This window comes from Siniperca chuatsi, linkage group LG4 (genome assembly GCF_020085105.1).
Source record: "Siniperca chuatsi isolate FFG_IHB_CAS linkage group LG4, ASM2008510v1, whole genome shotgun sequence".
Classification (NCBI taxonomy): Eukaryota; Metazoa; Chordata; class Actinopteri; order Centrarchiformes; family Sinipercidae; genus Siniperca; species Siniperca chuatsi.
In genome coordinates, this window is record NC_058045.1 from 5,533,860 (window position 1) to 5,605,036 (window position 71,177).

A 71,177-nucleotide genomic window follows, 5' to 3' on the forward strand; every position below is an offset into this window, starting at 1 on the left:
AGGGAATTATAAACTAAAATATTGCACAGGAGTATTAAGTATTGCAGTGATGTTAATGATCAATGTCCAGTTTAGTGACTTAGGGTCATACAGACTGACACACTACAGAGGGAGGAGTTAAAGAGTTTGATGGCCACAGGCAGGAATGACTTCCTGTGGCGCTCTGTGGTGCTTTTTGGGGGGATGAGTCTTTCGCTGAAGGTGCTCCTTTGTTTGACCAGCACGTCATGGAGTGGGTGGGAGACACTGTCCAAGATGGCATGTAGTTTGGCCAGCATCCTCCTCTCTGTCACCACCGCCAGAGAGTCCAACTCCACCCCCACAATGTCACTGGCCTTACGAATCAGTTTGTTGAGCCTGTTAATGTCCGCTACCCTCAGCCTGCTGCCCCAGCACGCAACTACATACAGGATAGCACTGGCCACCACAGACTCATAAAACATCCTCAGCATTGTCCGGCAGATGTTGAAGGACCTCAGCCTCCTCAGAAAATAGAGCCAGCTCTGGCCCTTCCTCTAAACAACTTGAGTGTTCTTGGCCCAGTCCAGTTTATTTTCCATGTGCACTCCCAGATACTTGTAGTCCTCTACAATGTCCACACTGACCCGGGATGGAAACCGGGGTCACTGGTGCCTTGGCCCTTCGTAGGTCTACAACCAGCTCCTTAGACTTTGTCGCACTGAGCTGCAGTTGGTTCTGCTCACACCATGAGATAAAGTTCCCCACCACAGCCCTGTACTCAGACTCATCCCCACCGCTGATACATCCCACCACAGCAGAGCCATCAGAAAACTTCTGAAGGTGGCAGGACTCTGTGTGGTAGCTGAAGTCTGTGGTGTAGATGGTGAAGAGGAAGGGAGAGAGGACAGTCCCCTGAGGGGCCCCAGTGTTGCTGACCACGCTGTGCGACACACAGTGCTGCAGATGCACATGCTGTGGTCTGCCAGTCACGTAGTCAACAATCCAGGACACGAGGGGGGCTTCCACCTGCATCGCTGCCAGCTTCTCACCCAGAAAAAAAAACGATGATCCTCACCGTGCTTGCCGGCTTGTCCAGTTGGGGTGTGATGATGTGCAGACTGCCATTAATCTGAGTGAAGATGTTGTTGTTTCATAGAGGATTGGCTTAATGTAGTTTGGTCAGTTTTACTTGTTAGGAAGACTGACAATACAATACAATACAAAAATATCTGAATACTTTCATGCTCACTAGAGGATAAACCTTTGAACATAACAACATGCCCTTTCCTCTGGTGCCACCTTCAAGCCAAACCTTTCTGTCCCACTAAGGACATGAGAATAGTACAGTTGTCTCTCTGTTTTTCATCCATCCAACATTTTCTTTTTCTAATGCGCACTGATTCATCCTCACTGGGCTGCTAGTAAAGCTATGGACTTCATGTTTGATGTTTCTTTACCTGCTTAGCTGGGGAAGAAAAGATTTCTGGACCAGCTCTGTGTGGACAGGGTGAGTTATTAGACAATAAATACATGGCTGATTATAATATACAATAATAATATTAAATATACAGTGGAGGCATTTTCCAAAAAGTGTCTTCTCTGTCTGACTCACAATATTCATGTGAATTAATGACAGCATTATTTCAGCTCAGAACTGCGTTTTAAAAAGCTTTTATGTTTTATGCCAAGCACTCTGAATTGCCTAGTTGTTGAAATGTGTCATACAAATAAACTTGCCTTGCAGCTGTCAGATGAATGTAGTGCAGTAAAAAGTGCAATATTTCCCTCTGAATTTTAGTGGAGTAGTAGTATAAAGTATCATAAAATGGAAATACTCAAGTAAAGTACAAGTACCTCAAAAGTGTACTTAAGTACAGTACTTGAGTAAATGTACATCGTTACTTTCCAACACTGCTATTTTGTTGCTTTCTTACCATGGCCGAAATCTAAAAAGCTTTGCTAGCTCCCACTTTCCAAATGGAATACAAATTTAAAAAGGTACCCTGTGGAGTTTCTGACTGCTAGTAGCGCTATGAAGCGCAATGTCTTTCTGAGTGGGTCCCAGTTACGAGGACGCACTTGCATGAGAGCATGCGGGCGACACATTCCTGCCACCGGTTTCACACTGTTCCACTGATCAACAGTTGGTGGTGGTAATGCGCAAAGTAGCATAGCAATGCACCAACAAAGCAGTGAAGGTGAATACTGCTAGCTAGAAAACATGTATGTAAACACTGCCTGATTTGAAATATCTTACAAATCTGCTTTACAAATGTTTTATGAGGATGGAAATGCATTCAACACAACTGTACAATGGGTCCAGGATCACCATAGTTCATATTTCTTTACACAGAGAGAGGAGAATTCATATTTTAGTTTGATTTTAAAGTGGTCAAGGCAGTGGTATGTAGGTAAACATATTTGTAATTTCATATTTACATGTTGTGTGTGTTTTAAGGAAAATACAGACAGGCAATCCACAATAAGTTCTGCAGTCTCACAGCATGCTGGTTAAACACGAGGGAGGCTCTTAAACGCAGACTTTCTCCGTTTTTCTATGTAATTTACCAAATGACATCACCAACATCTGTTTTTCCACTCTGGACTGAATTTCTCATCCGTGCACTCCAACTACGTTCTCAGTCACTTTGCTTTGGAAGTAGCGAAGAAGTAGCACAGAGATCACTCCTCATTTATACAGTGAGTTCCTTTCTGTTCATTACTATTTGGTACTAGATTAAGTGTTAATAAAACCTTTTAAATTACTTGACAACAGCATGCTTGGTGCTGCACAAAATATAATTCTAATTTGCACTTTGGAAATTTCATTTAGCTGCAGCACATCTGTATATATTGCAATGCAAATCCATCAGTTTTTCTCAAGTGTTCCAACGAGCTGGGGAACTACTGGAGATGCATAATTTGTAATAAGTGGTAATTCTTCTTTGCTACAGACTGAATTCTGACATGACCGCCTTTGATTTTATTTGATTGACTTTGAATTAACCCTGTTCCTGATGCCGTCTGAAAATAGGCAAATTTCAAACATTGTAGAGTTCTAAAGGACTAAAATGTAACTCAGAGATTGCCTACTCTGGTGATATAATTTACTGCAACAACAAAAAAAATGATAACTCCAATAATTATTACGATGTTCTACATTATGAAGAACAGGATGTTTCTCCTGTTCTTCATCCTCTGCCTGATGGCTCCTACTGGCTACAGTCAGCTCCAAGGTCCTCCTGGTCCCAAAGGTGACAGAGGATTTCCTGGGCCTATTGGGCCACCTGGGCCAGAAGGTAGGTAATATTGACTACCACAATCACGTTCCTAGGAACACTCTGTCTGACCAGACTCCAGTCATCTTTTGTCTGAATTCTGCCCCCCCGTTGGATAGGCAGATGAGTTTGTTTTAGCGACAATCTCTCTCCAATCTCCAGAGATCCTCTGAGGTCACTCAGGTTCATTTGGCTCACTGTGTTAGCTGTGATGGCTCACAAGGCCACCCTGAGGTCAGACCGTCAACTTTGCAAACAAGATATCTCAAAATATACAGGAAGGACTGACATGACATTTGCTGAGAAAAATCATGCAAAAATGATGATGATGGGCCCAATGTATTTTGGTCAGTTTGTTTACTTGTCATCTACTATCACACTCAGGCAACAAAAATAAGGAAGACTGACAATCAAATCTCATTTGATTTAGGTAACCCTCAGACTTCTGAGAATAGCAAAAGATGTCTTTCAGTTTTTTATCCGTGCAACATATTGTTTTTCAAATAGACAACAAACATTACAGCCTCACAGGGATACTAGTGAGGCTATGGATTTTTAATATTGTTTTATTTCTCTTTCCCTGCTCTTGATGATTCGTAGGAATTTCTGGACATCGTGGATTTCCTGGACCTCCTGGATTTCCTGGACCTCCTGGACCTGTTGTAATCTGTGGACGAGGTTATATATTTTCTAGATTTTAAAGAGCAAATATATTTTATAGAATTACTTTCACCAGCTGAGTAACTGCTGTTTCTCATTCACTAAAATGCAGGATGTAGCAGTAGTACACATTTCAGAGCTGTTATTGTCGTTAAGGGTAGATAGATACACAAGGGGTGGACACAAAAAGATAAACCTTTGTACAGTGCATCCCAGTTCAGTTACAATAACAATACAATCTTTTATTTTTTTTAACCTAGTTTAATTTTTGTTGAGGCTGTGTCCATGAGATATTATTTCAACTCTTTTAAACTTTGATCCCATAGTTTGTAAATCTTTTTAAGATCAGTTTACGGATCAAGAGAAGTACAACACAACCTGTGAAAACAGTTTTGTGTGTTTGGAAGGGGCTTTCAAAGATAGAAAGATAAAATAACTAGTAATGTAATCAGGCACCATTGGTCTAATGAAATATGCTATTGAGTTGTATTAAGGGAAGTGTTGGATTCAGTATTATTGGAGTTTGACCTGTACTAGGGAATACAATTCAGGATGTCACGGCCTCGGCTGCATTTCGTTTAGTTACTGCCAGTTTGGTAACTAAACTTAATCTGTTTGATCCAGATGTCTTTGGCTCCATTAACCAGGACCTTGAGACCTTAAAGAACAGCCTTGCTAAATTAGAGCTGGGTAAGTATCCAATTCAAGCATTACAAGGAAGTGTTACAGGAAGGGAGTGCATGTGAATGGAGATTGTAATATTATAGCTGAGACATGACTTTGTTAGATTCCTTGTAAGTGCTGTCCATACTAATTTTGTGCTTTTACTACTGCATCAGTATATTTGATGTAAATGCATCCTCTCTTTTATTTGGGTAGGGTGTTTTCTGAGAAAGGAGTGATGAGAAATATGTTTAGTGAAATGCTGCAATACTTTGCATCATTAATCTTAATGTATTTACATAGCCTACATAAATACTGTATTATTATTTTCCGAGGGGGCAATCCTGGAATGTGTACAAAATATTCCAAAAAGTTTTTATCTTGAACAAAAAGAGACAAATGACTGTATTTCACTTGTGTATGAAGCTAAAAGAACGTCTGATTATTTTAGTGTCAGAGGAAGATCAAACATGTAAAGCAAAGGGTTTCTTGTCAAAGACTTCTGAACAGAGCTTGAGAGCCAGAGGGCCAAGATGACAATACAATGTTGAGGTTGTAGAATGAATGTTTTCACTTTGTTCATTCCTGATTTGTTGCATGTTGTTCTTTTTTTCAGCTACAAACTATGACTTTGTCCGGAGGGTTGGTCAGAAATACTTTGTGTCCTACAAGGAGAGAGACTCTTTCTCCAGGGCCGTCGAGTTCTGCTCCCAACGAGGCTTAGAGCTGGCTTTGCCCCAGAACGAGGAGGAGAACAGCGTACTGACTCAAGCGTTTGGGGACGTTTACAAAACGGCCTGGATCAACGTCAACAATCAAAAAGCAGAGGGGAATTTTGAGACAGATCTGGAAAACCGACCTCTGACTTTTACCAAATGGGGAGGAGGGCAGCCAGACAAATCCATCCAGGATACAGGCTGCACCATGCTGTCAGAAAACGGTGTTTGGAGAGTGACACACGAATGCTCCTTAAATGCTTACATCGTTTGTCAGATATAGAAAGTTCTTATATTCCAGATTAGGAATCAGAAATACTTTATTGATCCCCGAAGGGAAACTCTTTGTTACAGCAGCTCACCTTAACGTCAGTGCACTTGCTCTTAGAAATATTTACTTTCACATGTTACCGTTTCCCTAAACCATTATGTTAGATCTTAGTCCCAGAAACCTACAAGTGCATCATCAGCATGACATTGTTACTGTTGCAAAGACATATTCCTATATGAAAAAGAATTAAAGTACACAATTAAAGGAAGGATATTATACATACAGTGGTGTGAAAAAGTGTTTGACCCCTTCCTGATTTCTTATTTGTTTGCATGTTTGTCACACTTAAATGTTTCAGATCATCAAACAAATTTAAATATTAGTCAAAGATAACACAAGTAAATACAAAATGTAGTTTTTAAATGAAGGTTGTTATTATTAAGGGAAAACAAAATCCAAACCTACATGGCCCTGTGTGAAATAGTAATTGCCCCCTAAACCTAATAACTGGTTGTTCCACCCTTAGCAGCAACAACTGCAATCAAGCATTTGTGATAACTTGCAATGAGTCTTTTACAGCGTTGTGGACGAATTTTGGCCCACTCATCTGCAGAATTGTTGTAATTCAGCCACATTGGAGTTTTCGAGCATGAACTGCCTTTTTAAGGGTCATGCCATAGCATCCCAATAGGATTTAGGTCAGGACATTGACTAGGCCACTCCAAAGTCTTCATTTTGTTCTTCTTCAGCCATTCAGAGACCCCACAACAACATCCAAAGAACTGCAGGCCTCACTTGCCTCAGTTAAGGTCAGTGTTCATGACTCCACCATAAGAAAGAGACTGCGCAAAAATGGCCTGCATGGCAGAGTTCCAAGACGAAAACCACTGCTGAGCAAAAAGAACATCAAGGCTCGTCTCATTTTTGCCAGAAAACATCTTGATGATTCCCGAGACTTTTGAGAAAATACTCTGTGGACTGACGAGACAAAAGTTGAACTTTTTGGAAGGTGTGTGTCCCGTTACATCTGGCGTAAAAGTAACACCGCATTTCAGAAAAAGAACATCGTACCAACAGTAAAATATGGTGGTGGTAGTGTGATGGTCTGGGGCTGTTTTTTTGTTTGTCAACATTTAACTGTGACAAACATGCAAAAAAATAAGAAACCAGGAAGGGGGCAAACACTTTTTCACACCACTGTATATAAGAACAAACAATGCTTTCTGAGAGTGTATGCCACAAGAAAGTGTACAGCAGTTAGCTAGCCTAGCTGCCTAGCTATTTTATCAGTTGAAAAAGTCAGTTAGAAAGTTTAAAGGATTGGTAAAATGAGTATGTGGATGTTATCAAAAGCAGCAGAAAATTGACAACACTGACAATAACTGACTTCTGACACTGTGTGTGTGTTTTTGTCACAACATCAGAGATTCACACTGACCATGCTTTACATATTTACCACAGATACTGAGGGTACTTTCAAACTATCCAGCAGAGTGCAGTGTTTTTTTCCACATTTGCCACTTGAACATGATACAGCCGTAACCAGTACTTGTACAAAGTTGGTTGTTTTCAGTACAAATATTTTAAACCAAACATACCTTTTTATCATTTACTTCCTTTGCAATTACTGAGTAATGAACAGCTTTGAATACATTTCCTACACTTTGACTTAATTAATGTAAATTATGATAAAACAATATTTTTGGAAAGGCAGATGAGTTGCTTATAATGATGATGTGCAGACTGCCATTAAACTGAGTGAGGATTTTGTTGTTTCATAGAGGATTGGCCTGATGTAATTTGGTCAGTCTTACTTTCTTTTTCTAATGCGCACTGATTCATCCTCACTGGGCTGCTAGTAAAGCTATGGACTTCATGTTTGATGTTTCTTTACCTGCTTAACTGGGGAAGAAAAGATTTCTGGACCAGCTCTGTGTGGACAGGGTGAGTTATTAGACAATATATACACTCTTTACAGAATCGTTTTCATCCGTTTAGTAGTTGCTGGTTCTCATTTTGTCATGGTGGGCCACAGAGCCCCCCCGTCCTTTGTATGTTTCAGTGTACCTGTTTCTCCTCGTGTGTTCTGGCTGTCCCCTGTCTGTTATTGTCTGTGTGGATGTGTGTCTGTGTTCAGGCTGGCTCCCCGATCTTCCGGCTGCAGTTGATTACCGGCACACCTGTTCTGCATCATCATCAATTGCAGCAGTTTATCTACTGGGCTCATCCATGCTTCGCCAGATCGTCCTCCGTACGAGTATTCGTAACGGCTCCCGCAGCGCTTTATGTAAAAGTTTCAGTTTTGTTTCTTGCCGCAGTAGTAATCCGTTTGTCTTGCTTATAGACTCTCGCTCTGCCGGTGACCATTGCCTCAGTCTGCTCTTCCGATCATCTATCGTCTCTGCCTCCGGACACTGCCGGTCAAACACACCACACGCCCGGCTCCAATGATCTTCCGCCTGGTCGGTTCTGCCTCCCCACTACGCTCGCCAGCACGGAGACAGCTCGCCTCGTCTCCGTCCAGAGTGCCGTCAGTCACTTCTCCGACTCTGCCCAGTCGGATCCGCGGGGAGGCCACGGGTGATGCCGGATTCAGCATTTATCATTGTCTATAATTATTTGCACAATAAAGACCGTTACGTTCATCCAACTTTCTCCTGTGAGTTCCTGCATTTGGGTCCTAGAAAATTGCCAACCTACGACACATTTATTACAATACAGCATGTAGCAGTAGTACAACTTGTTTTTATTTTCCTGTGCAAGGAATTTGAGTTTTTAGACAAGAGTAGACATGCAGGAACACTTGTCCACAGCATCCCAACTCTCAATACTACTTTTGTGAAGCTTATGTTTTAACTTTTGCTGAGAATATTTTGGAGGTGCTGATTGAACTCTGTTAAATTTGAGCTCAAGATGATATCATGCATCCTTTCCACAGAAGACTACACAGATCTTGGCAGAGGAAATGTATAATGTGTTGCGTAATGTTCCTGGTCCCCTTGAGCAACCCTGCGCCTTTGTCCAGCTGAGATGCTCAGTGATAGTGAACAACATACTGAAAACTCCAGTGTGACTTAACTCTATGAATTTTAAAGGGCTAGGGGAAAAAACATACTCTGCACACTCGGGATAAATAAAGATTTAAAAAAGGTCAGAAAATATTTGCCTAACCTTCAACATATTCTGTCCACGGATACATTAACTATGCTTTCTTTATAATAGGTCATGTGACAATATCACAAACCCATCATGCCAACTTGAAATTGTCAGGGATCTGTAAAGAAGGTGTAAAATCAATTTTAAATGTTATTTTGTATAAAGGAATATTTTTTTAACGTGTGGTAATACATTTTATAAGATATTTGTTATCACTACACTCATTGTTGGTTAAAAAAGAGGGAGGGTTTAGACTCAGATTATCATCTTTTCTAAAGCTATATCCCAAATGAGAATTTGCAGCTGTTGTTTACTCTGGACCGAATCCCTCATACGAGTTCCACCTAATTATCTCAGTCATTTCTTTGGAAGTAGCGCAGAAGCAGCACACCCAGCAGATCACTCCTCGTTTACAGTGAGTTATTTTGTGCTTATCATTATTTTGTACAAGATTTTGTGTTTATTAAGACCTTTTAAATAACTTTACAACAGCACAATGTGTGTTTAGTGCTGTGAAATACATTAAATATAAGAAGTATAACTTGTATGTATTCATTTTGGTGGTAGCGCAGTTGTTTGAAATATGTGCAGAATCCACATTCCATAAATATGTGAGCTAGGAACTACTGGAGACATGTAGTTTGTAATAAGTGGTCATTTGTACTTACTATAGTCTCTCTTGTGAAGGAACACCTTTGATTTCATTTAATACACTTTATTAAATTATTGAATTAAATGTTGTAAATGATGATCCAAATATTTCGGATGTTGCTCTATATAGGAAACTTCTTAACTGTATTTAATATAGATTTCAGTTCTGCACTGAGAAGATGAGGCTGTTTCTCTTATTCTGCGTCCTCTGCCTGATGGCTCCTATTGGCTACAGTCAGCTTCCAGGTCCTCCTGGTCCCAAAGGTGACAGAGGATTTCCTGGGCCACCTGGGTTACCTGGGCTAGATGGTGTAACTGGTAGGCCAGGGTTACCTGGTGCACCTGGACCTCCAGGTGGGTATTATCAACTTCACAATATTGTTCCAAAGAATTTTATTTCTGACAAAACTTGGGCCATATTTTGTCTGAATTCTGGCACCTCAGAGGCAAATAACTTTGTTTTGTAGCCACAATCTTACAATCTGCCTCCAACCTTTGCTATAGTCTTGTTTAATGTTTGTTTCCCTGCTCTTCAGGGAGAGCGGGATTGCCTGGAAATCCTGGACCACTTGGACCACCTGGACCACCTGGACCTTTTTCAATGTGTGAACAAGGTAATGTACTTTATGGATTTTATATTTTATATAGAAGCTCAGTGTGAGCAAAGTTTAGTTTCTTGATTATCCTACACAAGGACATTTCAGCAGACATGGAGACACTGCTTGTTAGACAAAGGGCAGACACAAAAAGATCAACACCCACACATTACATCCTATTCCAATACAGCAACAGTACATGTCCCTCTTTGAATCTTATGTTTCATTTTTGTTGAGTCTCTACCAGAGAGGTGTTGATTCAACTCTGTTAAATCTTGACCCCATACAGTAGTTTATAAATCTTTCAATACAATGCATTTTAAAACAACACCTGAGCTGCAACCAATGTTAATTTCATTATCAATTAATCTGTTGATAGATTTGACTAATCAATTAACTACTAAGTTTATCAAATATAAAAAAAACAATGAAAAATGTCAATTTCCCTGAGCTCACGGTGACATCTTCAAATTATTAGTGTAGTTAGGCCTACAGTCCAAGCCCAAAGATTTTTAATGTACATTGATATTCATTAAAGCCCCCCTCCACTAAAAAATGTGTTTTGCTTACTTCCCTTGGATGTTTGAAATTCACTGTGCAGAGCGATTTTATGTGCATAGTTTGACACTAGAAGGCTGTTTTCACATTCATCTGCTGAAAAAAGAAAGATTGTCAGTGCTTACCTTAAATCTGAGTTTAAGATGTGTGTATATATTATGATTTTGTGACATCATAACTACTTTGGAAGCCAATCGTGGTCCAGTATGCAACTTACACCAGTGTGATGTGGAAAATTGAAACCTCCTGTGTAGGGTTGCACAATTAATCGCAACATGGCTAAGTGCAATATCCAAATCGCAGATGCTGCAATTTGTTGATAAAGGTCAAATGAATGACAAAACAGCATTATAACGAAGTAGGGCTTAAACGATTCCTCAAGTAACTCGATTACTAAAAATCATTGATGGAAATTATTTGCAGCGCACTGTGTTTCGCACGGATGATAATTACTGTCGCACAACGTGCTTAAGCTGTGTGTGAGATCAGAGACGGTTCAGAGTAGTGATGGGATTTATGGGTCTTTCAGGGGATCCGGATCTTCGCGATCCGTTCCTTTCAAAGAGCCGTTCAAAAGAACGGCTCTTTTGGCTCTTTTTAAATATTTAGTCAGTTTTAAGAAGCCAGCTTGGGGGCATCTCAGTTTATCCTGGAAATAATCACTGGGAGGAATGATGAGGTGAGATTTGTAGTCAAATAATTAAAACTCGGATATCACACACCAATATCTGAGTTTGAATTATTCTGAAATATTGATTATTACCTCATTTGTCATGTGTGGACTATATTCCATAGGGTTGCACAAATCCCTCTGCTTAGACAGTGACATCACTATTTTGGATTTACCTTTAGTACAAAGTGTGTGTGTGTGTGTGTGTGTGTGTGTGTAAAGCTACGTTGACTTATGTTATTCATACAATACCTACTCACAAATAAACATCAAAAACAAAGCTGGCTGCAATGAATTTCTGTGCAAAACAGCTTTTACTACAAACACTTCCACACAAGAACATTGTTATCACACAAGAACATTTTGATAGAAAACAAAAAATATTTAAAGTAGATAAAATTAGAATAAATAAAATGGAAATGTCTACATACTACATACTATTACTACTGTAAACTTTGTTTTGTAAACTTTTTAAAAGAACAAGTTTTAAATGAACACAAAATGCAATGTATATAAATACAAAGCAGTTCCTTACTTTATGGCTTTTTCTGCCTCTCTTTTTTGTCCTTGGGCAAATTTGCATTAAGGAAGACAAGAGCTCTGACCTTTTTGGGCTTAAGGCGACTTCTCCTCTCTGAGATTATCTGTCCAGTTTTCGAGAATATTCTCTCAGAGGGAACTGATGTCGCCACAACACCAAGCTTCTTGGCCATCAGCTTGCTAAGCCTGGGGTAAACAGGGGCTCGACTCTCCCACCACTTGAGGGGATCCTCATGTGTTGGAAGAAGAGGCTCCTCCAGGTAGGCTCGCACCTCCATGACAGCATCAGCGGTTGGATTCCTGGCTTCCACTGTTCCAGCTACCTGCTCATAGGGGTGGGAGATATAACAATGGGAGATACCATTTTTATGTGATTAGAGTAGATTAAATTATATTCAACTTTTGTCATTACACAGTGTAAGAGAACAGAGTAATGAAATGCAGTTTAGCATTTAATTAGAAGTGACAATAGTAGATTTGCATATGTACAGTATGTGCAGTATGTACAGATTAAATGCAGTGATTTACAGCTATTGGAAGTTTTAGACTGAGATATCAAATATCTAAAAAAATGTGACTTATTGTTGCCACCCTTACTTCCTCATGGAAATAGCTCCAAACTATTGATCCAGCACCACTGCCTGCTCCTTCCAGTCCTTCCACAGCTGGTTGCTGTTGGATGGGTTTGCCACTGCTAATTCTTGCTGCTGCAGTTGACAGCCTTTGAAACGTCTCATCTGCTGTTCTGCCATCAGGGAAGGCCATCCTCTTAAAACGCGGGTCAAGTGCAGCAGCCTCTGCTAGTATGTGGTTGGCATGAATCCTGTGGAATCGCGATGACATACTCGCACACAGACTGTCACACCTTGCGCTACCGCTGTTGTAGTTTTTCGCCGGAAATCAGCTGTGGCTCTTTGAAGTCCCCTGGCCAGCACTATGACCTTCGAGGCTGTCAAGTAGCTGGTGAAAAAAAGAAAAAAAACTTTAATGTTACAATTTTAAAGCTGAAACAATGATAAATATTACAATGTATTAAACAGATATCTATTGTGGTATCAAATATCCATAATTTTTTATCAGGAAATTGGCATGCAGGATACAGAAATCTACTGACAATGATATATACTCCAGTGTATTACACAGATTTCTAATATGGTATAAAATATTCATAATTTACTATTATGTACTATGCATGCATGCTAAAGAAATATACTGCTGTGCAACTGAGCAACATACCTTTCTGCACTGAGTTCCACAGTGACTTCCTCAAATGGTTGCAAGATTGTGCACATTTCTTGCACTGTGGTCCATTCCTCCTGGGACAGGTGGCGGACAGGTGCATTGGTGACGGCCAGGGTGGAGATTATAGCATTTTTACTGGCAATACAGCTTTTCAACATGTAGTAGGTGGAATTCCACCTTGTAGGACAATCCTGTTTTGGTCGGAGCTCCTCCATTTTCATTTGTAGTTGAGTCTCCTTCAGTTTTTGTGCCCCCACGGTGCTTCTGTGAAAGTATTCCACTGCCTCTTTCACCTTATCAATGATGGGCTTTGAAGCTTGCAGGGCATCTCTTACCACCAGGTTAATAGTATGGGCCAGGCATGGTAGGTGCATCCATCCAATGGTTTGTATAGCCTTAGTAACATTTGCCGCATTATCGGTTAGGCAGCACACTACTTTCTTGTCCACCCCCCACTCTGCTGCAACACTAAGCAGCTGTTGTGCAATGTTGTCTGCTGTGTGCCGCTCACTGAATTCAAAACAGTCCAGGAGACAGGAGGCCACACGGAAATCCTCGATAAAATGGCAGGTTACAGACATATATGATGCTGTCGTTCTTGAAGTCCAACAGTCTGTGGTTAAACAGACAGCTGGTACTTTTGACACCCTTCTCTTCAAAAATGCTGTCTCCCTGTCATACATATCCGTGACCTTCTGGGCTAGTGCCTTCCTACTTGGAGGAATGTAGGAGGGGATTTTTGACAAATGCTGCATTTAGCTTTACTGTTTTCTTCGCGAGAAAAGTGCACCCAAATGCTGCTCCTTTTCCTCTGGCTCATTTTCAGATGTGTCACGTGTGCGTCTTCTTCCTTTCGAAGTCCGAACGACCCGCTATTACTGACGGTGGCACTGAGACAGAGAGGCAATCACACGTGTTTTTTTTTTTTTTTTAACTGGAGTAAGCATGTGACGGCAGCGTGCACACGTCATGGCTCCGCTCCTACCCAATGACAGAGGAACGCAGGGTTTTTTTCCACTGGAGTACTCACGTGAAGGATGCGTGCACAACTAATAACTAATATCATCACGCTATAAAGGGTTGGCCTGCGCTGGGTGCGCCCCTCCCCCTATAACTGTTTTGTATCACAGAGGAGCTCATTTGTGTGCATCTGTGTGAAATACGCATAGGAAAAAAGAACGACAGAAAGAACGGCTCCCCTCCAGCCGCGACTCGGCTCCCATCGTTCATGTTTTTGAGCCGTTCAAAAGAATCGGTTCGTTCGCGAACGTCACAACTCTAGTTCAGAGCGTCTTTGGTGTGATTTGACAGCGCGGATTACAAAAAGAACAAAGAAAGAAAATAACAAGGGGCGCAGAAAAGAGACAGGCCAGAAAAAGTGACAAAATTGTCCACGAAAACTCTGTATAGTGTGTCTATTATAAAACTGAACTAGCCTACCACAACAGCCCGACGTCGATGCTTCAGCATCTCAGCAGAAAGCATCATGTTACAGTCTATGCATCCAGTCCACAGAGCAGACCCTACACAGGGTATATGAAGGCTAGTAAAGAATGTAGGCTACGCTAATTATGGCTATATGTAATGGCTAGTTACGTAAATAAATATGGTGGCTAGTTATGATGTCCATGAGTTAGCTAGGTTTTGCTCAAGAAAATAATCACAGAAAATAAAATGCTGCAGTCAATTTGCGAAAGCCTGAGCTTCATTCATGTTATTATTATGATAGTCACAGTTCCTGTGCACTCGTTTTTGTTCAACCTATCAAGTTGATTAACCTATCAAATGATCGACTAATAATTTCAGCCCGCAAAACACCTCCCTGGCACATCCTAAACATATTATAAGTTTTATAAAGGTAGTATTTAGAGGCATTTGTATTGGTTTGTAATATATTGTAAGGTGCAAAGAGAAAGGAAGAAAAAAAAAACATAAGAACTTACGTTGAAAATGGAGGACACTTTAAGCATTTGCTTTGTAGAGGTTGCACATCTGTGCAGCTCCATATTCTTGCAAAGTTCAGTAACTAAACTTGATCTGTTTGATCCAGATGCCACTCGTTCCAGTTGCCCGAACCTCAAAGCCTTCACGGAGGGCCTTGCTAAGTTAGATCAGGGTAAGTATCGTAATCAAGGACTATAAGAGTGTTACAGGAACTGAGTGCATGTGGATGGTGATTAATTACGACTGTTTTTAGCAAATTGATACACAAAACAACAGAAATAAGTTACAACACAATCAATGTTTCTGGGGGACACTGAAAACTGATGAACACAGTGATTAGTAAAAGGCTATTAGTAGGTGTATAACATGTCCAAATGTCAAAACTAACTCAAACAGTGTTACTTCATTTTTTATTGACAAGTGGTCAACAGATTCAGCAGTTTGTAGTGTCCCCTGGAAATGTCTGTTATGTTGAACTTGCAGCATTTCTGTGTGTGTGTGTTTTTTTTTTTTGCATGGCATTTCTATAAGCTGTGTATGCCTTGTCAAATTGGTGAATGTTTTTCTTAATTTGTTTGTGTTCTACTTATTTGCAGCATTATTTTTCTTAAAATTGACAAATGTGTAGCCAAAATGAGGAAAATGTCTTTTGTTTCCCATCTGCTTGTGTTTTCTTAGTTTCAGTGCATTGGGCTCCTATGGCCGCCATACAATATCATTTTTGGTTTATAAAAACAAATGTGCTCATTTAATCATTGATTCCTGATTTGCTGCACGCTTTTTTCCTTCAGCTATAAACTATGACTTTGTCCGGAGGGTTGGTCAGAAATACTTTGTGTCCTACAAGGAGAGAGACTCTTTCTCCAGGGCCGTCGAGTTCTGCTCCCAACGAGGCTTAGAGCTGGCTTTGCCCCAGAACGAGGAGGAGAACAGCGTACTGACTCAGTTCTTTGGGGATGCTTACAAAACGGCCTGGATCAACGTCAACAATCAAAAAGCAGAGGGGAATTTTGAGACAGACATGAACAACCGACCTCTGACATTTACCAAATGGGGAGGAGGGCAGCCAGACAAATCCATCCAGGATACAGGCTGCACCATGCTGTCAGAAAACGGCGTTTGGAGAGTGACACACGAATGCTTCCTGAATGCTTTCATCGTTTGTCAGATATAAAAAGGTCTCATATCCCTTGCAAGTCCTGCTTTAAGAGAAAATTTTCATGTACTCAAACACATGACTCATGTCATATATTTGTCTTAACTTTTGATCTTAAGTAGGTAGGGGATAGGACTGGGCAATTGTCTGTGTTTTCATATCATCATAATCATTACCAGAGAGCCGAAAGATGATCCAATCGCCTCTGAGAGGGGCTCTAACTTTCTCTGAGATCACTCAATTTAAATGCCAGTATAGCCGATCTCACAGCACAGCTGATGTCATTAACCTGTATTTTTGTTACATTTGTCAGACAATGCAGTGATCATAAGATAATGATTTTATATATATACTGTAACATCGGCAGGGAAAAAAACTTAGCGATCATCTCTCTCTTTTTTTTTTGTTGTTGTTAGTTGATCTGATCACCAATTGGCACAATTGTATAACTTTGGCAGTATAACCTGTAGGAAAAACTATTTAACATTATGCTAGTGTCCAGTGAATTTTAAAAAAGTGATGTTAAACTTATCTTCATTTTGCAGGGGATTACATGGAAACTGTTTCAAGGACCCAGTTTAGAAACATTTCTATTAGAAGTATTTGCTTTCAGATGAAATAGCTTTACAAAAACTGGTTTCTGTTTTTATATCTTAATCTCTATTTAATAAGTATAATTGTATCAGCATTGCTGTCAAGTCCTCCTCTTGTTCAATTTCCCAAAGTACACACGGACAACTCAAATTTTCAACTTAATCACTTTTAATTTTCTTTTTGGCTTTGTCAGTTGATCAGTAAATTAGGTTGTAAACCTTTAAAGACAGAGAAACAAAAGTTACCATTTTGACTAAACATTTTCAAATGTTTTAGTAAAGTTTTAACATTTAACATAATTTTAACATTTTTAACTTGTACTATCCTTTTGTATCTTATGCATTTACATTTTTTCAAACTCAAAATAAAATTTAGCACAAACTCATTTAAACACAAAATCAATGAAGTCAATGCTGCAGTGTGTTTCTTAGCCAATCTACACAGCAGTTAAACATACTTAAACAGCATTTCAAACATCATAAAATTAAATAAAACATTTCACCGACCATTGGCGTCTTGGGATTGAACCATAGAGTGAACTTGGAGTGTCTTCTCTCTGAAGTTTCTTTGTTTAAATGACTGATAACCTCCATGTTTTTACAGGTGCTTTCAATCAGTGACAATGACTGATCTGGTCATAAGCAGCCAGTTTGCTGCTGCTGGTGCACTCTGGGAAGTGTAGTTCTTTTAGACCTACTCCTGAGATTTAGCTCAACAATTGCAGCAAGGCATTATTAATGTTGCAAAGACATTATTACCTATATGAAAATAATAAAAATAATTATATGAAAGTGGAGTATTCTGAATGCCACAATAAAGTGATACAGCAGTAAAGAGGTCTCATTTATTTCATTCCTTTAAAAACTGATCTACATTTTAGATGGTTTGGCTTGGTAAACTGATTATCTGGTTATTAACTAACACAAAAGGGGCAGAACATTTAAAACAATATGAATAACAAATTGCAACCAATGATTTTTTTTTTAAAGAATGATTTATGATTTTCTCGGTTAATCGTTTAGTCTATAAAATATCAGAAAAAAAAGTACAAAATGCCTGTCACAATTTCCTAAAGCCCAAGGTGACATCTTCAGATGTCTTGTTTTGTCCGGCCAACAGTCCAAAGCCCCAAGATATTCTGTTTACTACTGAAAAAGACAAAAGAAAACATCAAAAATCACATTTGAGAAGCTGGAATCTTTTGAAAAGTTTTGCTTTAAAAAATTATCATCACAATCATTGCCGATTGATTTTCTATCCATCGACTAATCAATTAACCAACTAATTGTTTCAGCCCTAAACATCTCTTACATGTAGGGAGTACTTTGAAAACAGGAAATTTGTTAAAAAATGTTACATTCAAATTTGTTTTAGGGCTGAACCGATTCCTCGCAAAATTCGAGTAACTCGATTACTAAAAATCATTGATGCAAATTACTTGCATTGAAGCTTTGTTTAATCCATGTAATTACATACAGCGCATTGTGTTTCGCACGGATAATTATTACTGTCGCACAACGTGCTTACGCTGTGTGTGATCAGAGACGGTTCAGAGCGTCTTTGGTGTGATTTATATGTGATTTATATCTATATGTAATGGCTAGTTAAAGCTGGAGTGCGGAACCTTTGTCTCCCCCTTCTGGCAGAGAGAGTAATTACATGTGTTCAGGCCAGTGTTCAGAAATAGTTACAGAAATACAGAGAAAGTTCCACAGTTCCAAGACAATAATCCATTATTTAGGTAGAGTAAATGTTTTAACTACACAGCCTACTCCAAATATTTTCCTAACCTGTCCGAGAGCAGTAACGTGACATCTGTGTCTGCCCTCAGTCCCTTCTCTCAGCGCTCTCCAACAAAGAAAAGCTAAAGCTACACCAATGGTTATCTGTGTTTGTCCTCGCCATCAATCGCTTTCTTTTTTTGACTGTAATCCATCTTTTTTACCTGTTGCATCAGAAACTTGTCATGGACGCTTCTTAGATTTTACTACTAGTTTCTGTAGCCTACTCTGTGGCTACGGTTGTTCCAGAGCCATGTAGAGAGAGAGTTGCGTCAACTCCGTTCATTTTCAATAAAGTGGCTTTATTGGCATGACTGCATACAATACAATGTTGCCAAAGCATATTAACACAAACTATACAATCATAATAAAACAAAATAAACAATAAACAATGCTCAATAGTAAACATTCTCTCCAATGGACCCCCCCCCCCCCCCCCCTTTTTTTTTAAACAGCAATGGTGGAACGGCAGTTTTTTCAAGATATTATCCACAGAAAATAAAAAGCAGTCAATTTGTGAAAGCCTGAGCTTCATTCATATTATTTATTACTATGATGGTCACAGTTCAGTCCACTCGTTTTTGCCTCCTACTAATGACACAAAGAAAATAGTAAAGGCTTACGTTATGCCTGAGCTGTAGTTAAGTTTCAGAACTACAAGTTTCAACCTAAGTATATATACCTTTTTTTAAAGCAAAAGGTGTTTGTTTTTGTATTTCAATTTTTTTTTTCTTTAAAACATGGGTTTAGTTTTGACAGATATTATTGTATGCAGTTTTATGCAATAAAAATGTAGCTTTTTCTAAAAAGGAAATCAATTAGTTCATTTAGACCTGTCTTATTTTCTGTTTTGCATATTTACTATTGCTCTTTAATAAAGCAAAAGTATTTCTTATCCGATAACTCGATTAATCGATGGAATAATCGGTAAAATACTCGATTACTAAAATAATCGATAGCTGCAGCCCTTCTTGTTTTTCTTGAGTGGTACGTTTTTGTTAACAAACTTGCAATCCTGAAAGTAGACAGAAAATACCTGAAACTACTCAGACCTACATCAAACAAACATGCCTCCAAATGAATGATGATCTTGCAAAGTAACTGTTGGATGTGTAAATAACAGCAACTGCTTGCTAACAGGTTCACCATGTCAACTTAAAAGGTGATGATAAGTCAATGTTGTGTTCAGAACTCAGAAGTTTTTGCTGCCCCCAAGTGCCCAAAAATATTAATTATTGCAGGTTTTACATGGCTTTTTACCACCTACGTTTTTACCATTTCTATTACATTCTTTGTTATTCTCAGCCACACCTCTGAAATCCATCCCATTATGGGATGGCCTGATATCTGGCCATTTCATGCAGGACGATTTCTAAACAGATCTTGGCAGAGGAAATGTGTAATGTGTGGAGTAATGTTCCTGGTCCCCTAGAGCAAACCATTAAACCCTGTCTTTCTCCAGCTGAGATGCTCAGTGACGGTGAAAAACATACCATAGTTAGAAACTCCAGTGTGACTAACTGTATACATTTTAAGTGCTGAAAAAAACAACAACTCTGGCCATGATGAATAAATATTTAAATAAAAACAGGTTGGAAACAGTTTACTACAGTTTACAGCACTAAGCATGTATGAACACATCAGTGTTCTTTACAATAGGCCATATAACAATATCACAGACACGTCAGGCCAACTTAAAACTGTCAGGGATCAGGAAAGAAGGTGTAAAACAATCAATGTTTTATATTATTCCATATTAATTGCGATCACTGCGCTCTGCGGGATCAGGTCAGTGTTGATTAAAAAAGAGGGAGGGCTTTGGACTTAGATCATCTTCTTTTCTAAATTACATCTCATCAGAATTTGCAGCTGTGGTTTACTCTGGACCGAATCCTTCATACATGAGTTCTACCTAATATCTCAGTCTTTTTATTTGAAAGTAGCGAAGAAGCAGCACACCCAGCAGATCACTCCAAGTTTATACAGTGAGTTCCTTTCTGTTTATCACTATTTGGTACTAGTTAGCTGCACCTACTTATACTCCTTCTGTTTATATTCTGTTTTGAATATCTGCCAATTCCACATCTGTAAATACTTGCATAGAAAATTCCATTAGTAACCCTAAACCTTTATCAAGCTGGGAACTACTGGAGACATGTAGTAAGAAATGAATGCTATTCGTAACAGTCTTAATTTATATAAGTGGTGTAAAGGGAAAATGTGTCATTTGTCAATGTCTTTTTTTGTTGTTGTCAGTTTTCGTCAAAACACTGAGGAATCTGCTATCAAATTGTCCAGCAGGGTGCAGTGTAGTGCCAACTTTGCCATCTGAACATGACACATCTCTAACTAGACCAGTACAAATGCTGATAATAAAACTCAATATAACTTTCCACCCATTCCTTTTTCTGTCATTTACATCCTTTATTATGTAAGTTTTTGGTTCTGCCTCACAATGAATATCAAATCCCACATAAAGCACACACAGCAGCAGGCTGGGCAGGGGCCAACACAACATCCTCAAACTTAACTGTGAAAACTGACATCATACTCACAGACTAGAATTAAACACAGATCTTGCCACAGTGAATCTCTGCTGCAATTACTGTGAAAATCTGTGATGCTCTTTATCGGACAAGGCCACAAAATAAATGATGGTTTAATGGAAGTGTTTTCAAACAGTATGTATTGCTATTAGTGGTGAACTATTTCAATCGTACAGGCACTGTATACAAAGAGGATCCGTACAAAGAGTTCATGCTTTTATGCTGGATGAAGAAAAAGACGAAGAAGTTCTTATTGTCACCAGTGCTTAACGACTTTCGTCAGCAGAGTGGCGCAGCGGAAGCGTGCTGGGCCCATAACCCAGAGGTCGATGGATCGAAACCATCCTCTGCTAAGCTTTTCTTTTTTTTTTCTTTTTCTTTTTGCACACGTAACTTGTTTCTTTGAAATTGCGAGAAAGTATCATTAACACAACTACGAGGTGGTGCAGTATGCTCTTTGCGTCTACATTTTATAATATTTTCATTTAACGTTAATGCACTCTGTTAGTCACTTGGGACAAAAGCGTCAGCCAAATTAATATAGACCTATTGTGATATAATGCCATTGTAACGTTACCCTATACATGCATTTGCATACATATGCATAAATGCAGGGATTGTTTATTGATTAATGTTTTTTTCTGTAGTGTAGCAACTAAACCAATTGCTTTGAATTAAGAATTTTTGTTGCATTTTGAATTTTTTCAAACCGTGTATCTTGCTTGGTAACCGTCATATACATACATACACACGCTCCAATATGGTATGCACACGATAAAACTCTTAGGAACAAGTGTGCACATCTATCAACATCACAATGTGGAGGCAGCCATGACTGTGGTCACCACACTGACTCTATCTTTGTGTTTATTCTTTGCATTATTACATAAACTTGAGAATGTACATTTTTGAAGTTTTATATCACTTAACTCTCGGGACTGTAGCACTTTGCACATAGTTCTATTGTTTCAGTAGTCGTTTCTACTGTTGGTGTCTGCACCATGCCATGTTATGTGTTAATGTTTTTTCAAAATCAGAAACAAAATCGGCCATTAAGATCACGTCAGCCATATTTTTTAGACTTCTGTAAGTGGCCTGCAGAGGGCATTATTGTTCCATATTTCAACATTTGAACCTCTCCAACTACACCTACCAATGCTAATTTTAAAACTTAGATGATCATTAAATTACTTGTCCATTGTGTTTTGAAATGTTTTATGTATTGTTGTTTTTTTTTCTGCCACGCCTATGATATCCATCCCATTATGCCCTCTGGATATCGAATCTGAGATGTAACACAAAACATCCCCAAATGGAACTGTGAAAACTCCCCACTGACATGAAATCTTGAATCCTCCCCATCCAGGATGTTAATGTCTACAATAATCTTTTCTCAGTCTTAACATCAAATAATGCAGTGAGTATAAAGCTAAAGAGTAGCTAGTGTCCATATCTTGCCACAGTCAGCCCCCAAACACTGACTGGGATAATCTGTGAGAATATGAGTAATACCTCTTGTCCCCTTTCACAAGGCATTAAACACCTCTTTTCTGCAGTGGGGATGCTCAGTGGCCACCAGCAGTAGACTGTGGTTGTACTTGGAAACTCCAGTGTGAGTAACTGAATGAATTTCATTGTGAAGTCTTTAAAAATATAATACTGAACCAATCCTGCCCTGTAAAAAGAAAGACTTAAAATAAAACTGATTGTAACCTTGTTGTCTTACACTCAACCTTCTCAATTAAAGATTTGTCATCTTTGTAGTCAACATTTCATTCATTTTTTACCACAGAGATGCTGCCTTGTGCTGAAACTAGGGCTGCCACTAACAATTATTTTCATCATATAATTTTTTTATTCATTGATTAGTAATTTTGTCTATGAAATGTCAGAAAAAAGTAAAAAAAAAAAAAAAAAAGCCTATTATTATCTCCCAGAGGCCAATGTGACACCTTCAAATTGCTTGTTTTGCAATTCAAAACCGAAGATATTCTGTTTACTATCATATTTAACAATGACAGGCAGCAAATCATCACATTTGAGAAGCTGGAACGAGAGAATGTTTGTCTTTTTTGCTTGAAAAATTACAGAAACAATAAATTATCAAAAAAAGTTGATCGACTGATCAATTCAACTTTAGCTTAAATAAAAACCATGTTCAGGCTGAATGAAAACTTGTATTTGTTTTGTAACTGTGGACATCAAAACCTAAAGGAATTGCCATGTGTGTTGTAAATTATGACCTTTTTGCACCCGCTCAGTTCCCTAAGAAACCACATCACAGACTCGTGCCTCAAGGCCTCTGGTAGACAGCACTTCAGATGAACTCCTCCTCAACACCTTCAAGGGTTTTGAACAGCCCTGCCTCCACTGTCCTCTGCTACCACCGCCCAACTCAACCACCTGATCCACATCACTAGGACAAGAAAGCTGAGGTGATGGATACTTTGGTGAAGAGACTGCTCTCATACATCTATATACTGTCTCTGTCTTCTCTTTCATACAGCTTTCTGTCTCTCTGTATCTCTATTTCAGTCTGTCTCAGGCTTGACCACATAATGACAGACCTGCTGTATATTAAAGGACCCTGCCCATGCGTCCTCTCACTGTCACCTCCCTCTTCATGGGCCTTTATAAGCCTCTCACACAGGGGGGGCACTACTTTCCAAAGAGGGACCGTGCACAGGCATCTGGAAGGCTAGCTAGTTTGCAAAGCCACCTTTTCACCCACAGCCACAGGATCTCCGGGCTAATCGCTAACCATGGACAACCATTCATACAACTTCCCCTCGGACTGCACCCCACTCACCAACTGTAAGTCTGCCCGTAAGCCGGCTGGCTCCACCGTGGTGAACATGGGCAATGCTGGCAAGAATCCTCCCCGGGACTATCTACTCTGGTCGCTGTGCAACACCTTGTATGTTAACTTCTGCTGCCTGGGATTCATGGCTCTCATCTACTCCATCAAGGTGAGCTCTTGTGCTCTTTTGTTTAACTTTTGTGTCAGTTTGGACCATTTTCATGAAGCATGCAACATCCAAGAAATGAACTGATGTGTCAAAATGGAGAAGATAGGATGAGGCTAAATGTGTTACGTTTTAGGATAAGATGTTTTAAACTCACCAAAGGTAGAAACATTGGAATATACTTGGCAAGAAAAGAGAACAATTTTGAAATTTGTTAACAATATACAATATAACATTAGATTTTAATAGTGCCGGTTTTGTGCAAGAAGAACATCTCTGTGATGGTTTAAAGCCTTCTGTAAAGCAAGTTTGGCAGAAGTAGACTGAAAGGTGGGCCGAGCTGGCACGGAAAGCTTTAAGACAATGGGCATGTTGTGGCAAATGAAGCAGAGAAGAATGCCAGCACTACAATATAATTTCTAAAAGAAACTAGCCATTACTTCTCTGCCAAAGTAAAGGAAAATTTAGTATGGCCGGATTGACTTGTGCAATAGGTAGAGTGATGCCATGAAAACAAGGGTCAATGTATTCCACCATGTAAATGCTCTGTTAGGAAAATATTTGTTGTTAAATGGAAAATATATTTTCACACATTGTAGAGGCCTGTTATTGTCCCTGGTCAGATGGCACACACAGTAGAAAGTTGGTGTTCCCTTTACCACAGGAATGGGGCTGTGGAGAAACAGGAACGTAAAACAAAAGCTTTTCCTTTTCTCACTAAAAGGCGACTCAAAAGTCCTTGAAAATGCCATGTGCAAAGCAGGATTGGACAAACTGTGTGGCCACCTGAATAAAAAGGTTTCTGAAAAACTCACCACAAAAGGGTGTCTATACCCTTTATTTAAGTCTTTTTTTAAATCTTTCATCTGTCTGCATAGGGCGCAGCTCTGACTCACAGGCCGAGTATTGGCTCAGCACTCAAATTAAAGACAGTGACTGGCTGCTTGTCTGGGGAGTTAAAAATGGCGTAATTGGCATCTTCCTAATGGGCAAGTACTCATGGGAAATTAGAGAGTGCTAGGGCAAGACTCAGCCTGGTCTGTTCGAAAATATACAGATTCACTTTGAAGCAGCTCAAGGATTTCATATCACTCCGCCCTTGCACACCCTTGAATCTGCGCTCTATGTTGAAAAACTGTAAACTGAATTATGGGACAAGCTGCGATGAACTGGCTGTAAACAAAAACACGACTGAACATTATAATATGCCTTTGTTTGCCCTCCTCCTATCACTATTTACAGTATACATGGGTGTAGACACTAACTAAACATTTTTTTGTTCTTTATGTATATAAATTGTCTCTAGAAACATTTAGCTGGACCATGCAGTAGAGACAAAGCTGTCTTTGTCTTCAACTGTCTTGAAGCCATTATGAAACTTAGTGATTCTTCATTTCTGTAATTTCATGTAATAATGTGAGTGTGTGTGTATGCATCTGTGTAGGCCAGGGACCAGAAGACTCAGGGCAACCTGCAGCTGGCCCAGGAGTGTTCAGACAAGGCCAAGTGGTACAACATCCTGGCAGCCGGGTGGAACCTGCTGATTCCACTTCTGGCTGTCGTCCTGCTCGTCCTCCTGCTCGTCCACCTGGGCTCATCCCAGGGCTCCTTCGACTTCTTCGGAGAGGACGGCTTCCAAAACTTCATGAAACTGTTCAGCTGGTAGACGGAGGCGAAGGGAGAGAAATAAAAAAAAAATAAACAACAGATCAGTCTCAAAGTAAACACGTTGACACTAACCAGGAGAGGGTATTTGATTGGATTCAGCAAATGAGGGCTGATGTGATAGCTCCTAAGAATTTTAGCCAGTCTAACCCAAGTGATAAAGGTGGGCTTCCAAAAATCTGCTCAGCACTAAAATAATCCTAATTGGTGAGAAAGAAAAGTAAGCCTTAGTTTGTGTATTTCAAGAATGTCCTCTTTGGGATGCACCCGTACTAATGCTGGCTATTCGGCAAATAAAATACTAAAACATGGCATTCAACCAGTATCTGAGAGTTACACAATGGATAAAACTTTTGGACCAGTGACCTAAAACTAATGAAAAACAAGTTTCTGTTTTTTTTGTATTGTATTGTAAGTACTGTAGGGCATTAGTATCGGAGCATCCCTAATTGTAATGTCAGTATTAGAGGGAGCTCAGCTTACACCTTTCTCCCAGACACAGTCAGTAGAGATGTGAAGTCTGAACAGCCTAAAATGGAAAAAAAGAGTGGAACGAACAGATTTAAGTAAGACTAGGAGCTGAATCCAGGCTGAAAGATTGAGCAAGCAGCGACTCTGGGTCATTTTTGTTGTTATTTATTGTATTTATGTGGAATGGAAATTATGATGACAGCTGAAATTATCTCTAGTCAGGGTAGAGAGAGGAGAAAGAGCAGAGAGAACAGAGGACTGTGGAGCCAAAGTCTGAATGTCATGATGATGAGAAGCCACTTGACAAAGGACAATCAACATTCACCTCCCATTGATAGTCACATATTATTATTCTTTCAGCAGTTTTTTTTTAAATGTTATTACTGTTACATCATACATCTATTTTTGGTTTATCTATTATTCATGCATTTTTATTAGTATTTTGTTGTGTTAAGTATTTTAATTTTACATCATCTTATTGCTGACCTCTTGTGATTGAGTAATAATAAAAAAAACAAACAAATATTGTTAACTCAGTATTGCATTGAAAAACAAATCAACCTTAATTTTCTCCTTCATGTAATGCTTTTACTTACTTTATGAAAAATCTACTAACATTTTTCAGGTTTTTTAGCTAATGAACACAGAGATGAAGAGATGTTCCCTCAAATGGCTACAGCGGTTCCGCTGCTGCACCTACACCCTTTTAAAGTGATCATTTTGGGCTTCAGTGGTTAGATTCTGGGTCTGAGGGAACGGGCAAGGCAGGGTTGTTTTCATCCCAGCTGTGAGCCTGCTGCTGTACCAACTATATACAGAACATCCCGTTTTAGGGAACTGTAGCAATGTGCCCTGAGTTGTAAGTTATGGTTGCCCAGGCAGACCACTACAGAGGAGTCAGCAGCAATGTGGAGGCCTGCTGCAGGACATGATGGCTCATTTCCACACAATCTGCTCTCAGTCTGAGGAATTTATTAAATGGTGCACGTTTTGGGAACGACTTGTCATTTTATTTTAGCCCTTTGCTGGCTGGTTCGTGCCCCAGGAGACTCTTCGCAGCCTAGGGTCATCATCAGAGATTTATGGTGTGCTGCAAAACCATAGAATTACATAAAAAAATACAATTAAAACCCCAAAGTTCAGGTAGCCAGAGACACCAGATATGGCATGCTAAATCCCATAGAAATGTGTATAAAATAATGCAACAGACAAGACAAGTTTTTCATTGGATGTACAGAATTGCTTGTGTTTTTAAGTTATGGAATGGAACAAGTAGAGACAGATACAACATTTAATGATAAATATAGGTTAAAACAGGGCTCCCAAAATGTTTTTCCCTGCCAGTAGTGTTTTTGAGTGGTGTGCCAACATCGCTGTGCCTTCAAGGAATTAATCTTTTTAGTTAGTATGTACAGACCATAAAGAAATTCGATTTTAGGATTTGAACTGCAAGCAAAGTTAGCTTTGACTGACACAACTGTCATTAGTTACATATTAACCGGAATGCAGTGATGACATGCAAATCAAGGAAGACGTGATAGCAGAGAATGAATCGAGTTTGTACTTGCACATGGTATTCGAAATACACCCACTGATTCTCTTGAGCAATACAGAGACTAAAACAGAATGTCCTACACAAAACCCACAGAGGCTCCATTAGTCCTCCTGCTCCTCATCCCTCGTCTTTGATGGCTTGGGCGTCCCGCTCCTCCCGACCTCCCACCCTCTGGACTCCCATCATATTAGCAGCCTCTCCTTTGCTCGCAACTTTATTTATACACACCCAAATCACAGCTTCCAGCTTCCAACTTTCTATTTTCCTCCTGTGGTGAGAGAGAAATGCTTACAGATGTCTGAGCCGTTGAGAATTACAGGCTAGGAGCCGGCACTGCAGAGGGAGGGGGCGCTAACTTCTTGCTGCTCTTTCTGGGAGCTGTTTCGCTACAGCCGAGGCCTAGGGAAGCAGGAGGAAGACCTGCAGACAGGACACATACTCTTGTGCTACTGTGTGAGTCTTACCCCCTAACCTTAACTTTAACAGTCATGCCTAACTTTTATCCTAACCTATATTTAATCATGAAAAGGAGTTTTATCAAATTAATTAGGCAGTTAATTCACTTTTGGTCTAACTCAAGCAAAGCGCAATGCAACATATTTATGGTGTATATCAATATATAGATAATCCCACTGTCCCCCAATTTCTTTCATTCTAACACTAACCTAATCTTGTATCTAAATCCTAATTAATTTATCCTTAAACCCCTAAAACAATCTGTCTTGGTACAATGTCCTCAGTTTTCTCCATCTTTCTGACTCACACAATATCACACTTGGCTCTTATTAATATAATAGGACTCAGTGCTCATCAAAAGAGGCAAATTGTGTAGCGAAAAGCTAATATCTGACAGGAAAAGTGTGTATTGCTAAAATTTTGAAATGTTCCAAAAACAACAACCAACACTATGATGACCAGCTCCTTGCCTCAGCTATGAAGGTAGTTTCTCCTGTTTAAATTACTTAGTTTTTTCAACACAGTGGACTACATGTAATGTGTGCTTGTTCTTGTATTTGTACCTGTTATCCACCTTTGAATTCTATAACCCAAGAAAATACCTACAAGCCCCTAGAGGCTACAAAGTTTATTGCACCCCACAGTTCAGTGTTGGACAGAACATACTGCTGATTTTCTTTGCGCCTTACCAGTAATGCCTGTTAGATCAAGATACTGTATCTTGTGTGCAAAGCTGACATTGCACACAAGATGGTGCAATGGTGCAAGAGGAAAGCTTGTGCAGTATCCAAAGTGGAAAGGGTTCAACTCTGGGGGGTTATTAATGTGCTTAGTAAATTCTACTTGTTAGATTTTGACATTCTTTATGAAAAAAAGTAAATGTTGACCTGTGTAGCAAAGGTCATGGGGTCACCAAAAATGGGGTGGGAGTGGGGAGGCAAGAACATCATAGCACCCCCCCCCCCATGCACACACACACAGAGAAAAAGAGAGATTTTAATCCTTGTAAAACATTAACTGTAGCAAACTTTGATTCTAAGCTTTAGTTTGAACAGTTGCTGTTTGGGTATTTGATAATTACAACGGTGGATTATTTATGAAACTGACACATAAATGGAAGCTAATTATCTTCTGGCTGAGTACATAAAACTCCTTAGAACAGTAAGTACTTCAAACTGCATTTTCATGTTTGAACTAGTTCCACGATGACTCTTGGGGACTAACAATTTCCAACACAAATTGCCGCTGGGATCTTCTGTAGTTACTGACATTGTCCCAGCACTACATGTTAAATTGTAAACAGGTTGAATTACTTGTCTCTTATACAAAATAACACATTTTCTAGTTCTGTCTTATATGCATGTTGTACAACAGGATTCCCTCAATAAAAACACAATAAAAACAGGTTAAAGTAAAAACCGTTCCATAACCAGGTAAAGTATTTTGTAAACTGCAGAGAAAATTAAGTATCTCAATATCTACTTTCTCTCTCATAACTTGAAAACAACAATTAAAAACTGAGTTTCATAAAAGCAGTATTAATTACGGGACTTTTGCATTGGGTTGCATTCATTGTACAGAGGCTTTTATTTTTCATGTCACTCTTTGTAAAATTGTTGTTGTGTGTAGACTGCATGAAAATAGAGATGAGCACATGTGTCTACCAGCCATACTGCTATGGTGCAACAATGTTTTCAGCTGTAAGACTGCAAAAATCTCTGTTCTGATCAAAGACGGTGAGATATAGGCTGCAGTTGGCTATATGTTTTTAATTACACTTATTATATTTAGAAAAAATTAGGATATATGTATCAAACACATTGTGTGAACACACTGCTTTCCTAAAAATACTATATGGACTGATGTGGGTGCAGCAAATATTTTGTATCAGCATAACATTTTAAAGAATATTATCCTTGTAAGGACCATATATAATACAAATGAATGCATACATTTAAAAATCAGAAGAATCATCATGGATATGGCAATTATGGATCATACCAGCTGCATCTCAAAGAAGGTTCATATAGTAAAAGGTTTCTTATAGATTTAAATAAATTAAATGTGTAATGAAGCCAGGCAGCAAAATTAAGAAAATAAGTTAGGGAATAAGGTGAGGAAAGTAAAATTGCTAATTGTAAACAAGGAAAAAACCAAAACCAAAGCATTATCAACCGAATTGTAATTTGTAAAGAATGCGTTTCTAAGTATGTGTTTCAAGTTTGGTTCAAACCCCTGTTTTGTGTTAAATAAGCATGTAACTCCCACAAAAAGTACTACAAAACATTTCATTAAAGACAGATCTGAACCACTGGAGGGAGCAAAGAGTCATTCCCCCAATTTTCTTTCTCATTGTCTCTTACAAAACTGACTACACCTTAGCCTAAAGCCATGTTACCATTCGTTGCAAAAACAAGTTGGTTGCTTCTCAAATGGACTGTATGACTGACTGAAAGGACTCATAAATACAAATAGAGCTTCACCCACAGCAGCAAAGTTTCAGTAATGATTTTTCTTATAACTATATTCTGCAGCCAGCAGCTCATGTTTTTGATTTATTTGTTTGTTTACACTTGATTCACTTGCGAAGGAGTCCTGTATGTATGATACAGGTATTCTGCAGGATAATGAACTGTCCTATAAGACTTTTTTGTAATGTTTGAGAGGGAGCCGGCTGTTTTGGAAATTACAAAGAAAGCTATTGTTATTTTGGTAAATACTTAAAATAATTGCCTAAAATAATTTAGAAAGGTCTAATTTATGCAGTTGCACAAAATCCCAAAGACGAGGAAGAAGTAGAACATTTCCAATGGTTTTACAGGAATAGGCTATTATTCAAATATTATTAAATAAGATGAGTCACCTCTCTACAGGTGAAGTCCTCAGCCTATATGAATATTAAGATGATGTGCTTTGTAAGAGGGCGGTACAACATGTGCTCTCCATAGGTAGGCTACCTTGCATATCAAAGACTGAAGCTAAAATGCTAAATGAACATAACGCCTGGAGCCCCACGAGCTCGCCGAGCCAGAACAGACCTGTGACGGTGCGCAGAGAGACCCCCCCCCCCCGCAAAGCCTCTCCTCCAACATTTCCACAGAGACACAGACAGACAGGATACCTGACAGACTTGGCAACACTGGGCGTTTCCAAACACTGCTGGAAGAGCAAGCTGAGTCTCTGCAGAGCACCGACACCGGCAGATCACCAGCACCAGAGCCAAACGCGACCAACCAGCGACCTGAAGGAGCACAAGGCAGGACAGTCAGCATGAGCAGGTAAGGACCCGGTCTGGTCTCCAATTAAAGGCAGTCCAGGACAATCGAGGCAGTCAGAGTGTGAATGAGATGCATGACATGACAACTGAAACAAAAACCTTTTCTTGATGGAAAGAATGATAAGACTCATACTTCTGTACTTTTGAAAGCTATTACTTTTGCTTGTAATGGAGTATTTTTTCCAGTGTGGTACTGCTACTCCTACTTAAATATAGGATCTGAATACTTCTTCCACCACTGTAAAACTTGGCCATGAGTCATGCGAAAGTCACTGTAGCCTTTCTTTTTCTAACCATTGCATTAAAAGCTATAGTGTGGTGATTGTGTTGTTCCTGAATGTAGATGTAAAAAATTATGTTTCTAGATCTTGCTTCATTAACTTTATCCTCTCACTTTTAAGTATGTGTGTGGTTGTCAGCAATTGAGGTTACAAAAGGAAAGATACGGAAGTTAGTTATGTCGCCTTGAAAAGAAAAAAACTGGGAATAAAGCGCATTTTTGAACCCCTGCTTTGGAGCATGTGTTCATTAACTCTGCCTGTCTGCACCAACAGCAAAGCATGCTTTTTTGCAAAACTGAAAGACCCTGATTGTCTGATATTTTTGCTCCTGCTCTGTATAAAATTAACATTTTCCTTTCATGTTCACATGGCTGATTCACATGCCGATTTTAACTTTCAAAGACCAATGAAACCAATTTAAGCTGCTTTTGTACTTGTGTACTCGTGTGCTTTTATTTTGTTTATGTGCACTTTTTAATCGAAGGCTTCACCCGGAGCAGAGTGATGCAGATATTTTCCTAACAGACTCCTTCCACCACTGACCAAGTCATATGTCGTCCCATCACATGTCAGTTCGATTAAATTTACTTTATTTCAGCAGGATCTGCTCTGCATCAATACTGCTTTCTAGGGAGTCCTGTGAACATATATTAAAATCAAACAATTAAAACATATCAAACAGTATCAGCAATCAGCACAGTCTGTCGATCAAGTACACTCGTGTCCACAGACTTCATTTAATATTTATAGGTCTGTAGACTAGTGTGTTCCCTTGTAGACCTGTCTAACTGACTCCATATAGTTTAATAAACACCTGACAAGTAAGCACACAGTTACACACCCTCCTGCACATACTCAAGAGGATTTGCAAAGTTGGCTCCTCCTTTACGTGACATGATTTATGATGTAGCGTCTCTATCTTAGGGAAGAAGATTTTGGAGGAGTTCATGAATGCATCAAGACTTACAGCTGTTAAGTGGATCTGTATTCATTGTATTTGTAATGTGTCTGTGCTTTAGGGGAGCGTTAACCCCTTCTTGGACACGCACATGTCCCTTTATACCTGTAACACAAAGCAGTAGAGGGAGTGTCGACCTCCCCTACATACATCCTCCACAGATAATTCAGTCAAAGCCAGTTTCCTGCTTTTGTTTCGCTGCTTTCTTTCTTTCAAGCAGGAATGGCATGGAAGCTATGCTTCACAATGCCATACCTAATAACATTTGTATAGCACCTAAACAAACACTCAGCCTATGGGGTCCTCAGTGTGACCTTGGGACTTGCTGACAGTAGCTGAGATTTGAGCTAAAATTTGTTTGGTACCAGCTGTCTGAAAGGTGTCACACTTCCATCATGAAGCCCTGGTCAAAGTTTTCTCACCGCTTTCCCACCTACAGGAAATTGTATGTACTATAGGGTTTTTACCTATTTCTTACATAAGACATTGCATACATTTCCACGGGGACTTCCTCCATACCTACGGACTCTAAATAGGCTCCATTCCAGATTTCATTATGGGTGCTGTGTGTTTCAGCACCCTACACCCAACCCAAGCGCAGCCTCCCTACAGGTGTTAGTGCTCCTACCTCTGTGAATGCCAGAGATTACCTTGTTATGGTTTATGTGTGTCCACAAATGGGGTGGGGGTGCTGTAGAATGGCAACTAGGGTAAAGGTCAAAAGCGGTAAAAGGTCAAAATCTGTTTGGTGTTGGTGCTAAAGCGTTTGAGCACGAAAGAGTCCAGATTCACTAAAAGTTTGCATAAGGAAAAGTGTGTTTTACATCAGAAGTCCATGCTGTTTATTAACCATGCACAAGGAGTGGGAGGTTTCCACAATAGCGTTGAGAAAATGAAAACAGCATGAATGAACTATGAATGCATACATTACATGTAAATCTCATTGATTTCCCTACATGAAATATGTTAAAGAGGTCTCATATTGTAGCTTGAGCAAACTTGCAAATTGTAGCAAACTTGATATTCAGCTTCTGCTGAATATATACTTGGCAACATCGAAACTACAGTGACAAAGTTATATGTAATCCTTTTAAAGAATAAGTTTGACATTTTGGGAATTATATTTGTTCGCCTTCTTGGCGAGAGTTAGATAAGAATAATGATGCCACTCTCACACCTGTATGGTAAATATGTAGCTGGAGCCAGCTTTAGCTTAGCATAAGGACATGAAACACTGGGAAATGGCTAGTCTGGTTCTGTCCAAGGGTAACAAAAGTGGCCTACCAGCTTCTCTAAAGACCAACAATTAACAAGTTATATCTTGTTTAATCCATTCAAAAAGTGTTTTACAGAGGATTATGTGTATTTCTTCGCTAGGACTAGAAAACTGAAGTAGAGAGATTTTTGGTTGCAGTTAGTGATGGTTGGGGGCGGCAGGCTATGGGTGTACACACAGTGTGCTTTTTGAGCTCTTGTTTGTGCCACAACTTGATTTTCAAATGAATAACAGCTGAGCAAATTTCACAAATTGTCCTCACAACACATTTTTTAGTGAGGATGGAGCTAAATGGTGGAACATTTCATGAATTCACTGAGTTGCCTTAAAAGGGCAATTTAATTCAAGAATTCAAATATGTTGCTCTCGAGGTCTTACAGATTTTAGTCAGAATGCATGAATATGAGTTGCTTGTCTTACAGTCAGTTGCTCTTGCTAAAAGGTAAAACCAGATCCTATAACAGCAAGTTGGATAGTAGATCATATAGTTTGGGCAATTGCTTTAGTTTCAGTTAACCAGGGAAAAAGGGAATAATCATTTAATAAACACCCAGACACGACTCTCTAAGGTGCAGAAGATTCGATGACTTGCATCAGTTATTGAGAAAAGCTGTTTATACAGAGCACAATGTTATTTTGGAGAGGAATTTCGAATCATCCAATCACCAGGCAGATTCAGCCGCCTGCAGCCCATAGCTGGACCCAATTAGGGTTAATTCCAAAATTTATGACCCCCCCCCCTTCTCTAACCACCAAATATCTCTAAGTACAATGAAGGGAAAAAAAGGGAAGAAGAGTGGGAAAAGAACATAATGTGTTCATCATTACAGACTAGAAAACACTTAGAGACAATGATGATAGATGAGTTAATAAAAGCATAATTATCATGATAGCATGAAAAATCTTTTAATTTCCATCAGTATCTGGTGCTGATTGAGGGACCATGCAGTATTTGTTTAGTCATGCATTTAGCCAAGCATGCTGCAGCTTAATTCATATCTAACCAAATGCGTAGGTATTTGTAGGAATTGCGAACCAACAATTTAATTTTTTTTTCTACCAAATTTCATTTTGAAATTAAAGGCATGAAAATTATTTTAGACTAGACTATTCTTGTCTTCACTGACCACTTTAGTTATTGCCATGTCTTAGTCGGTGCCCACCCTAATGGAGACAGTGATTCCACTGTTTATAGTGTGACAATTACAGAGAGACAATTTGTATCTTGCCAGTTCTTGTATTCACACAGATCAGCACTGCTTTTTAAAGTCAACAGAAAGGTTGCTCTTTTGTTCTCAGTGGTTCGACCATCAGATTTCTTTCTGCTGAACTCGGTTTGCAGTAACTATTTAATACCAGCAGAGCTTTACTGTCATGACCTAAATAATCTATATGGTTACAGGTTGTGCAATCACTATTGCAAAGATGGACTTCCAACTTTGAAGTAGCATGGAGCTATCCATTCTGTCAAATCCTAATCCTAAATGTGGGGCAAAAAAGGTTCACCCTGCAGGACTTTGGTGTGGACATAATCGGACAGCATTGCAATAGGTTTGGATTACCTTTGCTTTTTAGGCCAAAAGTCAGACTGTCCCGTTCTTGTAATCAACATTTGTATGAGAAACAGAACATCAGCCAAAAAACTATTGTGTTGATTATTTTTTCTGGCTCTGAGTTGCCAAAGTCAAATTTGATTTGCAACTCCATTAGGTCAGAGGAATGTAACAAATATCACAACAAACATTAGGCATGGAAAGTGAGCAGACAGCATATTGTCTTACTCATTAACCAACTAAAACACACATTTTCTTCACCTTCTGAATGTGTTACTGCACTGCGGTCATACAGTGAATCCAAATAACATTTATTTACAAAACACAAACATCTCATACCCTAGGGTTATATATTTGTTTCAAAAGTCTTATTATTTAAAAAGAGCATTATCATCCTGTTGTGATGTTCCTAAATACTTCAGTATCCAACATTAATAAGAATCTTTGTTATTTTAACATGCATAGTGACAACATAACCTGATATATTTGAGGATATAATCATCAGATTATACACTTTTCCTCTTTGCAGATGTCTGATTAGCAAGGCGGAGGTGCAAGGCTTCATCGAGAGGTGTATGACAGCCGTGGGCACCAAGCCGCATCACGCCTGCAGCCTGGCTGAGGTGCTGGTCGAGGGAGACCACAGGGGCCACTACAGCCATGGACTCAACAGGATGGGTCAGTGGCGCTCTGGACGTTTTTCACTTTGTTTTCCCACTGCATGTGGGATTTAAAGGTGGCAGCACAATTCTAGTGGTAAAGAAGAAAAAAGTGGGTAAACTGTGACTCGTAATTCATCAGATTGGTAACACTAATAAGCAAAATGTAATGATGGATTCACAAATGCAATCATTTTTGCATTTTGTCTTTTAAAGACCCAATCTTATTTCATCAGTTAAATTTTGTGCACTATGATGTATACCAGGAATGTATCTGAAAAAGATATGTCAGTCTAATGAGATACTGTAGAGTTTTAGATCAAATCAACAAATCCCTCCACTTTCTTCAAATCCACTTATTTTCATCAGCTAGACTTCAACTCATTGATTGGGATGTTTTTGTGTCTCTATTTAAATATGGTTGTTGTTTGTGCTTGCTGTCTCCATGCTAACCCTCACCCTAACTTGACAGACATGTATGTAAAGGACATCCAGACAGGAATCTGTGCCAAGGACGGTGAGCCGGTGGTGGAGAAGGAGAGTGCAGCCACAGCACTGGTGGATGGGAAAAACCTCCTGGGTCCCGTGGTGGGAAACTTCTGTATGAATCTGGCCATTAAGAAGGCCAAAGAAGCTGGCATTGGCTGGGTGGTGGCATACGGTGAGTCCAATTTTCTTAAAACCCCAAAGGAAAAGTTGGGATGCAGCTACACAGGCCTTCAGGACATCTGTCAACAGAAATGTGTGCATATATCTATTTTCCTGTCTGTCAGACGTAACATCTTAGTGCAGCACGTCAGACACAGTTGGTCTTATTTTGACAGAGGAATGATGTGATACATGTTCACACTTTGCTGCAGCCTTGAAAAAAATCTGATACCAGAGTTAAAAGTCAAAATACGTATTTTGGCATCTTGATGCAGTTGCTGTAATTGTAGGTGAATGATTTGAAATTGTGAAAGGCCATAACTGCTGCACTGGTCCAATTCTGTACAAACTTACATTATTATGATTATATGAGCCAAGGTTCATCCGTGGGATGAACATTGTAGCCCGACTGTAGCTACTGTGGGTTCGTTTGGCACACACCGTCTCAGAGGCGCACGTTTCACACACACAACGCTTTTTATTTCACTCCTTTGCTACCACACACAACTACTAAATACACACGGCACTCAATCACCGCTCTTGATTTGCCCGGCTGTTGCGACGATCGGGTCAGTCTTCCTTCTGATCACAGTTCCAGTCATGAAATCCACCAGCCGGCAGTTTGGCGTTGTACTTGTATGGGAGAGCTTTGAGGTCCAGCATGCTGCTGCATATGTAGGAGAGAGCATAATTAGTCAGTGTGTTTTAGCTGTGACAGTTAGGTCTCCCTGGCACTGCTCCCCTGTGCCACTTCCCCACCTCTCCCTCTCTGCAGCTAACTGCTTAACCACACCCACCTCCAGAAAAATATTTTGTTTCTTGGTAAGTGATGTTTCACACGAACATGCTCAGGTTACTGGTGCAGTTCTGTATTTGACTGGACTGAACGTTCAGCATTTGTAAAGGGATTATCTTCACTGTTAAAAGATTAGTAGAGTGTTTGGTTCGTATTACAGGCAATTAAGTGTGGTAGAAGAGAAATCAAAACCACTGTGGTGTCTGATGACTACAAAAACATTCAGTGTGTTGGATTTGAATTAATGCAATTTACTTTAGAGAGGAAAAAGTACTGACTAAATAGGTTTTGGCAGTAAAATCCCTTTTCAGTTCATCAAAAAAGGATTTTACGTCACTAAAGTGTCAAAGAATCTTGACAAATAAAACAATGAAAATACAGTGCCACTGATATTCAAAGGTTTACTGTATGGCACTTTTCTTCCTTAGGTTCCAACCACTACGGTATTGCCGGATACTACGCAATGCAAGCTCTGAAGGAAAACATGATTGTGAGTGAAAGGTTTATCTGTCTGTCAACTCATTTTGAATAGTTGCACTATTACTAAAAGAAATATTTTCAGTCCTTGACTTTACTGACTTGTACCTGTGCAAAGTTTGTCACTAGAGAGGTGTTTTCACATTCATCTTCTGAAGGGGGAGATGTCTGTACACTTTCCTAAAATCTGAGATTCTAATGTACTCGGGGCAGCTCACTTTGGTATGTCACAATTTCAAAAGCCAATTGCACTGCTACCAACAGAAACCTGAAACCTCCAGCGCAGAGCGGATTTGTCAGTACAGAGCGAGAGTTTGCTCTAGCGTAGTGAAAGTTTTGACAGCAAACGTAGTAGAGTGTGCAGTTTTTGGCGGACCCTGGAGCTTCCTTCAACTATCTACTAACGCTACGTAATAACAATGCGAACACACTGTAACATCGTAGCAGATATTATTGTCTGTTTCACAACCACTAACGCTGCGTCAGCCACTGCCAGTTGCAAGCTAGCAAGCTAACAAACAACATAAACAAATAAAAGATGCTAACTACATTTACCATTCTGAAACGTCTGCTTTTGGTGCACAATAGACTCCTCATCTGGGTCTGACTGAGGCTCAAACATGTAGGCTGTCTCACCATGGATGTTTCTAACCCACATCCATGCTCTCACCGGTCAACCTAACCTGCAGTGGTGGTGGGCGGGGCATTCATAGATCCAGAATTTCTTAATGAAGGAGAAAGAGTAGATGTGCTTCCAGCCCCTTTTCAGAGGTTTTTTTTTTTCTTTTTACATGGGATAACCATGTTTTACAAAATATTAATCATAGCAGAGTATTTTTAAATACTTTAAAATGTCTGGAGGGGAACTTTAAACAACATTTCCTTTATTTAGCAATGGATATGCTGTTTTCCTATATGTTTTTAATTGTATGTCTAATGATAATCTGACCACCACAGGGCATGTCATTTACCAACACGTCCCCACTGGTGGTTCCCACTCGTGGTAAAGAGGTACATTTATTATTTATTCTACAGAATAAACTACTTCATGCCATACACAACTTCTCAGTCTCATTCTAATACTATGAACCTGCTGTTTGTAGTGCACTTTGGGCACCAACCCCATCAGTGTGGCAGCTCCAGCTAAAGATGGAGACAGCTTTGTTCTGGACATGGCCACATCAGCAGTAGCACTTGGAAAGGTAAGATCAGGTTCATACTGATAAGCCATCAGGGATGCCTTACATACAGAACATAACTTCCTCAATGCCAAGACACATAACCTGCACCTTTGGGCTGTTTATTTTAATGCTGTTTGTTTGTCCTATTGCCAAATATCTAAAATGAAAATCAATTTTCACAGTGTGCAACGGTTGGTCACTGCACAAGATAGTTCTGAGTTTAATTTACACACTAACTTGGTTGATTTGGACATAAAGGCACCACCAGTTTTTCTGAAACTAGTTTCAGTGGCAGAAGCACAATCCTTGTAACCACTGAATGAATAAGAGTAGAGAGGCCACTTAGAGTTGCAATGATTTATTGAAATACTTTTAAAAAGTCTGTTCAAAGAGGCATTTATAGTTTACATTCTATTCTATTATTTCATAGTATGATGTGCACTTCTAACGGACTTTGTAACTAGTTTTGAAAAGCTATATACTTAAAGTCTACTTACTCTCTTACTCAATGTCTCAATGTTTTATGTGCACAGGTGGAGCTCCATGAGCGGCGTGGAGACCCCATCCCTGAGGGCTGGGGCTGTGACACCCAGGGCAAGCTGACCTCCGACCCTAAGAAAGTTCTGAGCGGAGGAGGACTGGTGCCCATTGGTGGCAGTGAAGCCACAGGTCAGAAACCAGCTGATAAAAGTCTCCGCAGGGAGGGAAAGATCCTGTTTTTATTTCATTCTTTTAGCATGTCATTGAAATAGAATATTGAAGTTACACTGTTGTGTCTGCGGTTACATTTTAGACATTTTGCTCACATTCAGATACGTTGAAATAATCCTCCTGTCCTTCTCGATCCTCGCATATAATGTGCGTAACTATCACGGAGGAATTGTACAGTTTCTAATGTAAGCACTGCTCAGACTGGCTGTTATGTGCAGTATCTACACACACATGTCCAGTTTAAAAAAGGACACTTGTTGTTTCACTATTTTTCTGACAGAAATGTGATATCTGTGCTTTAATTTACTCAAAAAACAAGTACAAACTAAAAATTCCAGGGCTCTGTCTCGACTCTCTGGGTTGTTGGCAGATTGTATATTATATAAACGTTGAAGTACAGTTGTTGCATTCATCCTGTCTCTACCTGAAACAACCGAGGTTTGTGTGTCTTGTAATGTCTGTGTTGTTTCCCTCAGGAGGGTACAAAGGCTATGGTCTGGGAATGATGGTGGAAGTGTTCTGTGGTATCTTGGCTGGTGCCCAGTACAGCAAACACATCCGCACGTGGAAAGTAACAGACCGCGTTGCCAACCTGGTACGTTTTTGTTGTTTTGGCTTGTGTTGTGTTTTCAAATTAAAAAAAAGATGTGTCGCTGAGGTAGCTTGTTTTCAGTAATTGTAGTTGTTGGTGATATGGCATGCTAAAAGTTAGCCATCTCCCTCATTGTCTGTGAAATGTAACAGAGAAGTAGGTTGAAAATTACTTACCTGTAAGTCATAGCTGCTAAACACTACTTTTTATATCTAAAATGGAAAATAAATCTTAGAAATGTATTTAAGTCCTAAACTTACTTGCCACATCTATACATTTTAATGTGGACAGAACTTTTGTTGCTTTACAGTTGCATTACTTCTGGCATCATCAAGGAGGTTCACTTGAAAACTGGCTAAAAGCCACCAGTTTGATAATGTAGATATGTTACGTTCCTCTAGTCAAAGTGTCTAAACCACTATCAATTGGAGCTTGTGAATGAGCGTTTATCCTAAACAAACTTACTTACTTATTATTGAATTATTGCCTAGTTTGCATACTGATGATAAAATACAATTCAGGACTAGATAATAGTTAATAGTTAATGCACAAGAGATTGCTTTACAATACAGTGATGATTAGCTGATCAGAAACAAAGTTGGTAAAACGATCAGTCAGAATCACAAAGAAACATGTTGAAACACAGTCTTTGACAGCCACTGCTATCTAAAAGATAAGCAGAATCAATCAGTCAGACGTAAGCCATACTACGTCACGTCATGGGCCATGGCTCACTTTACTGTTTGTATTGGGTCAGTTCACAGTGTTGTCATCACATCTTTTATGTTTTTAGGGTCAGTGTTTTGTGGCAATCAACCCAGAGAACTTTGCTCCTGGGTTCAATGGCAGGATGTCAGACCTGCTGTCCATCCAGAGAGGGATGGACCCTGTGAGTAGATCCTACTGCCTCTATGTGGATATACAGACTAATGAGGTCGATGAGGTCCAATGATTGCAACTGCTCAGTCTTAAAATAATAATTAAAAAAAAAGCTTTGAGCTTCATTTGGTTGACTGATGTTGTGTACTGTAGGCTGACCCCAACACTCCTGTTTTGGCTGCTGGAGATCCAGAGAGAATGAACATGAAGAAGTGCGAGGAGATGGGCGGGATCCCCTACCACATCAATGTCATTAACTACATGGTAAGAGCTGCAAAAATAAGTGGTCAGACAGGGCCTGAAACATTTAGAAAAACAGATTCATTCTAGCTCTGTGAACATATGGAGTGTATATTGACTGAAAAGTGATGCTTCTCTCTCACTCTTGTCCAAATGAAGGTTTTATCAATAGTTTTATTTCATTATTCTGTCCAAAGTTACCAAAATCCACCTACTAGCGCCTCTAAAAGCTCGCTAACTTACACGTGATATCTTGTTTGTTGAATACTGTCCGTGCAAAATGAAAATGTAAAAAAAGATCAATTATGGTTTTATGGGGGGGTTGTGTGCTGAACTGTCACAGACACAGACACAGTCATTTCCTTATCTGGCAACCTCACGGTGACAACAAGATTTCGAAGAGTGACTACACCTCGCCAAGAAATAGTCTGGTACATAACCCCCCGTAAAACCACAACTTGCCATTTTTACACTTAAGGTTTTTTACAGATTAAACAAACGAGATATACCTTTTTAAGTAGTGATCTTTAGAGGTGCTAGTAGGCTGATTTTGTTACCTTTGGACAGAGCCAGGCTAGCTGTTTCCCCCTGCTTCCAGTTCTTATGCTAAGCTAAGCTAAGTGGCTGCTGGCGGTAGCTTCATATTTACTGTACAGACATGAGAGTGCTATGGATCTTCTCATCTAACTCTCAGCAAGAAAGCGCATAAGCATATTTCCCAAAATGTCCAAGGAAAAAGCCTGTGAGATTGAGCTAACTTGACTCTTGACATTTTTGCATTTTATTTCTGCAGAACGAATGCGCTAAGAAAATTGGTGTCAGCCCGCTGCTGCCATGTGACAAGCTCCTCTCCAATTAGTCGGCCCAGTCAAGATTCCCAGCACTGGAAATCTGGCACATCTTGTTCACATTAAGCAACTTGGGAATGCAACTCTGTTTACGCACATTATAAAAGTTGACAATCATATTTTATTCATTCTAACCACACTTGTCAGGTATTTTAATCTTTTTTAACTTCATAAGAGTTTTAATAAAAAAACTGTTTCGTAATAAACGTGTGACATATAAAGGGCCTCCCTGAAACATGTTTTTAATTATATATTTGTGTCTTGAGAGACTGCATCCAAACGAAATTTAAGATGCTGTATCTCTGACAGCAAAATACGCACATTCTTTGTCCAAAGCTGTTGTAAGTAGTAGCATTGTGGCTCATGGCTGGATGTGAATGAGTTTACAAAGTCTGAGTGTTACTGTTGAAAGATAAGATAAAGTCAGTGGGGTTTGTTGTCATTAACTTGACAGTTAGGGCACTCTGTTAGTGAGCTGCTTTGCTGCAGTGCAATTTTGTAACTGTACAGTAATTACTAATTGCTATGATGCACAAATATATACATTTTTTTTAATGCTGAGAAGCATTTTAAATTGACCATGAGAATGTTTTACTACTTTACTAAATCCTCTTTTTACCATTCTTATGTGCCTTATTCAATAAAAGCCATATAAACCAAAACTGTTCTGATATTTTATTGTTTTTACTCAAATGCCCCATATGGTCTGAATTAAATCCATATTTTATGGACATTCATTAAAGGTGCTATTGATAACATTGACAACATCTAGCCACTAGATGACGCACTCCACCCCCCTTAGGATATGGCTAGCAAAATTTAATTATTATAGGGGCCCTATATTAAAACACTTATTGTAAAACGACATTTGAATCATCCTTACACTATAAGACATTAACGTTAGATATATATCTTAATTCAATCAAAGAGTACAGAAACATTGTAGGGACGCTATTAAAACCCATTAGACAGACAGCTTAGCTAGCGCATAGTGTTGACCTAACATAAAACAGCAACAATGGCTACAGGGAGAAAGGACGACTGTATGACATGAGTCAGTATTTTCAGGTTGTTATATTAACGTGAGTACCGTAGCTGTTTAGCTCAACGCAGCTGGCTACATGGCTAGCTAGCCACAAGTACCTCAGCTAAGTGTCTCATAATAGGGCTAACGTTAGACTGCTACATGAGAGGACACCCTCAATAACAGTCACGTTTTGGGTCTAAACACTATAATGAGCAGATTTACAGTAGTTCTGAACTTTAATTTACCTTCGACATGACACATTGGTAATATATTGGGATCCCACGTCCACTCCGTTCTTAAAGAAGAGAGACGGTCTTTTCATAAGCGGAACAGTCTGCCACCGGCCCGGACAGACCAGTGACTGGTCAATCAACTTGCCCTGCATAAAAACTTGTTCTGACCCTGGCCCACTTCTAAATCCCCTCTGATACGCATCTTCGTTATAACGTGACATTGTTTGAGGGAACTGTAACGTTAGGTAACTGGACGCAACCGTCACTAATGCTAACGTAGCTCCTCAGGGATTGAAGATGTTATTTTGCTAATTTTGATAATGTAATCGGTGACAACACATTAATTAAGGTTGTAAGGGCTATGGCTGCAGCTAGTTGTTGTTTATTTTGTTTAAATATGCAGAACTGTAATTTTATGGGTTATTGTTGCTGTTCGGACGATTAAGATAAGATAGCTAATATGTGCTAACGTCAGTGTCCGTTTTTTCCACACTAACTGGCAGCTATACCACGTGATACCAACGTCGTTATACTATTGGCTCACAAGCCTCGTTAGAAGCAGGAACCAACCATCAGACATCTCACACAGAGATTTGACCCCTCAAAATTTTTAAAATTCACAATAATAATATTTTCTTTTAGGAAAAGTGATACTTTTATTCCGCACCTTTCTAAACCTTAGACCCGTAGACCTTTCGTCTACATAAAAATGTTATCAATTAAACCTTTTAATGAATTGCTTTTTTTCATGGTTAAGCTGTATCTACATATTTGTACCACCAGAAAGCGTTTTACGCAACATAGTTAGTATAATTTTACCAATATGCCGTTCAAGAAACACTTCCCTACTCAAAATAGTTTAATTAATAGTAAATGGAAAACACAGACAATCAAACAAGAGCAAAAATATATGCATCATAGAACGTAAGCAGTGAAACATTTAACCCCATAAGTAGCTATATGAATATACTCACTTTGTACTTTAGCCAAACAGGTTAAAATAGGTTTAATATTTAATAATTGTATGTCACAATCAAAATGCATTATGTCCTTCAAACATGTTTAAAATCAACGTTTTTTGTGTGCTTGTTTTATTGGATTAAAATAACCTATGCACTTTCATGTTAAATTCAACCTCCCTAACCTGAGGAAAATCCATATATTACAGTTTGCATGTGAGATTTTTCACCACTAGATGGAGACAAAGTCGGAGTAAAGTCCTGTGTTTGGAGCATCACTGTGTCTACTCATGGAAGCCTTTGTTAATGTTTCTATGTATTTCATGTGTTCTGTGATGTTGGTATTGTTTGTTAGGTAGCTTTATCTAGGCAGTTTACATATTATTTTAATATCTACCTCATATTATTTTATGAAAACATACAAAGTGTTACAGTTGCCGTTGAGATGGTAAAGTACTGGATGTAAAGCTGAAATGAGAGCCAAAATGCCATAATATTGAGACTTTAGACTTGAATATTGAGACTTCTTTATTCCACAGTGACCCCTACTGACATAATTATACATTAAAAAAACAAAAACAGAAATAAAGTAAGTGAACAGCGAAAACTTGTTTCCCAGTAATGGTCAAAAACAGTACAATAAAGAAGAAAATAATAAAAAAAATATATATAAAGAAATATACAAATGAGCAAACAAGCACACTGGTAACTACTCAATAGCTGCTTAGAGGTAGTCATTATTAGTTAAACAGACTTAGCGAGATTGGTTGAATTTTTGATATTCTTGGTGTAGAATAATTTGTCAGTGCTTAGATTAATTCTATAGGTTCAAGGTGAATTTATTTATCATTATACAACACAAGGTTGTGTAACGAAATGCAAGCTGTAGTCCCTTCATGCTACACAAATAAAACAAACAAAACAAAACAATTATTTATGGCGGAGTGCAGAGAATGAATTTAGCAGTCTCACAGCCTGAGGGAAGAAGCTGCTCTGTAGTCTGGTGGTACGACAGCAGATACTTCTATATTGCTTGCCAGAGGGCAGCAGGGTGAACAGGCTGTGGCTGGGGTGGGTGTTGTCTTTAGTATTATCTAGTATCTATAATATTAATGTTTCTCTTATTAGCAAAGCTAAGACAAACTAATGATACTCATCACTTTGATCTCCTGTCCCAGTCATAAACTACATGGTCTTGGGACATATGTAAATATCTCTTCTTTGAAAATTGCAGATTATCACAACTGCATCTAAATTTAGACCGACTTGTTCTGTGCACAGATTGGATTCTAATTCCTATTATAGTTTTTAATAATTGAGTGTGTGTGAAATAAACAGCTGTGTGTACATGCATATATTGCATGGATCCGTTTCTTTGTATGTGTCCCCGTGTATTGTGCATTTATGTGTGTCTTTGTGCTGATGATACACTCAATGCCCGTCAGTCAAGTACAACGTTTTTACTTTCTAATTATTTTCAAAATTGTGTTTTTATTTGTAAATTGCCTATGCGCTCTTCTTGCTAAAGTTTTCTCTTCCTGGTTAAAATCAGTTTACAGCTAGAGCTGCACATTTGTACTGAAAATGACGGCAGGAAAGGCCTCTCCTGGAGCCACAAGGGAGAAGGGGGACTGGGCAGTGACAGATGCCCAGATCAGGACCATAATCTCCCATGCCAAAAGTCCTGGCACTGGGCCCTGGATACTGGATGTCCCGTTAACACTCGGCCGGCCGCAGACAAAAGAAGAGAAATCAACAAATCAATGGGCTTTCAGCTACACCGGGGGAGGGGAAAGAAGGTGGTGGGGGTAAGGGAGTGCTGGGCTGGGCCAGGTCTGCGAGTGGGTGTGAAGGGGATGCATGGAGATTAGGTTTGGGCTGAGGGGGAAGGAGGCCGTGTGCTGGGTGGAGGGCTCCGCCGAGTCCAAGGATTAAGGGGCCGATTCAAACACTCGTTATAGGGGGCAGACTCAAAGCTGTGTGTGCATGGATGGATAGATGGATTTTGGGGGCCTAATCTGTCCTGGCCTTGGCCTAGTGCCCTTGGGCGGATTAGATGAGGCCCCCAAGAGCCACAAGAGCAGGGCCGCTGGCTAGGATTAGGCAGATTCTAACAGGTGTTTTCTTTTGTGGTGCTGAGGGGCGATCTGTCCATCACTCACTGGATGAGCAAATCATGAAGTGAGCGATTATTACTGATGGGGCAAGTGATGCCAAAAGGGCATGATGTGTGTGTGTGTGGGTCAGTGTTTGTTTTTGGACATTTAGATACTACTGGCTGTTTAGCGGTGAGTGTGTGGTGGTGTATTTTACACGAAGCAGGGTCATATCTGCAGGAAATTTGTCAGATGAGCGAAGAAGGAGAAAAAAAACCCAAAACAAAACTAAACTGTGATACAGTACAGTTTTTTTTTACAGATACAGTACTAAACTGTGAGATTACTCACACAGACAAACACTTTTTTCAGAGGGTGACATCCTGATGCAGCTGATCAGTCGTTATGGCTGTGAGGCAGCAGCGTTGAAGGGATCCACTGTGGAGGAGATTAGTGTAGCTGCTGCTAGAGAGAACTGGAGAACACTTTCACACTGTAGGAGGATCAGATCAGAAGAGCTTAGAAGTCACAGAGCCTGCCACTAACCTCTTTAGCTAAGAATCAGAAATACACACTCATACAACACAGAGAATCCTATATAGTAATATACTCTGCACTACACTGCTGGCAGGATAGCTGTGAGGATATAAAATATAGAGAGATAGATCCATGAAAAATTGACACTGTTAAATCATCATTGTATGTACAATTGATTTGATACAACAGTAATTCCTGTTCAAGTCTACATTATGCACGACACCATCCTAAAACAATGGAGGTCAATGGACTTGTGGTGTTCAAAGCAGTAAAAAATCTTCTTCTTTTCCTTTCGGCTGTTCCCTTTCAGGGGTCGCCACAGCGAATCATCATCTAACCCTGTCCTCTGCATCCTCTTCACTCACACCCATTAACTTCATGTCCTCTCTCACTACTTCCATAAATCTCCTCTTTGGTCTTCCTCTGGACCTCCTGCCTGGCAGCTCCAACCTCAGCATCCTTCTACCAATATATTCACAGTCTCTCCTCTGAACATGTCCAAACCACCTCAATCTGGCCTCTCTGACAGCAGTTAAAGTTTATCACAGCAGTAAAAAATAACTTTTGGTATTTCATTAGAACTTTATTTTTCTAATGAAAACTGTTCACAGTGAGATCTGTGGACCGATTTTAAAGAACAGAATCCAGCTTGATGAAATAACACTTTTACAGGATTGCTCTTTCATGTTTTAAATACCCCCCGATAAAGAAGGTATTTTTGGAAATCAGTACAATACAATACAACTTTATTATCCATCTTAGTGGAAATTTGACTTCATCTCAGCTGCCGAACACATTGTAACATTAAGAGATGGAACATTAGAGAAGACATTATGAAACAAAACAATATCAGGCATTAATGTCATACAATATACATGTAATGGTTATTACTGAAAATGACTGAAATGTAGAATCACTAATAATGATAAAGAACTTCAATTTCATGTACAAAATTGTAAGTGGGTATGGACTCTTCATATTTTTAGTTAATGCTACTAACCAACACTGTGAAGGAAGGCGTGTATTATGTATGTAGTGACAGACAGGAGGGAGGAGTGGAGTGATGGAGAGAGTGGGAGGAGAGCTAGAAAAGCTCTGCTGCTGTCCTGCTGGGTCTTTAATGAAGTGGAGCGACTTCCTGGTTTGTTCCTCTCAGCTGTTGTCACTACAAAGCCTTGGCTCTTTGTCCTGCTCAGGCTACTACCTCCAAATGACGAGCGAACACGTAAAAATAAAAGCAAAGCATCTGGTGTCTTGTTCTCTCCAACTGCTCGGGAATGCAAACGTCTCTCCATCTGTTGCCTCCCTTACTAATGTTTGGGATTGGTGTTGATTATGCTGGCCAAAAATCAAAATGCCATGAAGATTTTTGAGGACTGAACCCAAGACAAGAATATTGGAATACTGGAACATTACATAAATGCCTGCCTATACAACATCTTTGTCTCTCCTTCCTTAAATCCTTTACTTGTACACCAGTTTGTTTTTTTATATATAATTCTTATTTTTCATATTTAGTTCATAACACCAACACCAAAAACGGAACCCTACACCCTCACATTCAAACCCATACCAACCCGTGCGCAAGCTGAAAAAACACAATACACAATGAACTTCAGATGTACTAAATCCCAAGTTCTTACGTTGCACGTTATCTTCCTTAATAAGCCACAGAATCTCATTTGAAAAAACAGTAACTCCTTTTAAAGTCTGCATTCATTCTGGAAAAGACTAGGCCTTGTACAATTGTGCTGATGTGTTACCATGGCAACAGCATGTTGCAAGCATAGAGTCTCAGGTGCTGTCAGTTTAAGGAAATTAGACACAGTTTTTTATAGTCAATTTAGACAACACTATGATTAATCATTCAGTGAATGCCATGTTAGCAAAAGACCATGAGGGGGAGAAAGGTGCCAGCGTGTACAAGATTATTACATACACCAAGTGAACCAGTCAAGGTCCTGGTGTGGTGTATTACAATCAGACTTCGAGACAAAGAGCAGTCTAAGTTTGAGACAAAGGACTTAACTCTAACCTTGGCCAACCTTGGATGGATGACTGCATTATACACAAAACTTTGTTCAGAGAAGCTCCTCATTTTCCATCTTTCCAAAACAACAAAAAGTGACATCTTCTGTTGTGTACCGTGACTGCAACATCTGGCTTGCAGGCTTCTTCTCACCCATGTGTCATACAGTTAATTGTGCGAAAAGGGGAAACTACTTGCACTTCTGGAAAAAAGCCAATCTAGGCTTTATGTGTGAAACAGGCTTTTCTCCATCCTCTTGTAAACCAGGTGGTTCATGTGTTGCTTTTTTTTTTTTTTTTGGTCAAACTGAAATGAGGGTAGAACAAATAAAAATCAGTAAGGAGGATGGCATCCAATACTCTCTTTTCCTCCCTTCTTTTCACTTTGTCCTCTGTGTGGTTTGCACACCTCGGGATATCAAGACCACCAGTTTCCGGCTCTTACACGGACATGTCAACAGACAGCTGAGGTGTTGGATGGCCTTTGTCTGTGTGTGAGGTCCTAATGACACTTTAACAGTTGTCTCCATGTGTTTTCCACTAATCCTGGGTCCATTTAATTCTGTCACTTTCTCCTTATTTTCTGTCATCACCTTCATTTATTCACACACTTCATTCATAGCACTTAGATTTGATCTTTGAAGCAAGAATTTGTGTCTTTATTTTCTCTTCCTTAATGGAATAAAAAACTATTTATTGTAGTTGAATCTGCTCTTTTGTTGTGTACATGTAGCATTTTAACATCAATACATCATTAGCACATTCGTTTAAAGACATTAGCTTCATTTCACTAAATAAACAAGACTGTCATATGACTGATGATGAAAAGGACTGAAACAACATCATAAGAAGTACAACAGTCAAAAGAAAACATCAGAAAAAAAAATTTAAAAGCAACATCCCTTTTTGCAACAGGAAGCATCAGGATTCATGCGAAATGTCTTAAATTCCACAAACTCAAAATGCTGCATGGCAAATCCAAAACTAACACAACACATGTTCACATGTTGATTGAAACTTGTCTCAGAAATATTATTTTTTTTTTAGCTTTGTGTAGTTTTTATAGGTAAATTTATACAATTTGTACTTACAGCTTCTACCAACTTTGACAATCATGTGCTCACATCTCATCACATCAACTTTCAGTCTGTATAATGTGTGCTCAATCAAGATAATACAGTTTGAGAGTTCTCACATTTAAATTAACTTCACAAACATGGGTGTTCATCAAGACCAGATACATGAATCAGTAACCATGACATCTGGGGACAAATCACATCAGGTCAACTATTTTCTTGATTAACTTTGAAAGCTAAATAAGCTTAAGCTAATTACAAGTTCTGCTGCACCAAGAGGATGAAGTCTGAAAAGTCTGATGTGCATAAAAATGCTGCATACAAAACCAGCACTGGATAAACATCAGCCAAGCATGCAACTGTACAAGCACTGCATCAATTAGTGAGTAATTTACCACACTCAGTGTATGATAGTGCTGTCACGTGCTGCTGAGGTAAAAACAGGTGGCCTGTTTCGCTCGGTGTTCCTGCACTTGCTCAGTTTTTGTGTAAATTATCTCGCGTCTCTCACAGATAGAGCTCAATCCATCAAATGGCTCAACTGACACTTCCTGTGAATAGTCAGCTCCTGTGAGTCGTGAAGATTGTGTCACTTGCCGGCGCTAAAAGCCACCTCCAACCCCATCCCACAGCCATGGGAAGTTACGTTTGAGTCCTGAAACAGAAGCGTCACAAAGCAGCATGACTTCACGCTACGCATTGTGAGCTCCCTGAGGGCAGTCGACAGGATCCTGCCGTATCCTGTTATGAGGTGACAGGTATGACACAAGTCAACAAAGAGTCATAATCTGACTTCAATTGACTTCAATTGAGTCTTATTGCTCAGCAAATTTCTCACCATCAGTAGCAGCCTTGACTGAGCTGTGCTGATGGTGGGTCAGCAGGAGAGAAGAGAAGTCGAGAAAATTGGAGAGAAGAGAAGAAAAGAGGAGATGAAGTGAAGAGAAGAATCCACCATTTGCCAACCAGCTGCTGATCAATTGTTCTTGCTCTGAGCCCTATATTAGATCAACTGCATCAATACTTCATCTTAAAAGACCAGTTTGTAACATTTAGGAGGAGCTATTGGCAGTATATTTTCATTAATGTATAATCACCTGAAAATAAGAATTATTGTGTTTTCATTTCCTTAGTATGAGCCGTTTATATCTACAGAGGGAGCGGGTCCCCTGCCACGGAGGTCGCCATGTTGCACCGCCATGTTTATGCAATAGAACTGAACGGACAAACCAAGCACTGGCTCTACATAGGGCCTCCTACACGCTTGGAAGGGAGGTGAGTGGTATTCAAATGGTTGCAAACTGCAATTTCACCACTAGATGCCACTAAATCCTTCACACTGCTCCTTTAAGATGAAATCAATGAAGAATTACAGAACAATAATCATTGATTGAGATGCCAATCTCAGTTCATCTCTCAGCTACGATGAGAAGCTACTGTGAAGCTATTATGCATTTTATACTTTGAGAAGCATAGAATTCACAATAATTAACTTTAGCTCCCTCAAGTGACAACATCCAAAACACCAAATGGGGTTAAAGCAACAGAAAGAATGCAACCATTTTCAGTTGGATTGTCTTATTTTTCTATAAACAAAAACTAATGTCATAAGAATCATTTGAAAGATGCTCATCGACTTTAAAAGCATCTTAAAGGGGCACTAGAAACAAAGAAAATTAAAGAAAAAATCACTGACTCAAGTATAATGCTGTTCACATCAAATACTATGTGGGAGTGGATCAATGGAATAACTTTAAAGCATGAAAAGCTTTTGATCATTGACAGTCATATTGCCGCCCCTTCCTGCTAAATGACAGCCATTTTCCTTTTTGCTTTGAGGTCTGCAAACCTCTTCTCTCCTAAAGGTGTTGCATGTGTCAGTGTGATTTGGTTTATTTCTCCCCTCTGGGCAAAAGAAGCCTTCATCTACAGTAGAGAGGCTTAGTGTCCGGTTCCAGGCAAGAAACTAACCCAAAACACTTTTTCAAACGCAACCCCCAACACACAGTGTATACGCTGCTCCATCAGGCCAGCTGCCGCCCAGTTTACAGTTTGTAGCCAGGAGTCAGAGGGCCGCTGATGTGTGACGACAACAGGTGACAGGTGATGGAGGGAGGGATGGGGACAGCAGCTTACCTTTCTCTGTGGTCAGTCACTCACTGTTAGTTTAGGGTCTCCCAGGCCAGAGCCCGGGGCCTCTGTGATGGATGGGTACAGCTGAGTCGATCCTGGTCAGGAGGAAACTGATCTAAAGAGGGCCGAGTGGGGGCACAACCTGACCCTGACTCGGACTCTACAAAGCTCGACCCGTCAGCACTGTATGGGCGCACAACACTAGCAGACAGAAGACATTAAAGACATTAAAGAGCACACAAAAATACAAAAATACAATACAAATAATAAAAATATAGTCCTATGAGGCATCAGTCAGTTTGTGGTTTTTATTAGATATCAGATATCAGTAGGTCAGTGTTTGCTGCCACTGATATGACAGAGGGTGCTCCCTGATCTCAACAGTCTATAAAAGCAGCAATGAAATTTGATCGACATAGTAATACGCTAATTCTCTAATTATACATTTTCATAAAAGTTCATCCAGTTTGATACACCCCAGAGTTTCTCTGGTCTGGTTCCATACCTCTGAATTGCCTTTCACATCTCCAGTTTTTTCAGTGATTAAAATAGAATAAATAAATAAATAAATAAATAACGAAGTGAAAATGTAATGGCTGAAAGAGTTTAACTAGTCTTGGTTGGTTTCAGCTTTTTCCCCATCCCATAATGGTCTAAAAAACTGCCTGAAACTTGAGCAGAAACCTGACTTTGAAAGAAAGTCCATCTGTCCTGCTCAGTTACTGGATTAAATTAGATGACTAATTAGATTAGATTTGGATGCCTATGATGAGCAGAGATGTAGAGTAGCTTCATACATTTACTCAAAAACTGTAATAATGTGCAGTTTTTAAGTACTTGTAGCTTATTTCCATTGTGGTACTTTGACTTTCTTTTTTTAAGTTGTATCGTTTCAGAATGGATAACTTTCCATTTCCAGTCACCAAATGGACTTAGGCAATGATGTTGGAGAGAAAATGAAATAACAGTGTAATTGTGATGTACAATTTCATTACATTAAGTTAGACTGTAATTTCATTTACCGTTTCATTACATGAAATTACAGAGTAATTTCATTCAGTGTCAGCTGGATGGACGGTCGTGTCAACAGCTCTGACCCTCAGTCTCCCACCGGTGGCATGACTTCCCATCCATCACCCATCTGGGGCCCCCACCTCCCTCCATCTCTCTCTTTCTCTCGTTCTCTCTCTCTCTCTGCTTGGTCATCCGATCAATCCCCCCCCCACACACACACATAAACACACACGAAGAGACAGAAACACAGAATCCTCCAATTAGATCATTGAGACATCAATTCTAATTCTGACACACTTTGACATCTTTTTTTGGACTAAACCCTCAGTACAGTATGTTTCTTTCTTACTATCAATCCCCTGTGTATTTTACATCTGCTAAAATGTGTATTTTACCTAATTTCCTTTTATATTATTGTATTTTATCATTAATACTGATAGAAGCATGCTAAGCACTACCACAAAAAACTACATATGTGTAAACAGTGGTCACAATAACATTGCCACATGCACAGTGCAGTCTTTCCAATGCTTGTGAAAGTCAGTGACACCTTACAGTATATTTTGATCAGATAACATGCCACAAACTAGTCTAAAAACTTACTGTAAAGTTATATCAATACTGTTCCAACACAGTCTCAACAAAGGCAGTATTTATTGCAGAGCTACTTTACTAGATTACATCACATTGTAGTTGTGTGCCCTACCTCTGTGTATCAGCAGATCCTGGATAACGTCAGTTGAGTTTCTTCCAGTATCAATATCATTTTGTACCTCAGAACCTGTATCTGTTGGGCCCTGCAGCCCTGTAACAGGACACAATTATCAACAACACCCTTTTCAAATTAATAAGACTAATATTAAGAATAAGAATAATACTAATAATGAATTGAATTATAAGTAGAAAAGTAGAATATAAATGTGCCGATTACCCAAACAAGCAGCTGCCAGATAGAAGTGTGTGTATCTGTTTGAGTGTGTCACAGGTAAGAAAAACTATATAAATGTTGAACGAACTTATCTGGGGTGAATAAAAGTTGAAATAAATCAGGCAGCCAGTCAGGCATCACGTCTCTGCACACTGATATATTTGTCTTGATACTCCAGGTCTGTTTATCCAGCTGTGCCAATGGACTCATTAAGTGTAACTAAAGTGGATATGACCATAACCAAGGTCAAACTGGGGAATGTGTAACTCCTTTTACACACATAATCTACTCTCTCTATGCACTGTTGAATTTTTTTCATTTCCTAAAAAAAGCAAACCCAAGATAGCAAAGTGGGGTAGAACCTTATATAATGGTAAATGATTTGTTAATTAGTTTTAAATGTTGTTAACATGCTCAGTTGTTTTGGACACAATTTTACAATGCAGATGGTGCCTCAGTTATGTATGTAAATGTGAATTTTCTGGCCTAAATATGGTTTCAGAGGAGGGAAAGGCGCTTCAGCAAATATACATTCAAATGGAGCTAATATGTGCCTAACACTAACCTTAGCCCTAACGGATAACTGACAGCATAAACAAATGTACTTATCTCACACTTTAACTTTACTTGCAACTTGGGTTGAGGGAACACAGTGTTACGCAAGCAAGAGACAGTATTTTTTAAACGATTAAAGGTGGGTGAAAATGTAGTGGGGTTATGATAATCTACACTTGTAAACTTCAAAGAGATCTTGCATAAGAAAAACTGAGTTCAAAATTTTAACTTCATCTTAGAAAGGCAATGTGAATGACATACTTCCTGTCTTTGTCAACAGTGACAGGGATTTTTCAGTCATCAGTCCCATTGGTCTTATTTGAGTTCAAAGCAGGTGCACAAGGACTTAGGCTGTGCCAAAAATCACTCCCTCATTCACTCATTCACTACTCCCTAAATAATAGTAGACAGTCGATAATTCACTCTATACTGAGCATTAAATTGAGATTTCTGACACTCATGAATCATGAATTGTCATTTTGCAACATCACGGACAGGACTGTAATTTTCGCACCTGTAAAATGTGAAGGCAGTGTACATGCCATGGTCACTACTTTTTTTGTTTCCATTGTGGGAAACTTTGAGGACACTATGTGGTGCATACATTTATAAATAGGTAAATATAGTGGACTACATAGTAAATAGGAAGCCATTTCATGATACTGGGGTTTTCTCATCTCATGATGAACTTAATGGTTATCTGTTATTGATTTGGACAGTGAAAATAGGAAAGCTGTTTATATACAATAGAAAAGAGGCTAACTCAAAATGACACGGGACTTCTCTATGACCTTCACACCACAGTATGCTGCAAAGGAACAGTCTAACAGACAATCCAACAAGCACACCCACTTTACACAGTGAATGGCCAGGTGTGTGGAGGTGTGGAAGTAGCCACAAGCTCTCTTTTTTCATTCGACACACAACTACTTCTGTCACTTTTCATGTGTACAACCGAGTGCAACACCATGAGTGACCTCAGGGGGAGTCTGTGCAAAAGTGTGCACCACATGCCCATTTGTATGATTCATTACGCTGAGACTACAAAGACATGCAAAAGACACAGAATTCTGCCTTTGATTGTGCCCATTCAGAACAGGTACAAACACTTAAGACGTGGTAGGTCAATACGTTGAACAACCTTTGTTTGTATTTGAAATGTTTACAGTCATTTGTTTCCATGTAAATGTGCTGATCTACTGGCCAATGTCTAATTTACGACATATAAGTTTAACCCTTGTGTGAGTTGTTGTGTGCAAGCCAGTGGTCAGAGGTCAAAGGGGAGACTGTGCATTTCCAGGCATGTTTTGTCTGAGATAGTTTTGGTCTAGAGTAGTGGTGACGGGGGGTTGGGGGTGTCCGGAGAGTGTCAGCTGGTCCATACAGTGAGACTGCACTATGCCACCTCCATTCCTCCCTCAGCCAACCACCACAGTGAGGAAGTCCCTGCTCTGTTTGCTGCGATCATCGGGACAGCTGGTGCCGGGGCAGCTGCACGGCTGCGGGGTGGCTGGGAAAGAGCCCGTCCCCAGCAAACCCAGGAGGGGTTTCTGCATCTGCTCAGCTGTCGACCCACCCACCCCCACCCTTCTTCCTTCGTATCCCCCCCAGTTCCCCCGTGCTCCGTCAGCTGAGACCAGCAGGAGAGACAGCTGGCCGGTACTGCCAGGGAGAGAGGAGGGTGAGGGTGTGTTTATGTGTGTGTATTGAGTTGGGTGGGGGTAGACCAAGCAGCAATGACATAACTGCCAAAGTGATGCATTTGAACACACACACACACACACACACACACACACACATAAAAATACACTGTTTTGATCCTGTTCATTGGTTGCAGTGCTGGGATTTTCTCTCTCTATATTTTTTAGAAAAAACAAAACTTAGAATGGAACGATCCTTCCAAAGGCCAATTCATGGTCCGCATGGCTGTGAGATTCCAGGTGGGGCCACATGACATATATTTCGTCATCTGCCCAAGAGCGACCAACATTTATGGCTGCAAGGATGCTTACGAACTGTTTGTATGTACTGTATTCCACATCCGTGGTCCTATTCTCACACACACCATTTCACACACCATCTGCCTTTTTTTGGTAACTTTTTCTTGTTCAGCCAAATACAACAAACAAAGAAGCGCTCTTGTCTCTCTCTCTGTCGTGAGGTCACCACATTGTTTTCTAGTGCACATGTGTGAAAGGTGTACGCAGACTCCCAACTCTAATATGTACAGAAGTGCGCTGTGTGTGTGCAAGTCTGCAGCTGTCCGGGTCTGCGTCCGTACTGAAGTATAAACAAAGATTAACAAGTATTGTTTGTTTAGCCAAAGCCTGAAAAATCTCATTCCTCTATGTGCCACAGCGTTGCACTGGGTGACATGTTCCTTCATCACCATTAACGTGGTAAATGTGTGTTAATCCACGTCCAAAAATAGTAAATACTATTTACTTTTACTATTTACTCCTGTTTAGGGAATGTTTGCTAAAAACTACAGTGCCCAGCTGTTTTAGGAAATTAGTTAACCTTTTTTTAAAAAGAAATAAAACTCTATATTTAAGACCTGTTCCTAAAGATTTCCATCTTCAAAAAGAACCAGCCACATGTCTGTCCAGGACACGAATCATCACTAGTTGACTATAACCAGCCGACATCATAAAGGATGGGCAGGGTGTGGGGTGGAGGCTGTGTTGTTGTGTGTGTTTGGGGGATGGGGGAGTCTGGGGAGACTGAAATGAGCTGAACTCGAGGTCGAGGAGGGATGGAGGTGGAGGGAGGTGGATGTAATAGAAAGCAGAGTTCCTTTGTCTGGCCACACAGGGTTCAGGAGCGAACATCGGTTCAAGAGAGAGGCAAAGAAAGGAACAGAGGCTGATGTCACACTCAGAGTAGTTGCCTTGTGATTATTGTGAAAATCACCATTAGCAAAAAACAAACATTTTTGGAGCTTTAAAATATTGACTGAATTACATTTAAAAATGGAATTTTTATTCATATTGGGCAAAACATTTACTATAATTTGTATTTCTTTGAAAATTTAATTGAAGAGTGTTGGATTACATGAATGCATTTATGAATGACAGTCAGGTGCAGGGACTTTGTGTGTCTATTGAAATCAAACATAAAGACTGTTTTCATGTTTTAGGCATCAGGCAGAAACTGTAATAACTTTTGCCACCTGGTGAGCTTTTGTACACAGACAAAGGCCTGTATGCTTAGATGGTGAGTGATTTAAACCAAGAGATGATGTATAGATAACAAAACAAATATTTTGTTTAAGTTAGAGGTGAAACGATAAGTAATAACTTTTCAAGCAAAAATGCCAAACATTGTATAGAATTCCCTTTTTAAAAGTGAGTATTTTCTTCTTTTCACGGTTTTCTATCATTGTAAACTGAATATCTTTGGATTTGGACTGTTGGTTGGACAAAACAAGAAATAAACAAGAAACAAATAATCTAAAGATTTATCAATGTTGAAAATAATCCTGAGTTGCTGCCCTAATAAAAAAAAAACAACCAATGTCCTTCATGAGTGCTATTTTTTATATTTTTTTCCAGAAACAAGATATGATCAGTTTTTACTTGCGATGAATTAGGAGAAAACAGGGTTACAAAATGAAACCTTTGCTTTGGGGGGAGAGTTGAGGGAGGAGGAGGTGGAGGATGAGGGCTATACATATCCATCTGTCTGGTAAATAGAGGACGATCAGTTCATCTCCCTGTTATCCAGCTACTGTTCCATCTAAGTGGCCACAGCCCATCTGCTCCGAGCATGAAAGATCGCTGGTGACCATTGATCCCTTATTGATTCCATGAATTGTTTTATGACAACCAAGGTCAATTAATTAACCATTTGCTGGGTGTTTTAATTGCCCTGGGCTAATTTAAGTCCGCTGATTAATTCTGGGTCCCCGATGGTGGAAATGGACCTCACTGTCTGTCAATAGTGGGATTAAGAGCAAAACAATGGATGGCAGATGACTGACAGAGCACTGAGTGGCTTTGGAAAGCTGTGCTGATGTTTGTATTGTTTTTATAATTTTAATGAGCGTATTGTGTTAATGGACTCGACAAACTGACCATATTGACATAATTTATTCCAGACTGCCACTGGAACAATTTATTGTCATGTTTGTGATGTCAACCTTGTCAAAGAACAAAGACTTAGAGGTTGTAAGGTTTCATATTCATATCACAGAGATAGTGAGAATAAGACTATTTATTCAGACACTCCATAAGCAAATCAGGACATCCAATGGTTTGAGTGTGTAGGTAAGAAATTCTAGTTTATTTCAACATGGGTCTCATTTTCATAGGTTTGACCAGTTCTGCTATCGGATATGATAACATTGTCCTCACCAAAGTGAATACTGAGAAACATGATAAAATGATCAGACCAAAAGGGTCCAAATGCAGACTTCATGCCTGGAGACCCCAGGTGTGCAAAGCAAATGGTCAGTGAACAGGGTCCCCAGAAGTGAGATGCGTCACTTCCTTTAGTGGACCTTTTCCCCCCCTATGAAATGTATTTAACAAGATTTAACAACATTCACAGAGCTTTTCTGCACGTGACTTTACAGAGCGTTAAGATAGCATTCAGACTGAAAACAGCCCTGCGTTAATACAACAAGGGGCCGTGTTGATGGGGGCTTGTTGTTTCAGGTACCAATGAGATGATGAAATACAATCGGCTGGCTTGAGCCATAGAAGGTGTATTAGATGCCATAACACTGTACAGCAGTTTATGATATAATAAGGAAGGACTTTACTGCTCTGGAAAGTTATCAATCATCCGAATCATTTTGTTTTTTATCACGACGATCGGAAGGTAAACAGTCCAAATACAGTGTTCCCATTGTCATCAGAATCAGAAATACTTTATTGATATGATTGAGGGGAAACTCTTTTGTTACAGCTGCTCACTATCACGTCAGTGCTCACAGGGATAGAAGTTCTAAGCAACTTTATCAGAATATAATACACTATAATTCAGGTATAAAGCAAGTCTACCAGGAAATGTACACTTGCAAGTATGATGTTGCATTTGCTTGTAGCAAAAATTGAGCCAGATTCAACTTTTTCGGTTGTCTGTCAGGTAACAGCGAAGGGCCAGTTCCAAAAAGTATAAGCTAGCTAAATATTGTTTCTTGTAGTGTGTTAGCTGAGAAAGCAATACTATAGATTAGCTGAATAAACACAAGGCTAAGCTGGTTGACTGACTTGTTGTGTTGAGTTTTCTTCATGTGTGTCTAACCTCTACTGTCTTCAAAAGTAACACATGAAATACAAATATTTAAAGAATAATTCATTTTCCCACTTCTTAAACACTCCTTCCCGCTCAGGATGAGAAGGTCACCTAATGTGACACTAACATCATCACCTATGCAACAAGCTAATTCTTAACAGCACAACTTAATGCTAATGTTTTCACACCTCACTAGTGTTAAAATGTTAACGTTAACCAGATGATCTACACCACTTTATTTGGAGGTAAGACTAAACGTGAGTGCACCTGAAATGTCTGAACAGGAGAACTGTGTGTGCTCAACTATGGCAGGTACAGACTGTACCCTGTAAACTGTGATGGATGTTTACAACAGAGTAATAATTTCAACCTTTCTTTTCTTCCAAAACAAGTTTGGCTAACCTGGGGCTTAACCTGGGGGTTTGTTTAAAACTGTCTCATTGTCTATTGGTTCGTGTTTCTTGCCCCGTCTGACTTGTTTTCAGCAATGTCACTGTGTTCCCAGATATCAGTATTCAGTCCAATGTTACTGATCGGAATGAAGGAAAAAAACTATGACAATGAGAGCCAAATTATAATAAACCAGAACTATCTTTTCTTAAAGCAATATCAATAGACTTTTTTGGCCACTTAGGAGTGTCAGAACAACCTGTGAACACTGCACTGATATACAGTATCATCAGCTGGTAAAGATGCAGGCCGTAAAAATCAAAACAATGAGCTGAAATGTGCGGGACTCCTTTCTCATTGCACATAATCATTTAACCCATTGTTGATATAAAAATATTGATTTGTGTGTCTTTAAGGAGATGTTGAATTCATTTTTTACATCTGTATCTATAGTTTTTTCCCTGAAATCCTGTTAACGAGACTGCGGTTCATCGCATTAAATGCAAACACACACACACACACACACACACACAAGCCCATCCTCATTCCCACCTCCACAAGGCCTTTTCCCTCCCTCACCTCTCTGTCTGTCAGGTGTCGACCGCTGCTTAAGCTCAGTGTTTGGTGACATCGGTGTCACTTTGCGTTTGTTATCAAATACAGGCCTGTACTATCAGCCCTCCTTGCCTGCGAGAAAGTCCCACAGTCCTTGTGTGTGTGTGTGTGTACGAGATTGCATGAGGTTTGTTTTCTGTTTGGCCATGCCAAGATAAAATCAGTAAGCTGTAAGTGGTGAATTTAATCACTTTCTATCTTGAAGCAGAGCTATTGGCTTATCAGTGTTTCCTGTGTTTGATTAAAGACAGATTCTGTCCACATTGTTTTATGTCTAAAAACTGCAAACAGTATATTGTATCTATTTTGGAAACATTTCATTGTGCCTCATTACACTCTAATATAAACATCTAACTATTATATTCCATTAGGGCAATTTTCTTTCTGATTTTAGCAATGATATTGTGGATGTTTTTGTTTTTTTTGATAAGCGGATATCTTATTTTAGAATGAAACATTGTCTCAGAAGTAGTGCTTTGGAGTTGGATTTCTGGGTAACTGAATCATTTCTTCACCACATGAAGAATGACTCTTTGTTTCTGAGAAAAGAGGTGATTAAAACATTCTCACTCCAACTGCAATCTGATCACAGATTACCTGTTTAAAACTGTAGTATCATTAACATAATCCATTACTTGATGCAAAGTCTGTAATCTGGTTACTTTTCTGAATTACTTTGGCTTCTGAATCTGTAGAATATATAATAAGTTTAAATGGACAATGCATTCTACTCACTGCAACAGGTTAATTATAATTATCTTTTTGAGTTGTGTAACATTTTCTTTTTGTTCTACTACTACATAAACAATATAGAAATATAAATGTATACATCTTGAGGCATAAAAGTGTTTTGAAAGTAATTTTATCCACAGAAAGAAACATTTTTACATTTTGTTAGCATCATCCTTTTACATGGCAGTAACTCACTGAAAGAAATCCCTGAACATTGTAAATTCAGTTTGACAATTTAAAGGGCGTGTATTAACAACTCTCACCAGCAGGAGGCGATGTTAGCCTGCTGCAGGAATTTAACATTCCTGTCTCCGTCCAACACACCATGCTCTCTTTCCAAAGTGTTGCCTATATCTTGTTTTTGGGAATTCACCCAAATATCAATCAACATTTGCCACTCAAAAGGTCAGGATGTCATTTTGTACTTCTGACAGCAGAAACATAAAGATGTGTCGATGTTAACACCTGTACCGTGTAGAGGAGGGAGTGACAGAAACCTGCTGGCTAATGTTGCTGCTGTGTGGAAGCACTTCACCATATTTGTGAAAGATGTCAGTGTTTTTTAGAACTTTTTTTTTCTGTTCATGTTGCAAAATAAAAAGAGCAGGTTCAACTTGACTAACCTTTTAGGAAAGCTTCATCCTATAGTGTTACCAGTGTATCTAAATAATTTTACCACTTAGGCTAGTCTGTCTCAACATGTGTGAGCAGGATACGCACACACACACACACACACACACACACATATATATATATATATATATATATATACATATACATATATATATATATATAAACACAGACACAGGCCGACCTCAGTCTAGCAACCCACCTCTGGTCAGCCACCACACCCTTGTTGGAGAGAACTGCCTCTTTGTTTGGGTGTAAGTGTGTGTGTGTGTGTGTACGGACTGTGTGTGTATTTATATACACAGATTGTGTGCGGAGGGTATCGGTGAAAGGCCACTCTGTGTAAAATGGTGACTGTGCTGTTATGGTAGCACTTTTCATACTTGATGTGAAGGTAATGGGGTTCATTTCCTGAAGCGTGTCTGTGTGTGTGTGTGTGCGTGTGTGTAATCACTTCACCCACAAGATGTAGTCTTGGGTGAAGTGATTACAAAGAGCACCAAGCACTATTGTACAGTCAGAAATGAGCAGACAGTGTTACTGTAATGAGCCAGATTATTTTTTTTTGACTGGGGCTTGGCTGTTTAAAGAGATCCGGCTGTGTGTGTGTGTGTGTGTGTGTGTGCTCTTGTGTTTCTATCTTTGTAAAGACCAATATGAGTTTTAACCTTGATACATTTTTGACCCATCTCTTCAAAGGGCTTTTTCAGGGATTGGACTTGATTTTAGGGTTTTAAGGTTAGAATTGGGTTTGGGTTAAAATCAGGATTAGGATTAAGGTTAGCTGTGATGGTTATGATTTGGATTAAGTTAAAATATGTTTTCTGCTGTGTTGCTTCATTGAATGTCTTTGGATAAGTACAGCTGGAGCTGATCTTGAATGACTCCTCCACTAAAAAACTGTAGAAATCACAAGCTCAAACCAACAAATTAAAGAAAATAACTAACAAACCATTTTACAGGTCTGCTATTGTTGTCTGTTTCCAATCAATCTTCCAATAAATTCATAGGTTTCCTTGAAAGAATACTAATCATAGGGTAAGTAGGATTTTTCTTGTTTGAACGGATCCATATAAACCCAAGTAAATAATCATTCATTATTCATTTATCATTGGAAAATGTATTCTTCAAGTAGGCAAAGTTTTATGCTTGCCTGAAGACATATTTTACATTTTTGTATGATAAGATACCCTGCACTGACTAAAATACCTCTATGTTACACTATCTTAATTGAAATGAATTAATTTGCCCAAAGGAGCATTATCTCTATTTTCCCTCAAATAAAACTTTACCAAAATAATTTTTTCTTATCCTGAGCCCAGGAATTATTGAAACTCATGACTACTACAGGTAGGGGAGCAGTAGAGGTCCATTTCCTCCCTGTCTTGGTGAGGAGAGCTTGTGGAGAAACACTTGAGATAAATCTGAGTCTCTCTCTCTCTCACGCTCCACACACTGAGGATGTACTGAGTGTCCACCAGTTTACGACATGAGGGAGAGAGCGACACAGACAGAGGGACTGACAGTGTTTGAGGCAGAAATCGCTGAAATCACATCCCTCCTCTTTAATATCTTGTATGTGCCCGAATGTGTGTGTGTGTCAATACAACCTAGGAGGTCACAGGAGGAGGGGTCGTTACTAATGACGGTAGGTTGGGGTACACTTGAGGTCGGGGTGGCGATGGTCACTCATTTCTCTGCCCTTCCACCTATTGTTCTCATCTGAGGTAAAACAAACAAACAAACAATTCTGGATTAAACAATGCCTCCAAAATGTGGACCGTTGCCAAGGATATGGTCAAAACGAATGAAACAGTTAATGAGTGTGCGTGTGTGTGTGTGTGTGTGTGTTCATCAGTTGCAGATTCTTGGAGTGGCGGCCTTGCTGAGATTTGAGCACTTTCCCGTTAATGACAGCTGTGCTAATGGAACGCTCACACATAAGCCAGTATTGCAATGTATGTGTGTGTGTGTGTGTGTGTGTGTGTGTGTGTGTGTGTGTGTGTTAGAGAGGAAGAGAGTGAGGAGAGAAAGAGTGAGTGAGTTTCGAAAGACAAGATGAAAGAGTGAGTAAAAGTTGAAAGTGAAAGTAGCCCTGAGGCAACTATTACTTAAGAGAATGATAAATATGTTTCAAAATGGCAGGGGGCGTGTCCAGGTGGTGACTGATGCGACCTGAGGCCCATAATGATAACCCATGGAGATAAGACTGGAAGTGTATTTTACCTGTGGACAAACATTTGAAACACTTTACTAGAAAAACTGAGCTGGCTGAAAATGTGAGTTAAATCACACACATGCACAGATGTCCACATGATGTGACCTCTTTGACCTTAAACTCACAAACCACACCTGTTAGTACAACCGTGTGAGTGTTAAGGACCAGACAGGATCCAAACACAAATGATTTTCTGACAAAACCTGACATTGGACATGTGTTAAGTTGAACTGCTTCTTCTGAAGAGAAGAGATATAGAGATTTTTGTGAATGTTTCTGTGTGTGTGTGTGTGTGTGTGTGTGTGTGTCCAACAACATATTATGTTCTGAGTAGGTTTTTAGATATACTCTTCCTCCCCACTGCCCACTACTTTCACTTCCTTTGGAAACTGTGAAAGTAGTCCCTGGTTGCTTATAATAATGCATGACCTTAGTAACAAAGTTGCTGTCAAACTTAACATCAAAAAGATTAATATTATAAAGCCTTTCTGGGCAAACGTGCGTCATATCTCTGCAGACTTCATTTTGCAATCATTATCTCAGATAACCAGCAACAACATTAAATGATAAAATATGTTGTTTGTAAGTTCCCTCCACAACGACACAAAGAAGCACTTTCTACTGTTACAAATCACCACTGCAAGAATAAAACCATTTTCTGATCTGACACCTCTATGGTCAAGGTTTGGTTAGATTAGGAACGAAAACTTAGATAATGTTAGGGAATAATCGTGGTTATCAGTAAAAGAAATCAATATTGACTGTCAATAGGATATGGGATCAGCAAATGCCTTGCTGAAAGGACTGATGCTGTATTTTTCTTTGAAGGACAGTCTCCCAGTGATGTACGGCAGATATGGGAAAAACTATTGTAAATTAATCCTTAATTGGTGTCCAGTCTTAGCTTCTTTTTGCCTTCTTAGCACTCTTAGTATTGTGTTAGAGGTTGCCTATTTTAGATATTTCTGTCTGCAACTTATTATGCTGCCATCTAGGCCATGTCTACCTTGCAAAAAGCAGTTTCCAAATGGGACTTTAAGGTCAAATAAAAAAATATCGAACACTTAAAGATGTTAAATGTTCCTATCTTGAGGTAGCCACATTGGTGTACTCCAGTGATTTTGTATTTATAAGTTGTGGGACTCGCAAGAGACAGATCAAAAAGAATGGTCAAAATCAAAGCAGCAGAGGCTGAGACATCCTGACTTTTAGTCCTTAGTATGAGTCAGTCTCCAGAAACGCTGGATCCTACTATTCTCTACTCTGTTCTATTAGTACGTCTATTCCCGTGTGCACTGACATGATAGTGAGCTGCTGTAACGAAAGAGAATCAGTATTTCTGATTCTGATTCTGATACATTTCGCATAATGCAAGCAATTAGATCCTCCCTGCCGAGAATGTCCTCCCAAGAAGAACAATAGCGTGTTATATATGTATTGTTCTAGAGGGCATGGACAAACGATGTATTGTGTCTTTTAAGATGGAGGGCTTGTTGCCCTGCCTGGTAAATGCCCATGTCTTTCAAATGTTACACCCCCCAGTTTTTACTGTAGCGCAGCCTTTTTATGTTACTTTCTTAGATTTGACAAAGCTCCTCTAGAGCCACAGAATAAACTATACAACTGACCTTTTATGTGTAAAATTGGCGAAGTATGTTAAGTATGTCATAGTGTATGTTAAGTGAGCCATAATGCATATACAAAAATAGCAGATGAGGTGGCGGCAAAGAATGTCACAAGAATGAAGCAGAGAGGCGTTTCCTGTGTTGAGGAAAGTTTCCCTTCAGTCACAGTATCACTGAACAAGGCATCAGTGGAGCCGTGGTGGACAGAAGCAGCAGCCATGTGTGAACGTGCGAATCAGGGTTGGGCTGAAAAAGAAAATGTAAACATTCTAGGATTCTGCATAAGAAACACATATGTCACAGTGTTTGAGGAGAACCTCCCTCCCTCTCGTTAACATGATGTAGTGTGTGCGTGGGATTTACAAACCATCATGTTTGAACCACAGCACATCTGGGGAACAGTGGGATCCTGACATCTTTACATCGGTACAGTGATTGGTTGTTTTCTACATGAGCTGTGATATATATCAGTCATAATTTAGCTTTAATTACAGATTAACTATTGTAGAAAACCCACATTTACTACATTCAGCGGTGCTATAGTGAATTATTGCTGCTTCTTGTCACTGCCCAGTTGAAAAAATTGTTTAGTGAACTAAAATTTAGTTGCTTGTGTTGATAATGATTTTAATACAATGCAATATGAATCCTATAAATATGTCAACTTTCACCTTCCAGTACTCTTTATATAGTCTCACTCAGTTCCTCACTCACTTTTACAATGTATGTTTTTTGGTTCACTACTTTTTCTGTTCAGTAGCCTCATATTTACCACTCTGCCACATGGGAATAACATTAAGTTCCTACTAATCATCAGCTAATAACTCACCCAGGCAGCTGAGAAACAAAACCACTTTGTGATTACAGGCAGCAAATCAGAAGCCTGTTTGATATAGAGGGATTGTTTTGCTTAGGGATAACTGGTCGCTGAGAGTGTATGATGGTTTTCTTGTCTGAAGAAATAACCATCCAGTATGGTTGGTGATTCTAAGTGATATATCCTCAGTGCAACACAGACAGCTAGTCCATCCATTTTCTACTACTTATTCAGGTCCGGGTTGTGGTGGCAGCAGTCCTCCCCCTTAGCCAAGTCTTCCAGCTTTTCCTGGGGGATCCTGAGGAGTTCCCTGGCCAAATAGAATATGTGATCTCACGAGGGTGTTCTGGGTCTGCCCCGGGTTCTCCTCCTCCACAGGAGGCATCCTAATCAGGTGTACAAACTATCCCAGCTGGCTCCTTTCAACACCAAGAAGCAGTGGTCCTACTCTGAACTCTTTCCTACAAGGGACCAGAAGTTAACCAGCAGGATGTTGATGTAACACCCTGACTGTTAAAAAGTACATCACTATGTTTTATTCACTGCTACATTGAACAAACATTCATAGATGTTACTTCTCTGTTAACATGTTGCTGTTTCTCTTCTTGAGAGCCCAAGTCTTACCTTCTGTCACCAGCCTCAGGTCTCACTTTCCCTCAACACTCACCAATGGTACAAAAAACCCCCACACACATACGGAAACGCACTCAGTTATACTTAAACACATGCTATTTTGTGTACATTATACTATCACTGCCATGCACACAGATGCACATACTGTTTGTACAAGTAATATAGACTGCTAATATGCAGCCCATCTTTCCACGTCTCAGGGGGGCTCCTGCCAAGCTGTCACAGTTAGTGTGTGTGCACAGAGGCCATGCTGACATCACGCCCTCCTGCCACATCCGCACGGGCTCGGTGCCACTCTGCCATTGCCCCCTTTTGCTGAATGGCCCGCTCTATGAGGGCTTTCATGTCTAGTGGGCCATGTCATGGGTTTAGCTATGAGTTCATTTCCCAGGCCGGGATCCAGGGGATGTTTAATTTGGCCCCCGGGCTCTAATCATTTCACTGAAGTGGAGGTGATGGCGACGTGTTTATACACTGCTCATTTAGAGGAAGTGTGTGGACTCTAAATGTACGCGTATTTGCAGAGGGAGCTAATATGCATGTGATTAGAGGAGTTTGCACACTTTTAAATACATGTGGTGAAAGTTGTTATTAGCTGTGTGTTTTTGTGTGAAAGAGACAGAGAGGAGAGGTGCTTGTGTTTCTTTAAGTTAACACGGTAAGTACTGGGTGTTTGTCCAATTAAAGAATTGAAGAGTGACGTAATGTGCATGTGTTTTGTTCCATACAAATACACACACACACACACACAGTGACACACACACAAAAACACAGTGACACTTAAAAGTTCCCTCCAGTTTCCCCCTCCTTCCCGCCCTCTGTCCTATTTTGTTCAAATGGTTCAGAGAGGATTAGTCAGTGATAAATGACATCAGGCTCAAAATGTGGACCTTGACCTCATGAGTCAACTTTGCAAACATACACACACACACACACACACACACAAAGTTGAGAAGCAAAGAAAGATGACATCATCTCAAAGTGTGTTTGCAGGAGGGGGGCAACTGCAAGGGGTGCGGCTATTGTTTGGTGTGAGTGTGTAGGCTGCTAAGGTGTGGGGGGTTGTGTATCTGAGAATGTGTGTGTGTGTGTGCTTGTGAATGTGCATGTGAGTGTGATTCTACCGGCTGAGGCAGACTCTGACTCACCGTCTGTCTGCAAGAGGTGACTTTCCAGGTCTGTCTCAGTTTTCCCGCCAAAATCTCCCCCGCTGTTTGTTCCTCCTTCAACCCCCACCGGTGTCCTGCACTCCTCCTCCTACACCCCCTCACCCTCTTCTCTCCTTGGGCTTCATTTAATCAGTTTTGCCCTTTGACCCAATGCCCCTGTTGACTCAAGAGGCCAGGAGAAGCCACTGAGAGCTCTTCGTGCCTCTGGCCAGAAATAGAGCTTCTAGAGACTATGTGTGTGTGTGTGTGTGTGTGTGTGTGTGTGTGTGTGTGTATAGAGACAGCGTCTCAATGCGTCATACTCTGAAAACCACGCCCAGAGGGGAAAACAATCGAGGCCACATTATGCAACCAAGGGCTGAAACGTTAACAAAATGCCTGTACCTAGCTAAAAACATTAGATTTTAGCATGTCAAAAGATATTTTAGCACCCCATGTCTACCAGAGAACAAAAGGTACATTGACAAACTACTTTTTGTCTGTCCCTTCTTCTTATGTTGCTTTTCTTGGAGAAATGCTATTGCAGTTAGCTAAAGCACTTGCAAACATAATACTGCATAGTGTCTTCTTACAGTGGGAAAGCAACAACTTTTGGATGAAAATCAATTAAAAATGATCTGCTCCGCTCAATAAAATCTGTTTATTTTTTGGTACAAATTGTTAATAACCAAAAACAATGAGCCTTGGATTTAGCTCCTGAAGCAGATAGAGGTTACATCTCATTCTCTGGCTGTGGTGGGAATCCTAGTTGTGTGTGATTTATTCAGTATGATCCTGCTGAAAATAAAGACTTGGAGTGAAGACGGGAACATGGCAAGAGAAGGTGAAACTACGGAGGAGAAATCAGGAAAGAAGGCTGGGAAATTGGGCAAAAGTCTGACTTGTACATTAAAATTTTTATCGTGTCAAAGGAGGACTCTGTGGAAGCTCTGTTAAAATTGAGCCAGATGTACAAGTTGCATACCATAAAACTTTAATTAATAGTCCGGGCTTTTATTTGCTTCAATCAGTAAACTCAACCTGCCTATATTTGGGACAGGCCTTTAATTCCTTTCACACATAACTCTTGTTCAAATATAATTTCGTGTAGAACTTATAAATAATTGAGGAATGGACACATATGTGGACTTTATGAACACTTCAACGGTAGGGAGTCACCACTTATTTTCCGTCTGTCTTGCTTACCATGCCGGTAAATCTGAATGAATTATACTTTGGTGCTCATGGTTTCTGCAAAAGGAACTGAACGATTGAATTGTGGAGAATCTAACCGATCTGACGATGTGTAGCATTCAGACAAAAGTTTAAACATTTATATTTGTATGAACGATCTAAGCAGCTTAGAACTAGCTCAAGTGGGCGACCCAGTGGGCTTTAAGAGGTTTTATACATCTGAAGAACTTCTATCAAAACATGTAGCCACGCCGGGCCAGTAAAGGGGACTCTGCGTTTAATTGGGGCTCAGCTTTTAATTTAAGTTGTACGTTAAACAATCATTATGTAATTATTTGATGAAATCTACCTCAAACGATTCTTCCTCCTTGGCTGCTGGATGGACTTGAATTGCAGGTGTAGAAAGATTTCTCAGAAAACAACCATGAGCAGTGAAATGAAGTAAAAAGGAGGAAATGACAAGGAAGGGAAACTAATATATTACATCATTGACAAGTCATCACAAATACATGTGTTCTCATACAACACATTTGGTGTACTTTCCATTTGTACTTGTTTGACTTCATACAGTCTCGTGTTCATCAACAACAGTGTTACGTTTCCAGGTCTGGAGTCATGTCTCCGGCATATACGTTTCATTTGTGCAACACAAACACAGTCAGACAAAAGCTGAAATTTGGTTTGAGGGATTCTTTGCGGTAACTGTTTCTGGTAATTTTGAAGTCATATCGACTCTCAGATATTTGTGTCAAAACATGTCATGTCATGTCAAAGTGCAAAAACAGAAACTCTGTCTTGTCTTTTTAATTTAACTTTATCCTATTTTATTGCATTTATCCTTGTTTTATTAGAAATGTAATGTTTTGCTTTTATGCA

The 71,177-nt window shown here is 39.6% G+C and overlaps 5 protein-coding genes across 12 annotated transcripts; 4 read left to right on the plus strand and 1 right to left on the minus strand.

The window, feature by feature from the left end:
* Positions 1-2,480: 2,480 nt before the first annotated feature.
* On the plus strand, positions 2,481-5,831 carry LOC122875222 (collectin-11-like). 2 transcript variants are annotated; one of them, XM_044194124.1, is made up of 5 exons: positions 2,481-2,661; positions 3,136-3,260; positions 3,840-3,917; positions 4,524-4,589; positions 5,179-5,831. In XM_044194124.1, exons 2-5 carry the CDS (start codon positions 3,137-3,139, stop codon positions 5,559-5,561), a joined length of 651 nt encoding a protein of 216 aa, XP_044050059.1. In that variant the 5' UTR covers positions 2,481-2,661; position 3,136; the 3' UTR covers positions 5,562-5,831. The 2 variants fall into 2 exon arrangements, with proteins under 2 accessions (XP_044050059.1, XP_044050058.1); XM_044194123.1 differs by having other exon boundaries at positions 2,483-2,661; positions 3,131-3,260.
* Positions 5,832-6,689: 858 nt separating this feature from the next.
* Positions 6,690-17,490, plus strand: LOC122875278 (mannose-binding protein C-like). 2 transcript variants are annotated; one of them, XM_044194234.1, is made up of 5 exons: positions 6,690-7,493; positions 9,514-9,710; positions 9,893-9,970; positions 15,013-15,078; positions 15,698-17,490. In XM_044194234.1, the coding sequence occupies exons 1-5, from the start codon at positions 7,432-7,434 to the stop codon at positions 16,078-16,080; spliced, it is 786 nt and encodes a 261-aa protein (XP_044050169.1). In that variant the 5' UTR covers positions 6,690-7,431; the 3' UTR covers positions 16,081-17,490. The 2 variants fall into 2 exon arrangements, with proteins under 2 accessions (XP_044050169.1, XP_044050170.1); XM_044194235.1 differs by lacking the exon at positions 6,690-7,493 and adding an exon at positions 8,857-9,120.
* Positions 11,476-14,500, minus strand: LOC122875277 (E3 SUMO-protein ligase ZBED1-like). 4 transcript variants are annotated; one of them, XR_006377782.1, is made up of 3 exons: positions 12,957-14,500; positions 12,318-12,680; positions 11,476-12,043 (listed from the first exon to the last, which is right to left on the minus strand). XR_006377782.1 is itself a non-coding variant. In XM_044194232.1 (3 exons), the coding sequence occupies exons 2-3, from the start codon at positions 12,561-12,563 to the stop codon at positions 11,717-11,719; spliced, it is 576 nt and encodes a 191-aa protein (XP_044050167.1). In that variant the 5' UTR covers positions 12,564-12,680; positions 12,957-14,500; the 3' UTR covers positions 11,476-11,716. The 4 variants fall into 4 exon arrangements, 3 of the variants coding, with proteins under 3 accessions (XP_044050167.1, XP_044050166.1, XP_044050168.1); XM_044194232.1 differs by having other exon boundaries at positions 11,476-12,046; XM_044194231.1 differs by having other exon boundaries at positions 11,476-12,680.
* Positions 17,491-23,265: 5,775 nt separating the features above from the next.
* On the plus strand, positions 23,266-27,082 carry LOC122875037 (interferon-induced transmembrane protein 5-like). The gene is made up of 2 exons (XM_044193743.1): positions 23,266-23,952; positions 25,394-27,082. Exons 1-2 carry the CDS (start codon positions 23,746-23,748, stop codon positions 25,613-25,615), a joined length of 429 nt encoding a protein of 142 aa, XP_044049678.1. The 5' UTR covers positions 23,266-23,745; the 3' UTR covers positions 25,616-27,082.
* A 2,112-nt stretch (positions 27,083-29,194) lies between these two features.
* LOC122875035 (uncharacterized oxidoreductase YjmC-like) lies at positions 29,195-43,134 on the plus strand. 3 transcript variants are annotated; one of them, XM_044193740.1, is made up of 12 exons: positions 29,195-29,257; positions 35,291-35,439; positions 35,971-36,119; positions 36,573-36,761; positions 37,973-38,034; positions 38,979-39,032; positions 39,125-39,223; positions 39,736-39,871; positions 40,390-40,508; positions 41,299-41,394; positions 41,538-41,648; positions 42,418-43,134. In XM_044193740.1, exons 1-12 carry the CDS (start codon positions 29,210-29,212, stop codon positions 42,481-42,483), a joined length of 1,278 nt encoding a protein of 425 aa, XP_044049675.1. In that variant the 5' UTR covers positions 29,195-29,209; the 3' UTR covers positions 42,484-43,134. The 3 variants fall into 3 exon arrangements, with proteins under 3 accessions (XP_044049675.1, XP_044049677.1, XP_044049676.1); XM_044193741.1 differs by lacking the exon at positions 29,195-29,257 and adding an exon at positions 31,160-31,374; XM_044193742.1 differs by lacking the exons at positions 29,195-29,257; positions 35,291-35,439 and adding an exon at positions 31,100-31,374.
* The last annotated feature ends 28,043 nt before the right edge of the window (positions 43,135-71,177 follow it).

Coding starts and splice junctions, on each gene's coding strand:
- LOC122875222 (XM_044194123.1), top strand. CDS start 2,533: ATGACATCACCAACATCTGTTTTTCCACTCTGGACTGAATTTCTCATC. Junction 3,261..3,839: donor TGGGCCACCTGGGCCAGAAG/GTAGGTAATATT, acceptor GATGATTCGTAG/GAATTTCTGGACATCGTGGA. Junction 4,590..5,178: donor CCTTGCTAAATTAGAGCTGG/GTAAGTATCCAA, acceptor TCTTTTTTTCAG/CTACAAACTATGACTTTGTC.
- LOC122875277 (XM_044194231.1), bottom strand. CDS start 13,717: ATGCAGCATTTGTCAAAAATCCCCTCCTACATTCCTCCAAGTAGGAAG. Junction 12,681..12,956: donor GTGGAACTCAGTGCAGAAAG/GTATGTTGCTCA, acceptor TTTTTTCACCAG/CTACTTGACAGCCTCGAAGG.
- LOC122875037 (XM_044193743.1), top strand. CDS start 23,746: ATGGACAACCATTCATACAACTTCCCCTCGGACTGCACCCCACTCACC. Junction 23,953..25,393: donor CTCTCATCTACTCCATCAAG/GTGAGCTCTTGT, acceptor GCATCTGTGTAG/GCCAGGGACCAGAAGACTCA.
- LOC122875278 (XM_044194234.1), top strand. CDS start 7,432: ATGTTTCTTTACCTGCTTAACTGGGGAAGAAAAGATTTCTGGACCAGC. Junction 9,711..9,892: donor TGGTGCACCTGGACCTCCAG/GTGGGTATTATC, acceptor CCTGCTCTTCAG/GGAGAGCGGGATTGCCTGGA. Junction 15,079..15,697: donor CCTTGCTAAGTTAGATCAGG/GTAAGTATCGTA, acceptor TTTTTCCTTCAG/CTATAAACTATGACTTTGTC.
- LOC122875035 (XM_044193740.1), top strand. CDS start 29,210: ATGGAAGCTAATTATCTTCTGGCTGAGTACATAAAACTCCTTAGAACA. Junction 29,258..35,290: donor ACATAAAACTCCTTAGAACA/GTAAGTACTTCA, acceptor ATATGGTTACAG/GTTGTGCAATCACTATTGCA. Junction 41,395..41,537: donor TCCAGAGAGGGATGGACCCT/GTGAGTAGATCC, acceptor TGTGTACTGTAG/GCTGACCCCAACACTCCTGT.